This window comes from Phaethon aethereus (genome assembly GCF_964289735.1).
Source record: "Phaethon aethereus genome assembly, chromosome: 2".
Classification (NCBI taxonomy): Eukaryota; Metazoa; Chordata; class Aves; order Phaethontiformes; family Phaethontidae; genus Phaethon; species Phaethon aethereus.
The window spans coordinates 33,462,118-33,533,954 of record NC_138582.1 but is presented as its reverse complement, the minus strand read 5'-3'; the positions used below and the strand labels follow the sequence as shown (position 1 = coordinate 33,533,954).

At 46.2% G+C, this 71,837-nt stretch overlaps 2 protein-coding genes across 2 annotated transcripts in view; one reads left to right on the top strand and one right to left on the bottom strand.

Annotated features, from left to right (window-relative positions):
• STMN2 (stathmin 2) overlaps positions 1–1,067 on the top strand; it is a gene marked incomplete at its 5' end in the record, with an annotated part of 13,336 nt that extends 12,269 nt beyond the window's left edge. Inside the window, one exon of the mRNA XM_081996412.1 lies at positions 109–1,067. Within this exon, the coding sequence (XP_081852538.1) occupies positions 109–168 (60 nt within the window). The 3' untranslated portion in view covers positions 169–1,067. The remainder of the gene's footprint in view (positions 1–108) is intronic.
• A 28,286-nt stretch (positions 1,068–29,353) lies between these two features.
• HEY1 (hes related family bHLH transcription factor with YRPW motif 1) lies at positions 29,354–32,314 on the bottom strand (the record flags this gene model as incomplete). Its single annotated transcript, XM_081996756.1, has 5 exons — positions 29,354–30,717; positions 31,527–31,608; positions 31,724–31,807; positions 31,885–31,960; positions 32,118–32,314. The coding sequence occupies 5 exons, from the start codon at positions 32,312–32,314 to the stop codon at positions 30,134–30,136; spliced, it is 1,023 nt and encodes a 340-aa protein (XP_081852882.1). The 3' UTR covers positions 29,354–30,133.
• Positions 32,315–71,837: the final 39,523 nt, after the last annotated feature.

Sequence of the window (71,837 nt, the reverse complement as noted above, 5' to 3'; positions counted from 1 at the left end):
TTTTGCACAAGCATCAAATACACAACATAAACAGGTTGTCGTCAACAGTCTCCTAGCACAGGAGGAATGAGAAAGAGGTGTGACTTTTCCCTTTTTGATGTTTTCCAGGAGAGGCATGCTGCAGAGGTCCGTAGAAACAAGGAGCTCCAGGTGGAACTGTCTGGCTGAAAACAGCAATGGTGGATGTGACCCATCCCCACCATTAGTAAACTTCCCCTGCCTATATTATTATGGATCATGCGATATCAGTATGGGAAATGTATGACATGGTTTAAAAAAAAAATAAAAATCAAGAACTCAATAAAAAACTTTAAAAAAGAAACAAAAATAAAAACAAAAACAATGCGGTCTCTTTGCAGAATGATTTGCTTGATGTTTAAAAAACTTGGATCTTATTTTGTAAATACTTACATTTTTGTTAAAAAATACAAGTATTGCATTATGCAAGTTATTTCATAATCTTACATGTCCTGTAACAGGCTTCTGATGTTGTCTATTTCCGCTCAGTTGAATTTGCTGGGTCTGTTCATTTGAAGCACCTCACGTCTAATTCCATTCCCTGCGACTTTCATTCCAACCCACCATGAGGTCAGTAGTAGTTCTATGGTGCTAGAGACCAGTCATTGCCTAATAACCTAGACCGCTTTGCCATCAATAAGCTTTGTTGAAACAGTGACTAGATCACAGGTATCGTGACTTCACGTTCAGCTGTCCAAGATGAAAGGCTCTTAAAATGTAGTTTCTTCAAATGCAACTCATGCTACAGGATTCTGTAGTGTGCTATATATTTGAGGTTAAATCGCCACATGCAGTACTCATTGCTTCTGCTTTTTGAGGTGAGAGGCAACAAATACAGCTGTGCAACAGAATGACAGCAAGTGGGACCAGTTTGAGGTAAATTTAAGAGTCACATTGTAACCATCAAGCTACTACAAATTCTGGATGATGCCAAACAGCCATACAAATGCTAATTGTAAAGTGAGCTTGATTCACCACTTCAAAATTTATTGATGGAGCAACTAAAAGCATCACGTGTCTTTATCTGTAGATGCCATGATCTATGATACTTATCTGATGCTACCACATTACATGTGTAATAGTACAAGAGGCTACCGAATATTTCACCCGGAACCCATAAGCCAGTTGTTACCTTTTCTTTGACACTGCTGACTTCCATTCATCATGACCTTTACTCTTCAGTGTTAGCCAACCCTACCTAGTGGCAGACATCTAGGACTAAGAGGGCTGAAGCAGGAGGAATGACTAGACAGGGTGCTTGTGCCAAGTACAGTATCACCAAACCTAACATATTGTCCACAAATTAGCTGCAGTTTTGAAGTTGTCCCTACCCCCCTGGAGGTTGCTGCCTGCATATTCTACTCTTCATTAGTGCTATTTTCCTGTATGTCATTGTGAGCAAGCTGTGATTAATAAAGAATTGGGGTTCTGTGAACTGAAAAAGGGCTTGTCTCTTCTCTCGCTCCATTACTTCTCTGACATGTGCCCATGTGAGGTGAAAATCTAATGTAGACCTAAAAGCACGGAAATGAGACTTAAATAAGGCCTATTTCTCTGCTAATACAGGACTAAACCATGCTATGTGTTTTCCAGTGCTTAGGCTGGTTTTTTTAAAGATTACTGTATAAACTGAGCCTATAAATGTGACCTCTAGCACTGAGTTCGTTAAAAAAGAGAACTAGCTACACACACATGCACATGCACCCCTTAATCCTGACTCAATATTAGGAAAAAAATGGATTTGGAGAAAAAATAGTGAATAACGTAGCTCTGGGTACAAACATCAGTAGCTGCAGCAAGATTCTGTCTGTTAACACACTGATTTTCAGGGTAAAAGGGATTCATTTACACATTTACACAAAATCGCTAGGGAAGCTGCTGAGCTGCAGAGCTAAGATGTAAAATTGGATCTGACCCCATTTAGAACTGGACTGGTGCTCAAAAATTAACTCTAGGATTAGTTTTCTGATTTAAAGTCATGAAAGTGGTTCATTTACTTGCTTTTTGGAGAGATGGGCCAAAAGCTCCAGATTTGCAACAGTCAGTTTCTGACCCATTCAGTTTCTTTTATTTCAGGGCCAAGTCATGTCCCTGGAAGACTTGGCCCGCAGCCGAAGAGCAGCAGAAGCTGATCCAGGTGCAAGGCTGCAAACTCAGCTCTGTGTGCAATGAGCTCTGCGCCACAGAATGAGAGGAGTACCCCAATTTGTTATGGCAGCTGGGTTTCCTTGCCTAAATTCCTTGTCTTTCTGGAAAAAAATTACCAGAAGTAAACCTGGCAGATAAGCCAAACAGTAAACTTTGAATCTGGATGTCATGAGCTTCAGTGTTGCCAAGACTTCAAAGTTTGTATATTGCTTTAAGCCCCCATAAAAAAGGTCATTCAGTCAAGCTTATATTTCAATTTAATGTCCAGGATCTTGATTTGAGGGCTGCTGTTTTTTCTTTTCATTTCCCAATGGCAAGTCACAGTTTTCCCTGTCCATTGACTTAACAAGCTCTGATCGTGCTTCAAGCCCTGTTCCTGTTTGTCCTGCTGGCTACGCTTGCTCAGAGAACAGGGCAAAGACGAAGCTCTGGTGCTGAGGCCAAGCAGGGCAGCCTGCCTTGCCACCATGAGGCTAAACTCTCTTTCCCCACAAATGAGGGTGTCCACATCCAAAGTGCCTGGGCTGGTCCCTGGCACATGTTCACCCCAGCACAGACCTGGCCATTGTCTGGGAAATGCTTCTCCACAGATATCAAGACTGCACCAGGGAAATGAGTGATGAACAAAACTGTGTGAGCGCTGTAGACCCATGTCAGAGCCCATGCTTTGCCCCTGTTCACTTGGCTCTCTTAACTTTCCTTGTGGGTCTCAAGTTCATTTTATTAAGGTATAGCTATATTTTGAAAGCCTGTTTGCAAATACACTGCATATTTAATCTATAATGGCAAAAGAAATATCTGGAGAGCTGCAGCATGGCTGTTTCCTTATATTAGTCCCATTTCCTTATATTTCGCTTTAGTACTGGCTTCCTAGCTCCTCCCTGCTTGTGCTAGCAAAAGCGTATTGGTGCCATGGGTCTCTCATGTGGAGTTATGGATTAAAGATCTCCTTGAAAAGTAATAAAATATTCAAAACATCCATTTTTAAAGTATTACCATTCTGGCTCCTTGAAATATCTGAGTTTATTTTTCAATTCAATGACAAGCAGAGTGCTCAGGACTTTTAGATTTAAAAAACTAGACCCCATCTTTGATTAACCGTAGATGCCCAACTTCATGTCTTGAGCTTTCAGCAGCTGATGCTGCAATTTAGAGTATTTTCCATAGGCTGCCTGAAACCTCCCGAAGGGCAGGAGGGAACCTGGAACGCCGGTGTTGCACCACGCAGATGCTCCCTCCTCTCACTGAGGGATATGATGGCCCAGCAGCAAGGCAAAGCTATGCAGCACACCAAGAAAGGTGCTTCTGACCTGTGGCCTCTGCAGGTCCCAGGGTTGCCCCTCCAAGGGTGGGTAGGTCTCGGCTTCCTGTTAGCTAACCCGTCGGTTATGTCAAGGCTGCCATGAGGAGACTGCCCCAGTGATCAAATAGGAACAATTCAAAACTGTCACAGTTTATGTGGTCTTACTAAAACCACAAAATTTATGCTCAAACCAAGGCAAACATTTCCATAGTCAAGAGGCTTGGATGTAGGGTTTAAACCCATCACTGATCCAGAACTTCAAAACAATGCCTTTCTTTCCCTTTGTTATCACGCTTCTTGTCATGTGAAGGTGGGTTTTTTGAATGACTGGAACAACATCCTAACCCTTCTATAGCCAAATAACAATGACTCTCTGTTCCTTCACTCCAGAATCCCCAAACACGTCACTGATGTAGACAATGTGCTACGCACAGCCGCACAGCGTTGTCTACCTGCCTGCCTTTCAGCAGTCCTTTCAGAGGGACGGGCTCTGTGATCAGCGTAGGAAAGAACTTTTCTCCCAGCACCTTAAACCATACAGAGCAGAGAAGTACTTCTCGTGTCCCGGAAGGAGAGGGACATGGTTGAAAACGTATATTTAGGGCAGCATGAACACCTTCTTTCTCATGCAACAGTTGCCAGATCCCAGCAAGTCGAATCAAACCCCCTCATCAGGTTTTTGGTGGGGAGACGAGAGGACTGCATGGGAAGAGGCATACTTGCAGGCCCTTCTTCCACCTTGCAGTATATGCTCCATTCCAAGAATATTTCAGTGATGGAGGGAGGCAGCCATTCACACAGCAGAAGGGATATTGCCATGGAGGTACTGGGAGAGTTTTAGATCATCTTTGGCATGCCTCAGGGCTGGTGCCGCAGTGATGCTGGTGCAATAGTGCCATGCAGTGGTCAGTCTTAATAATGGGGATCATCTCTAAATATACCAGGGATTGCAAGGATTTCCTCTGATGGGTATCCATATAGTCGCACAGATTACACTAGGTCATTACATAAGGTGGTTCTGAAATCTGAAGACCAAGTCCAGGCATTTTCAGGTTTAACTCCACTGTAACATGAGTGGCACGACCACAAATAGCTGTAAGACCAAAAAGGGCTGATACTTTTGCGTGGAACAAGGAGTAACCAGAATTACAACTATTGCAACATCACCATCAAAAACTCTCATCACTATGCAAATATCTGCGTTACTGAATCTTCAGACATGTCTAGAAAGCAGCAGATAATACACAGCAGCCTGCTCAGAAGAAATACGGAGGACATGATAAAAGCAACTTCAGAAGTATAGGAAAGAGTAAGAAAAGCTTGCATCAAAAGCCATCAGCAGATCAGGGGCTAGATGAACCATGAAACAACTCTCACGCTTGAAAGTGAGACTTCATCTCCCAGCAGAGGAGAAAGGATGGCCACCCTTGGAGCTGTCTCCCTTAACAAACACTGAACTCTTTCCCTACTCCGCACCCCAAAACTTGGAAATAGGGCACAAGACAGAGGAGCCTAAAATCCAGCCTACAGTATATATGTAAATGTAACCCACAGTTCTGTGAGCAGCAGAAACCAGAGTATGCTATGGGCTCCTCATGGATTAGGGGGTTCTCCAATGTAAAATCAAATGCCTGTGCTTCAGCCATTCATAGCTTCAGTGTTATGCTGATGCTCTGATAGCGTCTGAGCTTTAACTGTTACTCTGGGAAAATTAATGGAGGTTCCTTTTTCTATGAAAATGTCCACAAAGACCATGTGAATGCATATAATTGATAATTTACTTAAGGAAAGATTCATCTTCTTCAAGTTTACAATGTGGTGCCATGCTCCCTTTCTTTTCGGTGGCAGTAAATAGCTGCTGGAAAATGTCTTCCTACTGTAACAGGCTGGCTTTGGTCAAACGGGTTCCAGAAAATGCAGCTCCTGGGCAGCTTCAGAAGATGGAGGACATGAAAGGCATTATCCAAGATACAGCTCAGACAAGTGGGATATAAGGAAAAAGCTGAGCTTCAACTTAAATTTCTTTTAGCTATTGTAGTTGCAACAGACTTTTAAACAAACTTTGGAAAACAAGTACACCATAATAAAATAAATTTTAAAACCACTAACTCTTAAAATATACAATTTGCCAAAGAATCTTTTAGATACTAATTTCTGCAGGTTCACAGAAGTCCACAAAGGATCCCCATGTACAGCTGCTTGTGACCAGAAGAGGGCAAGTTCTGATTATTTAACAGGCAACTACAGCTGGTAAGTTTTACTTAGAAAAGCCTGTCAAGCTGTGCTCTATCCTGAAATCCTACTTTAGAGCATCATGGAGATTGGTGTATTTGCCCTAAAATCTGGATTTGGATTTATATGCAACTTAAAAGATAGTATTTTTTCTCTGGGCAAAATTCATTACTTTGGCTAGATTTCCTTAAGAATACAACACTGGGCAAGCATTGTATAAGCTAAAGGATAGGATAGCCATATGAATAAACAGGTTAAAATTACCTGCTCTATTAGTCTGGAATTCAGGAGCTGGTACCCCCTTGGGAGTCTGAATCATCCCTCCTGAGTGCAAGATGGAAGCAGGAAAACCCCACTGCTTGTCGTTCAAGCAGGCTAGGAAAGGATGATGCTCACAGCGGAAGAAACCAGACTCAGCAGCTGGGACCTCCCTTCCTGCACTGTGTTTTACACTTAGACATTTGCAAATGATGAAAAAAACGGTGGAGTGCTGTGGCGTATGAACAGCTCCCAGTGAACCATGAACTGGTTACCCACGTGCAGATTATCCCTGACACGGGTATCAGTCTGGGAACAGTACCGGATAAATGCACGTCTTCTGCCTCCAGGGAGGGGTTTGGAAGCAGCATAGCTGCTTGCTCACAAAACACACCCTGTGCCTGAATTAAGTTTCTGTTAGACCTTTAGATGTCCCCATGAAGGACCAGCTCAGTTTTCCTTGTGCCATGCTCCTAGGACACTCTACCAATGCTGGAGGGAGCCTGACTCGACCTAGCCTGGTGTGTCAGCTTGGGTCCCTGCCTGCCCAGCCACAGGCTGCAGGAGAGCTCTAGAAGAAGGAGAAGACATCCCCCGGGTGCTGTGGGGAAGGAGGATGCTGCCAGCTGCCACTGGGAGACAGCAGAAAATGTGGCAGCAGCACCTGAGTTGGGGGAAGATAAGGCCGAAATTGGGGGTGCCGCTTCTGCTTTGAGTTCCCCCCCATCCCTAGGACCTCAGGAGGGGTCCTGCGCGAAGGAGGGCTGTGCACAGGGTCACAGGGCATCTTGGGAGCTGCACTCTGGAGCCATCCAAGATGCTCTCCAGCACTGACACCGCTGCATGGGTGTGTGGCCCTGTGAGCTGCAGCTCACAGCAGATCATTGGCCTTGGGCATTGTCTGCATGTCCTGGCCAGCTTTTGGCTCCATATTAGAGCAGACTGTAGCAATTATACTACTTCTTAAGTTTTCAGTGTGTTTTTACCCTCCTGCTTTATGCAATAATCAAATGCTTGGGGTAGTTTTAAATAAGTTGTTATTTTTCTAGTAAAGGATTCATGATGACTTTTGAAGGCAGGCAGGCAGGCACCTCTGTTCTCTCAGGAGGCTACCTCCATAGCTTTGATACAGCGCATCAGCAAATCAAGTTGGAATTCACAGTGTTGAAATTAGAGACATTCTTCCTCATTATTTCCCATTATTTTTATGGTTATCCAAGTTTTCCAGTCTCTCCACATCGAGGCTGAAGAGAGATTTTTTTTCTTTCAAAGCTACCTAGTTGTGGAGGACTAGGAGAAGACGATAAAAATAAAAGAGCCACCTAATATCATTCTTCCCTACATAATCATTTTACCAAGAAGCTGCTAACTCAAGACATCTTCTTCCAGACCTCTGGAACATGGAGAGTTTACAGTGTTGCCAGGCACACTTTTGGCCAGTGCAGGCTGCTGCTGTGCCTGGCAGGTCCCGGGCAGGGCTGGGGAGTCCCACGTTCCCACCCAGGCAGCCTGCACGCAGCTGCGCTGTTTGGACACTGTGATTGTTTACTGAGACATTCGGCCTCCATGCCAAGGCATGTTTAATGCTCATAGATGTAGCACGTGGTCTTGGCTGCACAAAGTCCTTTGCATTGCCCAAGGCATCTCCTGGCTCTTGCAGCACATGTGCAAGGATGTATTCAAAGAGCCTTAAGCTCCCTGGCCTGGGCTCAGGGCCGGCTGAGCTCAGCCAGCTTGAAAATAGGATCTCCCCAGCCAAGGAACGCCATGCTGGGAGTCCCAGGACATGCCAGTGCAAGTGCTCGGCGACTGTAGCACCGGCGGCTGCAGCTCACTGCCGGCTCGGCCGGGGTGAAGGGCAGGCAGAGCCACCATGGCTGAGCAGGTCTCTGCAGAATCCGGAGTCAAGGCAAAGCTGGCATTTAGTCCTCCATCAAACCCTGGCTCTTTTTCCCCCAGCGCAGGATGTTCCTTTGGTCCGGGCTTCCCATGGCGTGGCTCCCCACTCTTCCTGCAACCAGACTGGCTGCTCCTGTCCTTTTCTACTGAAGTTCAATTAGTCCTCGGGGCTTTTTGTGAGTATTAAAGCAGACTTGATTCCCTTTCTCCTCTAGGAGGCACTGGGTAAGTCCACTCAGCTGCCATAATGCTGAGGCTGACTCCTGGGGCCACTTGGCCACCTCCTTCCCCTTGCTGCAGCTCTGCACCGAGACCTCCACAAAGGTGGATAGGAAGGGAAGGGTGCGGGCAGGACTTGTGGGCCTGTCCTGTAACTCTGAGCAGGGCTCCCCAACACATTGACTGATTTTTCAAGCTTTTCCAGACTCCTCCTACTGTTTCACTTTGAATTAAGCAAGTATCTAACTGCAAAAATGATGTCTTGCAGGTTTGATTAATTCTGCATCTTCACTTGCAAGAGCAGCTGCACTGGGTGAGGTCAAGTATGCATTTGGCCCAGTACTCAGCTGCTGCTGGTGAGCAGTGACAGATGCTCAAAAACTAGTATAAGAACAGTACGGGCACATGGCAATGCTTCTCCAGCCTCCAACAATATGCACTTCTGAAGCTGCCTGAGCAAGAATTCCATAGTATAGTTAACATCCTCGATGACTATTTTCTTTTATTAATATGTCTAATCACATTTTCAGGCCAATGCAAACTTCTGTTATCCATAGCATCCCACGACTATGAGTCCCACAGGTGTTTGATTTCACTTGGTAGTGGTGTCTGCTATCTGCTACAACTTCAAGAAGCTCATCAGGTCTTTCAAAAAAAGAGAGGCAGGCAAGAAACTTTGAATTTGTTGGCAAAGAAGGAAGATTGCCTGGACAAAGTTCTTCTTTTCCTCCAGACCAACAGATCCCCAACTTTCTGAACCCTACTCGACCACCGACTACTCAAACACCAGCATGAAGGCAGAGTCATCCCTCAAAAGTACAGTTTGCTTGTCTACATGTTCCCAAATTATTCTATTTCTTCCCAGCTTAAGCAGTGTAACTGTTGAGGATTGGTCTGTTTTAATAGACCTGCTCCACAGTATTACAACAGACATACAGACGTGCCTTCCCAGCCTGCACAAGCCAGCTCCTGTTCTTGGCAGTCACCAGCCAAAGAGCAGTTTTTCCCCTAAGCAGAGGATCTCTCTCTGTGCGGGGTCTCAGAAATGGAGTGGTTCTTCCAACTCACTAGAAATGGATACCCATGCACAATTCCCATTTTCAAAGCTTCTGGCCCAGAAGCAGGGTGAAAAGCTGCCACATGGAAACCCTCCTAGCTAGCACAGGTCACCCAGAGATGCTACTGCTTACTACTGTAAGTATGGAGCACTGTCCCAGATTATATGGAAAACTATAATTTTTTTCTATGTTTTAGTACTAGAAAAATGCCTGCCTTTTTATTTGAACCGATAAAATATAGGGAATATTTTTTCATCTTCCCATTTTACTCCTTTCCAAGAGAAATTAGATTTTTCTTAGTCTGGAGAATAATTCCCTAGACTGGAAGGGGACCCCTGCTTTTCCCCATCCTGTAACTCAGGGGGATCACAATGCAGTCAGATACTATTTTACTTGTAACCTTCTACAGATTCTCCAGGAAAAGAGAGAAAGGCAAGAGGTTTCTAAATCAAATTGCTTCCCAGGGGAACAAAGCACATAGGTGCAGCCTGTATCTCTCCTTTTTTCCACCATATTTCAGACTATTTTCCAATGGACTTAAAGGCAGGACAAAAACAAGAAATCAGCTAAGTATTCCAGCTTCCTAAAGAGCTCCGTATGCGTTTTGTAGCTCTAGAGACCTATGCCGAGCATAGGATGATGTACAGATCTGGAGTGTAAACAAAAATGAATGATTAAAAAGGAAACCCACCATATTTCTAAGCAGTATATTGGTTGCTGCAGTGGAAATAAAACACAAATACTCTGATACTGAATCTCAGCATAGCCATACACATGGACTTAATCTTTCTCGGTTTGTGTAACATGGGAAAACATGATCTTTCTCCTTATTCTGCTCAGTGATTTATTAATTATTCTGGTATTAACAATGACTTATTTTCTTTCCACTAGCTTTTTAATAGAAGCTATAGTTGACTGAAAGCACAGAGAAAATTTTGCACAGTGCATATTATCTTACTAAGAAAAAGGCTTTTGCACCTTTCCATCACTACGAAGGCAGTGTTGTTCTTCAAATGGCCACTATGTTTACAGAGGTCTTAAAAGAAAGCAAACAGAAATAAAATATGAAATTATCTCCAGTATACTTGGACAGACAAGGGCTGACTGAAAATACAGCTGCAAGTAGCTAAAGCAGTTGCAGTTTTATTCAGCAGCTGGTCTTAGACTATGAATTTGATATATCAAAATGCCTGAAGAAGAGTTGGAACAACTCCACAATTTTCTCAGAATTAGGAAAAACTCATGAATCTTACCATCTTGAGGGTTATTTTTGAGAAAATGGCTGGAGATGGAGATAAATAGCATTGATGAAGAAACAGACTTTAGGAAGACAAAAGCAAGTGGGTATGTGGGTGATACTATGAATATTCATGATATTCATTACATTGCATGAGGTACTGATACACATCAACAGAGGTAAATATGTCAGTAACTGCAGATATTTTATGACATCTACATCTGAGGAACAACTCCACTATGAAATTACAAATGTGGCACTTTCAATAGCAAGTGTAGCAATGAGCCTTCTACTGGAGAAACCATTAACTATATGTCTTCATAGGCTTTGGGTATGATATGCCACTAAAGTAACACGATCTATGAAGCATTAACTCCATATAGAATCACAAAATTATTTTCACATAATTATCAAAAAAGCTGCAGAAAAAAACACCCCCTGACAAGGGACCAGCAAGGAGGATTCTTCATGCAGAAGAGGAGAAATAGTCTATAGTCCTGCACAGAAACAGCCTCCTCATAAAGCAGAGATCACCTGTGAGACACAGAATAGTCACTCCTGCAAACAGTGGGCCAGATAGGTACATGCTTCTGGTGAAAATGTCCTGCATTCAGGTAGCTGCAATTACCTGCCTACCACTGACAGATTTTAAGCTGCCTTTGGAAAGTTGTTGGAAGCACAGACACTGTTCCTATAAATAGTATTAAATTCAAGGCAACTCAAACCAGAAGTTAAAGCTCCTCTACCTTTGTCTTCTCACCCACACTTTGGATGACTCACATGCTACCTACCTAAGTGGGCCTCTCTCATGACCCAAGCCCTCCAGGTAACTGCCCTCGTTTCCTTTACACACTACCCATCCTCTGAGTGAGCCTGTACATGGCACTGGGCTTCATTTGGTAGAGGAGTCACAAGAGAATGTCAATCCATGGACTTCTCAACTGCTATTGAACATCTTAGAAAGAACATCCCCCCCCCCGCCTTACTACAAACTGCTTAAGATTTTCTGGCAAAAGAGGTCTCAGAGGCCATGGTAGAGAAAAATATGCAAAGGAGAAGGCAGACAGTTTCTAAAACATGTCCAGTTTACCCCATCTTATGTATTTTGTCCATCATAGCATAAAATAAGATAATACTCACAAGTCCTGGTAAAAGTGTTTCATGGCAAATGCAAGTCATTCTTTGGGACTTGCATGAGGGCATGAAATGACATAAATAATAAGGTAACACATCATTTTGAATGTTTGGACCTCATCAATTCATGTGCACTTCTTGAAAGGGTCCAATGCTTACCCTATGGAAACCTGTTTAAGTCACACACAAGGAATTGCATAGAATCCAATACTTGTTGTCAAATTGAAGAAGTGTTTTACTTTGTGAAGAATTAACTTTGCCTCTCAAAAACCAGATGTGGGTCTGCAAAATTACTTAAGGATAAGTTTATTTCCTTTTCTTTCCCATTAATCACAATCTGATTTACTTAATTTACTTACACCTAGACCATTTTCATGGATTCTTAAAAGAGAATGGATTATAATGAAATGTCTGTGGCATTCTGAACATATATGGAATTCTTTAGCTGGACATCACTAGTAAGTGCTGCAAATGTTTTGTATTATGTTAGCATTTAATCTTGGTTCCCTGAGAGAATTTTGAATGAATATTTGGTGTTGAAACATTATCTCAGTTTTTATTATTCTAAAGAGAAACTGATGGTGCTATAACAGTCACAAATATATACATCCTCAAAGTAAAATCTTTTTAGTTATAGATTTAAACCTTTGTATTTTGACCATACTTTTAAAAAAAACACACAATTTAAAATTAACTGTAAAATTCATATAGAAGGACAAAATAACACTTAAGAGGTGTGGTCATTCATTTGATCTTTGCACGGCTAATAAAGGATCTGACCTCAATATTCATGAATACCAACAGAAAATTGTTCCACAATGTCAGTAAATGTTGAATCAGGCTCCAAAGAGGTCACTCAAAATCTCACAGTTGAAAAGCTGAGTCACTGTCAAAACATTTAGAGTCACTTGAGTAAATAAGGAAAGGCACATACTATGGCGCTTTAGACAACACCTTCTTTTTATCTAGATACCATGGCATAAATTTCCTTAAAATGGAAATTACATTGCTGTTGATCTGGAACTATGGCAATCATTCATTCATTCACCATGTGTATCCAAATAGTACCTGCATAGTTACATACTATACATGTAATATACTACATGTAAAGCCATGTCCTCTGCACTCACGAGAATGGATGCGGCAACCCAGACAGAGCTCCCACGGAAACACGCAGCCACCCAGGTCTCAGGCTGCAGGGAGTGTCAAGGCCTCTCACTGGGAACCTATGTTGGTAGCAAGAGCAGCTGTGTGAGGTGAGACCAGGTGGTCATCTGCTCAACCTGGTGGCAGAGCTGCAAGAAGAGGTAGAATGGTTGAGCATTATGGAGTCAGAGAAAGAGATTGCCTCATGGAACCATGCTCTGCCCTCCCTGAGAGAGAAGCAGGATCGGCCACCAGAAAAAAACAAGATCAAGGGGGTCCTGTGTCCTCCCCTTGCCAGGCTGAAGGCAGCTTAAAAGGAAGGAGTGAATGGAGGCAGGTCCACGCTTGGGGCTGCAGGTGGCAGCCATGCCCACTTCGCATCCCCAGGTGCTTCTGTACAATGGGTATGAGGCTCTGGACATGGAAGGACAGTCCATGGATGATGTGATCGACAGTCCAGCTACACCAGAGGTACTGCCAGGGCCAGAAAGCCCTACCCCCTGCATCACAACCACCCCCACGGGGGAGAAAAGATGGGTTATAGTTGTAGGCAACTGATTCTGAGGGGAACTGAAGGTCCAATATGCTGGACAGACTCTTCTCTTAGGGAAGTCTGCTGTCTCCCCAGGGCCTGGGTTAAGGACATCACTAGGAATCTTCCTAGCCTCATGTGGCCCTCAGACTATTACCCACTACTGCTCTTCCACACGGGTGGAGATGAAGCTGCCATTCACAGTCCAAGGACAATTAAAAGAGGCTTCAGGGCCTTGGGAGGGTTGGTAAGGGAATTTGGAGCACCGGTTATTTTTTCCTCCCTCTTTCCAGTTGCAAGCAGCAACATGGGAAGAAATAGATGGGTCCAGTTTATTAATGCATGGCTCTGTGACTGGTGCCACCGCCACAGTTTCAGGTTTTTTGATAATGGGATGGCCTTCATGACACCTGGCTTGCTGGCATCAGATGGGATTAACCTTTCCCAAAGAGGAAAGAAGGTTCTTGTTTGCAAGCTAGCAGGGCTTATAGGCAGGCCACTCAGAGAGAGGGGCATGTCACCTAAGAGAAAGACCTAAAAGGAACTAAAGGAGGTTCCTCTAAGAGGGTGACAGGGCCAACAGTGGCAATTGTTGGGAGCCCCAGTAGAAGTAGAAGAAGGGGCCAAAGTAGAGGTAGGGGAGGAGGTAGATGGAACAGAGTAGGATGAGGGCAGGGAGGTAACTCCTTGAACTGTACCCCTTTGGGTCCTAATCGGTCTGCTTTTTGCAGAAAAGAAGGACACTGGAAAAATGCCCACAGAGTGAAAAATTATTTGTTGAATCCTCAGGAAAAAGGGGGCCAGAATCAGATGCTAACCTGATTATGCTAGAGACATCTGATACCAAATGAAGGGGACCAGGGGAGGATATCAAGATTTCCACAGCCGATGACCTGGTTCCTTTAAAGCTGGGGAACAAAGTTATAGATTTTCTGGTAGATGGTGGGGCAACCCATTTGGTAGTAACTAGTTTTAAGGGGCCTTGTTGGGGTCATGGGAAAGCGAGCTCTCAGGACATTTTGAAAACCTATGGAATGTATTATTGGAAATACTACATTGATTCATGAATTCCTATATATGCCAGAAAGCCATTGCTGGGACGTGATCTATTGTGTAAATTGGAAGCACAATTAACATTCTCTGACAAGTCTATTCACCTACATGTGCCTGAGGAGACAGTGTGGAGAGCTCAGGTGTGTCTATTGACTGAAAAGAAAGAAGACCAGGATCCCAGAAGAAACCTTAAATGCCATGATACCTCTGGTGTGGGCCTCCAAGAAACCTGGATGAGCCAAGAACGCAGCCCTGGTAAAGGCTGAATTAAAATTAGGATCTCAACTGGTAAGAAGAAAGCAATATCCTATGAAATTTGGAACTAAAATAAGTTTGGAACCATTGATTAATGCTTTTATACAATACCAGTGAAAATAATATGAATACAGTAGATGTACATCTGGTAGTACCTAATCCCTACACCTTATTGTCTGCTATACCTGAGGACAATATGTATTTTACTGTACTAGATTTGAAAGATGCCTTCTTCTGCATCCCCTTGGAAGAAGAAAGACAGAAGATCTTCGCCTTCGAATGTGAAAGTCCCACCACTGTTAGGAAAGTACAACTCTGCTGGACCATGCTGTCCCAAGGGTTTAAAAACTGTCCAACCTTGTTTGTTAACATACTTGCCAAGGAACTAGAAGAATGGCAAGGTAAGAATCTTTCCACTACCTTGTTGCAGTATGTGGATGACATACTTTTGGGAGCAGGGACTGAACAGGAATGTAAAATTGCAACCACAGATTTGCTGAATTTCCTAGGGCTGGATGGATACTAGGTATCTCAGAAAAAGGCCCAAATAATACAGGCCACTGTAACTTCCTTATGATCTGAGATATCTCAGGGAGAAAGAAAACTAGGATCAGAGAGAAAGGAAGCTATTTGTCAACTAGCTCCCCTCTGATCTAAGAACGAACTGTGAGGGTTCTTGGGGATGGCTGGATGGTGCAGATTTTACTCAAGGAAGTGATTCCAAGGTTTGGCATCCCAGAAGGGATGTCATCAGTCAACGGGCCTCACTTTACAGCTGAAGTAGTTTGGGAGGTTGCTAAGTTTCTACAAATACAATGGGATCTACATACACCTTGGAGACCTCAACCAAGTGGGAAGGTAGAAAAGATGAATTGGACCCTAAAGAGACAGATCTCAAAGCTATGTCAGGAAACACAAATGAAGCGGGTGGATGTCGACATTAGTCGCCGAGGGGAGCTGCTCCGGAGCTGGTCCGACCCACAGCAGAGTGGCAGATCCTGGCACACAGCGGGTTTCCAGGGCAGGGAAGGCGCCAGGGCAGCAGAAAGACCCACTAGGATCCAGTGGTGAGAGCTGCTGGTGAGACCTGGGCGTTGCCAGAGCAATGGTGGCCTGCTGCCACACTTATAAAAAGCAGGCTGGGGAGTGCCAGCGACCAGGAGTGGGGCACATCAGCCAGGGCATGGCGCAGCAGTTCACACAAAAGGGCACACAGGGAGGGTGTAGCGGCCCCACCAGCTCAAGAGGTGAGTTCAATGGGTGGGCATCACCTTCTCAGAAAGAGCTTAGCTGTGGTAGCCACCCAGTGGAAAGCCATGTCCTCTGCGCTCACCAGAATGGATGCGGCAACCCAGACAGAGCTCCCACAGAAACGCGCAGCCACCCAGGTCTCAGGCTGCAGGGAGTGTCAGGGCCTCTCACTGGGAACCGATGTTGGTAGTGAGAGCAGCTGTGTGAGGTGAGACCAGGTGATCATCTGCTCAGCCTGGTGGCAGAGCTGCGAGAGGAGGCAGAAAGGTTAAGGAGCATCAGGGAGTTGGAGAAAGAGATAGACCCATGGAACCATACTCTGCCCTCCCTGAGACAGAAGCTGGATCAGCCACCAGAAAAAAACAAGATCAAGGGGGTCCTGTGTCCTCCCTTTGCCAGGCTGAAATCAGTAGCCTAAAGGGAAGAAGCGAATGGAGGCAGGTCCATGCTCAGGGTGGCAGGTGAACCCCCTCCTTGCCCACCTCACATCCCCAGGTGCCTCTGTACAACAGGTATGAGGCTCTGGACATGGAAGGACAGCCCATGGATGAAGTGGATGACAATCCAGGTACACCGGAGTTATATCAGCAAAGAAAATACTGTGGTTGGCTTCCTACAAAGAAAGAAGTTGTTACCTGTTTAAATACCTGTGACCCCATGTGGGACTCGGGTCAGGAGCTGCATGTCTCCATTCTCTGACACAGAGGAACTTTCTGGTTGGGCTACCTTCCTACCTTCCTTCTTGCCAGACCTCTCATGAGCTTGTCAATCCTTGTGTTATTAATGAAGCCATCAGAATAGTGGGTTTGGTATAAGACATACAAACAACAACAGACTCCACATGTCCATAAAATATCTAAGCAGTGGCACGTATTAAGAGCAAGTCCTCGTGTGCTGGATGCAGGCAACACCAGTCTCATGTTGGCAGCAAGAAGAAATGCATGGAGGAGCTTGCCTGCTTTACTGTAACTCCCAGTCGCAAGCTGACCTATCCTCAAAGTAGAAAGTCAGGCTACAGCCCTGTGCATCCTATCTAATTCTCCCATCATGTTAAGTGTTAAACCTAAAGTCAAGGACATTTTGTCTAGGTTGTAGTTAGGAATCTGTGAAAAAGACTGCAAAGATTACTTGTATCTATTTTAATCCACCCCAAGGAAGAGTTTCTTTATCAGCCCTTTTGGAGAGAGATGTAAATGACAGAACCTTCATGCTCACTTGATTTAATGATATAAGTTTTTGTGTGTGCTCCCAGTGGCCCATCACCCAGAACATTTGAGGGAACCACAAGAAACTACTAGGAGTAGGAGAGCTCACTAGTGATCCCACATCATTTAGGATTATTTAGGATTCTGGCAGGATACCCCAAGTGAGCACAGGACCAAGTAGGAGCTGAATGAGGGGAGAAGCTGGTTCATCCCAGTATTAAAAATTACTGACCTTTCAGCAAATCCACTGGTAGTTGTATGTACCAGAGCAGGCCCGAAGTAAAGGTAACAACAATTGATGCCTGGTGATGACAGCTAAAACCAGAGTCCTAAAATATATATCTGCTGAACAGAGCCAAGCAAATCATGAGCTTGTGCCTCTGATCAAAGGCCACCAAGAAAGAGCTGCAGCATTCCTTGGCACGTTCAGGAGACCTCATGGCTATTTTTGACAGCTACCATGTGGTGGCCAGCCAATATATTCTGCAGATGGGCAGATGATCACACCTTGTTGCCAAAAAGCTTTAAGAGATTTACTCTCTTAAAGAGATCCACAGTATTTCTAAGCTCTCTCGCAGACAGTAGCATCTCAGCACAGGGTGAGCTGCGACAAAGTTTCCAGCAGGTTATGGGGCACTTCAGCTCACTTCTCGAAAGATAATGCAGAGCTTATGGTGCTCTTTCCAGCATTTCAGGGGACACCTCAAGCCACCCATAGGCCCAGAGGAAGGATCATGTCAAGGCCATGAGGGTGCCTTTGTCACGGATGAAATCTGTTTCTGGGCACAGGCATGCTGTTTTGCAGTGCATCCGAGGCAACCAGTGCAAACATAAATCTGTTCAAATTTGAGGGGTACTTTGTACAGAGCTGAAGCCCCTTTGAGTAACACTCTTCTGTCAGCAGAAAATAAATCGTGTGGATATTATGGCGACTGAACATCCCTTTTAGCATTTTCAAACACAATGTCACGTAGGAGGATGCCAGAGAAGTAGTGAGAAAACAAAAGAAACTGCAAGCCAGGGTCTTGCAAGTCTCCAGTGGAAATGGTTTTCATGTCAAATGACATAAGTGTCAAACATGAGTCACTGCTGCCACTTTTCCCTGCCCAGAAGAGGGAAATGTATACTCTGTGGTCAAGGAGAGCAGGACAGGATGATAGATATTATGCAGTTTGACTCCAGTGCAAATGAGCTGCTAGAGTTTAATAAAGGTATCTCTCTATAATGCATATTACATTTCCATAGCACTCCATGAAGGACTGGAAACTGAGCCTTCCAGCCAGTGTGAGTTTACCAATGTTTCAGCGACAAGAAAGCAATACTCTTGGAAAGCTCTCCTGAACCCCTGCCCACATTTGGTACCTGTGGTGACTAATTCAAAGCTGTTGTTTTAAAATTACATTGGAACAAGAAAACTGTAGTTCTGCTTCATTTTCTTCCCTGATTATATGCCAAGTGGTAGTGATGACTTGACAGTTTGATGCAAAGAAAAGTTTAGATTGGGGTGTTATTATTTAGACATAAAAAAAGATGAAGCACCTGCATAAGACACGTCTTTTCTTTTTGAGAGCATGGTTTTATATAAAGGGGGCTGCTTAAACTAAGAGCAAAGTGGGCCAATCCTCAGCCAGTGCAATATTTTGAGCAAAGCTCCACCAGTTCACGAATGCCAGGAATCTGGCCTGTTGTCTGCCTTTCAACCCCACTTTATTGTCTGTAAGATTTGCCTTCAGTTTACTCAAGTTTAGTGCACTTCAGTAACTCAGTCAACAGAGGGAAGTAGATGGCAAACATTCCCTCCCAGAAGTGTGGCTTACTTTCTGTCCGCATAGCGACACGAAATGCATCGCTGATGCAAATCCTCCAGTCAGCACCTCTGTGCTTTGCCATCAGGTTTCCTCTCTAGTCAAGGCATCACTGCCTCTTAAAAGTCAAAGCGACCTGGTTTGTTTTCGATACCAGCACTGTATGTGGTTTGAATCATATCTCACTTCTTCAACAATTTGTCCAGAAGCATCTGTTAGGAAAAAAATTAACACTGATCTTTCCCTGCTCATCTGAACACCTTAGAGGCATGCATGTTGTTAAAGTCACACTGTGTCATCCCTTGCGTGTGATGCATAGGCTGGGTTATCTCTGAGATCATAGGAGAAAGCTCAGGGGCCAGGAGGGAGGATTTGCAGTCATGCCCGCAACTGCTGTTACTTTTTAGGTATCCTTGTATATGAGCCTGTGGGACTCTGACAGTTCAGTATGCCCACCACATTTCACTTTTCCGACTGGGCTTCCCATTCCCAGTACTATTTTCTCATTTTTTAATAACAGTTAATTCAAACCTATTAATAGTGACTATTTCACCAGAGCATAAACATAACTTCTCATCTGGAATAGGCATTTACAGGAGCGTAATGCTCGCACTCCACAGTGATGCCGATACAGCTCCAGAGCAGAAAGGTATTTTCTGACATTATTTTATTTTCTGTAAGGGATCTCTCAGTGCTCAGTGGCACTGAAATTATTATTTTGCAGTTTTGACCATGTAACACTTGATCCCACAGGTCCCAGGAAGAAACAACACTCAGACTGCAACAGGGATCTCATACCCATGAAGACAGCAGGGTGAAACTTTTAATTATTACCCATCGTGCCAAGCCTCTGCACAAGTTTTTGTTTGTTTGTTTGTTTCAGGTTTTTTAAGGAAATCCTCCTTCCCTTGTGCCCTACATGTCAGAACTGAGCCCAGCCACAGTTGCTGGCTTTAGAGGGACAGGAAGGAAAACCAAGGAGAGTCATCCCCCTGTGCCCCAACCTGCAGAAAGCCACAGAGACATCGGGAGACAATACACACTATAAAGTCCTCTGCTGGAACAAAAGCACCCTCATTGCACTCTCATTCTCTTTCAAATCAACAGAGTTGTAAAAGTTATTTCTATAGGCTCCTATTTTCTCTCTCTCTTAAAATTGTATGAGAGTGTTTCCCAAACAGCTCCATCGCTATTGTGCAGCCGACACCCCCGCCCCAAACAGCGCGCCTTCGCTCCCATGGGCCACACCACTGAATACAGCAGTTGCTCTGCTGCCTCACAACCTTCCTCCTCTGCCTTGTGAAAGCCAGAGCGTAAAACCAAAATTGTTCCAGAGACGCTAATCTGTAATGTGTTTTCTGTATACTCCCTAAGAAGAGACATAACTGACATATTTTTTTATGTCCTCGAGAAAAGACGTTTCCCTCCTGCTCTAAAGAGCTATAGTGTTTCTTTCCTTATGGAGGAGCCCTAAACAAGCCTCCTGTCCAAATTATGATTTGTTTCCTGACATCATCATGAGGATACCACTTGCCCAAGGTTATAAGAGTTTCTTGTTCATTTCTTGATTAGGTTCTTGCCATCACTCCAAGGTACAGGTTGGCCATTTGAAGCCACTGAGCCATGTGTAAGCACAAATGCTTTGCTGAAATTGTTTATTTAGTGCTACACGTTTGTGATTGTTCCTGGTATCAGGCAGTAAAAGTAGAGAGGCGACAGAAGGAAACCGAGTAATTACAGGGAAAAAAATCTGCTGTGGTACTGCTTATGTCCAGGGAAGACTGTAAGAGCACAGCTGTGTCTGCAGCAAGTCAGGTTCTTGGCTACCCTGTGCAAAAGGAGCAATGTTTTATTGCCAGCTTCTCATCCAGGTAATTACATTCATTTCATTAACAGAGGCAACTTCAGTCAGAATAAAGGTCCAGCCCAACTGATGGTGATCCTACCTCTCGTGTCCAAGTTACCAGTGAGTCACACAGGGTTGGTAACTACCGTAACATTTCTGGCAAATGAGAAGGATTGAGGGGAGTAGCCTCTCCCTTCACACACAAGCCTTTCCTCAACAGTCCCCACAGTCCCAACCAGTTTCCTTTCATGCCTTTAACTCCTCCCAAAGCTGCACTCCGACTGCCAGTTTTCACCTCCTAGACATTTTTGTCACTGCAAGATTTTCCACTGGGATCCCAGTTACACCTCCCCATGTCCCTGCTATAACCCAGTGCCACAGTGGCATTCTGTACCATCTCAATGGAGCCTTCAGCTGTTCATTCCACTCCATCACTCCCAAGCAGAGCTCCTCGAACCAATACTTTTCTCCCTCTTAAACCCACTCTTCTCTAGGACTGGTCCACATCAAGATAACCTATATGTGTCACAACTATCCCTCCTAGTTGAAGGAGTCTAAGTAGTAAATCCAAGATCTTCCGTCCTACTGATGAACCATATGCTTGATGATCTGAGACATCATAGGGGAAGCTGTGCCTTCAAATAATTTATTTAAGACCTAGTACATTATACACAAAAGGCTGTGTTAAAAATACAATGTTGAGTTGTGAAGTCAAACACACAAAAACACACGTAAGGGGAGTATTAATTTTGCCTAAGAAATCTGTTTCATCCCAACCACTGGCTGGATTTTCTTTCATCAGGGAGTAGTGAAGAGTAGTGAACATTTCTAGTTGTTGCTGAAATAGTTGAATGTGTTAGGAGACTTTGGAGTGTGAAATACACTCCTACAGTTAAGGGTACTGAACGTTACTGTGGAAACTGGATTTTTTTTTCTTTTCTTTTTTGCTTTCATTCACATAAATGCTGTGGGAGACTAGGAAAAGGTTTCCTAAATGCCTAATTGTTCCTGGTCCTCCTCATTGCCTGAAATGCTGACAGGAGAAGTAGCTCAGCCTGATGTGAAGTTGTATTCACCCTCTGTGGCTTCCACAAAGTCAAGAGCAGCTGTGCTTTAAATCCAGGAACTGCTGCAGAAGTACTGAAGAAAAAAACCAATCCAGTTTGAAACACCTCAGCTGAGCAACTCAATCACAGATTTGATTTTCAACTTTCTGAGTCCCAACTCCCTACCCAGAATGTAGTGTTAAATCTCCATGGGACATTGCAAATATCACTTAACTTTGGGGGAGTAAATGTAAAAGTGTTGAGACTGGAAATCCCTGGGGATAGGGAGAAGGAGTCTTATTAATAAAAGCCTCCTCTTTAGAGTCAGGCTTCAACATAAAAAGGGTCTCGAGTTTTACCCTGTACCCTACCCACTCCCCTGGAATACATGTCATTCTGCAGCTCCTGCGATCTTGGAACCAAGTGGGACTAGATGCCGGGTACAAGTTCTGTACACAAACTCATCTTCATCATCTCTCACTGTTCCATAGGATTAACAGCACTGTTGCAACAGCTCTGCTAGTACAAACAAGTGAGGAGCAGACGCTGTCACCAAAAAATTAAATCTGAGGTGGCACTAGCCCCTGGCAAAGTCTTCTCAAGTCTTTTTCAGTCAGTCAGACATAGTTGTTAAATGAACCTTGTTTGGGATGTGTCAAATACAATTTCATAAAAATCTTCTTTCTGATGGGAGTTTTGGTTTATAAAAGTTAAAGCAATGCACATAGCTGAGCTGAACAGGCTGTTTCCCAATAGATTCTGGTATAAAAAGTATTTTTTATATAATCCTTGAATCACAGCTTTCTCAGCAACTGTTCGATACAGACTGTGTTTCTAACTCACGCAGGGCAATGAAAATAGTGTGGACGGAAGGCTGCTCTTCCTAGCAGAGGAACTGGTAATAAGAGGGGATTTTGACCCTCTTTTTTTTCTTTTGAATGAGAAAGTGTGAAGCCAAAATGAAAGCTAAAGAACAATTTCATTACTGCTCCCTTTTTCCTTAAAAAATGCATGAAGTCAGACTGTCTGACTAGCACATTATGAGGATATTGATGCTGTTAAAAAAAAACCACACACACAGAGAAAAAAAAAACAACCAAAAACCCAAAGCAGGGATTTTTCTACCAGGAAACCTGATGCGTCACTCCTTCAGCTTTTTCCCTGGGGGCAGACCACGGGAATTCCCAGTCTTGGGCCCCTGTGGCCCTCAGCCAGCACTGTCATTGAAGCTGTGTTTTCAGTCTGGGATGTTGCCGTGCTATAGGGATGGAAAATGAGGCTTCGGTCTGTTAACTGGCACGATGAGGTCAGATCTCAGGGAGCTGTGTAAAGAGTCCTGCAGACCTCTGTCAGCACCATGAAGAAGCAAGGAGCCTTCTTACTTCCCAGAGAGGAGATAAAAATTGGACAAACGTTGCCTGAAACAACAAGATTTTTAAAGCCCCATAACAGATTTTGCTTTAACTTCTTTCAATGAGCAGCTGACTCATTGAGGGCTCTCGCAAGCTTCGTGCCTGGTTGGGCCGGGGCGGGGGTACGTGGGATTTCAATCCTCTCTTTTGAAACAGGTACAGATTTAACAGGTGAGGGAGTGACAACCATTTAGCTTTAGATCTACAATCACACTTCTCGGTGTGCTTGTTTGATCTGATGCCTGAAATCTTGGGACACGGTTGTGGCCACATGGCAGTTCAGGCCCAGCCTGAACTATAAACCTATATGGGTTTATGCGATGGAAGAGGTCTGTGCAGCTGGAACTGAAGGGGAGGGCCAGATTGCGGAAACCTAACGGAAGGGAAGGGTTCATCTTCAAAAGAGCTGCTCTTTCTGCTTGCATGGCCTTTACAACTCACTGCTGACTGATGCACCTTAGCCCTTGCCCACACCGACTTAATGGATATTTCTTTTCATCCAACAAGTATGTGCACCATTCACATCTCCACCTACTCCAGTTCTTAACAGGGTAAAGTTTAATCATTATTATTCCTGGTGCTACTTTTGGGAAGAAAAAGAGTAATTTTGTCATTGCATGCTCCAGAAAACATGAAAGTCTCTAAGGAGCCCAAACTTCCTGTGTACCAATGACTTCAACTTTGCCCCACCTTTGTGAAGCACAGGCAGCTAGTGAAAGAATGTCATCCACTCTAACAATTGATTTTCTTGTGTACAATAACGTCAGACCTTTTAAATAAAAGGCTGACCCGTCTCCTTCTAAAATAATTTGTCTGTTTTATGGAGTGTTGTTCTGATTATATACAATTCCCACAAGAAGGGAAGTACCTTTAAAATAAGGACTATTCAGTACTAGTACAGGATTTCCTCTTGTTGTTGATAATTTCCTCTTAACAGAAGACGCAATGAATCCCAGAGAAATTCAAAGGGGCAATCTACAGACGGTTAGGCATCTACATTATACAGGGAACATTGTTCAGTCAAATTTATGTTTTCCTGATGAAGTAAAAAATACATCTACCTGCTGTGTAGCGTGTAAGAATTCCTACAGCACACACTTCAGTTCCCTTTGCTACGTTTTTAATCCCTGTCTAACCCCACAAACTCTTATATAACCATCACTGAACAACAACAGATGACAATTATTCTCATTTCATCTTTTGATATTGAAATTCAGCCTCTGAAATGGCCTCTTTGTTAAACAAGGCAGGCTTGGTGATAATAAGAAGCAGTATTACCAAGTTATTATCTACATTATCAATAGCACATATATAATACGAAGCAAGTTAGCAACTCTGCATTCTCTCTACCAGATGTTCCTTATCTCAGAAGCATGCTCTGTACTCCTTGTCACTAGAAGAGCTAGTTTTCCACTACTGCTCTATTCACCTGATGGCGCAGGAGACCTCCTAACTATGTAGATGGCTGACACATACCCAAAACCACAACACCAAAATCCAGGAGTTAAGCGGCTGCACCAGCAGCTAGGTGGTAGCTGCTGAGAAAGGCTGAGTGATTTGTGGAAATGGCTGCCAGTCATTAGGAGCTCATATCAGTTATCCTGATGTTTCAAATTCTCTGTCAAGTTGGGTCACAAGCCTCCTCTCATGCACAGACCATGCTTTAATTCCTTAAACTCCTTACACTCACTTGACCAGGTTGTACAAATGCAATCAGTAAATCGTGCTGTGATACGTTCTTACAGCTGGCAATAGTCCATCTGAGCCCTGGTTCCTCCCTAGCCAGTGAGATGACCCATTAAATTTGATGAAGACATTCATACGCATTTGTTTCAGCACCTCACTTCTTTTAAATTATGTGCCTCAGTCTTTGCATGTAACTGGCTTACTGAGCAAAGTTATGAATACTAAGAGTATTACCTTCCCCACTCTGAATCCTTTACATACTTGCATGCAGCTTATTTTGTCATCTGATGTCACTTATTTCCGTATCTTTGCAACAGGCAAAGCAAACAATGCAACTCTTCACTCATCTGTTCACAGCCTCAGTTTTCCTCTGATCCTGCACATCAGCCTTCCTTCCTCCTCTCTCCCTGCCATTCTCTTGCAGAGCTGTTCCACCAGCTTTTCTGCTCCAACATCCTTTCTCCTGTGAACACAACACAAGATGGAGAAATGCACGTACCATCAGTGTTTAACCTGTTACTACTGTCTGTGCCTAGATTTCACAGCTTACCTTGGAGAAATACAAGCCACCTGGAAAGCTCCAGGAAGTCTTTCCAATGCAGAGAGAAGAGGGTGGTCTGCAGAGGTCTCCCTGTGCTGAGGCTGCCCCGACAAGCAGAAGTGCAGAAGATTTGCAGAACTGGCTCCAGATAGTACTCCCCTCCCTTCCTTTCCAGGTGGCTTCTCCTGAAGAAGGCAGCCTGGTAAAAGACTCTGAAAAGGTCCAAGCAATGTAATGTGGTTAAGGGATCTATGAGCAGGGCAGAATGCCCCTAGTGCCCAGCTGTTTTGAGCAGTTAAGTAAGGCCCTCCTGCATTATACAGCAGTGTTCTAGTGATGTATTGAATAAAAAAAGGAAAAACAGCTGGAAGAGAACCTCTGTCTATGACCCTTGCTCTGCTGGGGAGGCTTGGGCAGGCTGCATACAGCATGGGTCAAAGCAAGGCAGTTTGGCCCACTCCTTCAAGCTGCATGAATAATTAGTAGAATTTGCTAGAGAGAAAATTGTGTGGGGCTAGCTGGAATAACACAGAACAACATACAGTACCCAAGCACTTCCTTAATAAAAGCTTTCACCAAATGAACTCCTCAGACTCCCAGAAGACACCTTCAAGTATCTATATCTTACTAGGCATTGGCATTTCAACATTTATTACCACAGTTAAGCTACTATATTGCAAGCATGAGTCAATGCCTGCATCTTCTGGCTCCAGAAGAAAGGAACTGTTCTAATTTTTATTTATAAGCTGGGCAAGCGGAGAGAGAGGCATTCAGTTACAGGCAAAGCACACACTGCTCTATGAGGCCGGGTAGGCTGGTTAATACATGGACATATTCGTGCCTTAGCGTCCTGAGTCACAAGTACCACAACCCATCTCTGCAACTTTTCATGTAAGACCTCAGAAAAGGGCTTTGTAAATCATGTTTGTTGCCTTGCAGTACAAAGCCCAGGACCTCCACATTATTCACTGCAGACTTCCAGCTCCATATAGAGTGTGTTACGACCTGATTTCTGGCAAGAAGCACTTGTGACTGTGCACGCAATATAAAACAAGAAGAAGGATTTTGGTTTATCTGTGCTCATTTGGGCTTGTTTGTTGCTTGGGAAAAAAAAAAAAAACAAAACTGGTAGGCTTCCCACCACTATGCAATAGTCTAGGAAGGCTCCTGTCACCTGGGGACTCACATGCTGATGTGTGAGTGAAAAGAGCAATAGCCAGAATTCATGGGTTTTTCAGCATGATCCTAATAAACTCTGTCATGCTACTAGTGTTAAGATGGGAGCACAGAACAGAAACTGTCTAAAGAACTACTGACAGCTTCTTTCCAAAAGCTAAAAAATGTCATTTTCATGAGCTATTCCTTTACGCCAAAGCATGGAATGGATTTCCAAAGGTTTGTATCTGGTTTTATGCAGTATTTATCAGCCTCTTAAATTTATTCTGTACTCAAATCCAGGTTCCTTGATAAAAGAAGATAATATTAGCTTATATGAAATACCACATCATCTTACATCCTACACAAAGCTTTAGCCTGAAGATTTCCGGACAGACACAGTTCATCCAAAGCAATTGAAGGTAGTTAGGAGGTCATGGGATCAAGGCACATATGCATTTCCTTTCTTCTCTACCATCCCTCCAGTTAAGCTTGTGCTCCTGAATTGCTCTTTTGCAATAGGGTAAACAAGTAAATGCTTTGGACTTAGGAGATACCTGTTTCCTATAGAAGCAAGCTTATTTTTCCTTTCTCAGTTCGTCTTTAGAAACCTGGTGTCCCCTAGGAAAGAAAAATAGCAGAACATTTCAGAACTGTAGTTTTTGAGAAACAACAGCATTTGTCATTCATATAGAAAATTTCCAGCTACCACTGTCTCCTGATGAAAGCAGAACAAGCACTGCCATCCCTTTTTCACAGCTGACAAAACAGATATGGAGTGTTTGCCAAGCATGATTTACTAAGTTAGCACAAGTAGTAATACAGCCCTGGACTTCCAACCCTGGTGCTTCAACTTGTGGGCCATGCTTGTCCCATTTGAATTACTAGGTTTTGTGAGTTCCTAGAACTCGTTCATCTCTTTCTACAATAATAATCAGTAGATTTTGAGTCTCTAAAAACGAATATAGACTTATTGCAAAAGTTGAATAAAATCAGAACTTTTCATTAATACCTTTGCCATTGGCAATGGAAAGAGAAGACAGCGGATATAGACAGACACCAGCAGCCAAACTTTTATTGCACTCTCTGCTTCTGAAGTCCATTCAAGAGTAGGACAGTGGGACAAAAATAATTATAGGGGTCTTTCTACACAAAAGAGCCAGCTATTTAGAGGCAGGCAAAGTCATTTGAATGTCAATGAAATAACCATTAAAAGGCTGAGAAGCATTGCCATTTATTAAAAGATCTAAAGAATAGTTGCATGCACTATAGCAATCTTCTAGGTTGGAGTTGTTAATTTGGTATAAAAACCTATTAGGGACAGGGCAGAGCATAATTAAACAGGAGACAATACACACTGTGAAAAGGAAACTGGATCCGGAATTTTACAGCCTCTTATTTCATGTTTCTACATGAAATACTATGCTGTATAATCTCTCCTCAATAATAGCTATGTATTTCTAGCTCCCACGGTGTTTTGCGTTTCATTTCTAGTAGTGGTCCCCTACAGCCTAGGGAGGAAGGTAAAACAAGGTTACGCACTTGAATGCCCTCCTACTCTTTCCAGCCTCACGGCAATCTTTCTTCCGAGAAAGCCTCTCATCAATGCCACTCCTTAATTGGCCCGAGAGCCCCTCTTTAAACAAAGCTCTCGACTCCCACAGGGCCAAGATCCTTTCTGCTATTCTGGCAGAGCTAAATCCGGACAAGGATACGCCATTTACCAACACAAGCATACTATAAATTCAAATGCACAGGAAAGAAGTGAGGTACTTCCGGAAGTTTTTGATGTTCTGTAGGTAGAGATTTGCAGGTAGGACAGACCGCATCTGGAGAAAACCTTCTTTCTACGTGTAAGCCTGTCAGGTTGTTACCTCAAGAAAAAGCGTAAGACGCTAGTAATACCGCTCAGTAACAAATACAGGATCAGTCGGAGACCTTGGGTAGATTCTGCACTCATGCACTGAGCACGAGCTAAACCAGACTGTTAGGTACAAAACGTTGTTACAGACCTACAGGACAGATAAACATTTCACAAGGTAGTCGGGAAAGGACTCTGCATTTGTAAAAATGATCACTTTTTAATATCAATACAAATCAGTAAGAATATTCAGGTGCACTGCAGCTTTAACCTCTTCTTTAGCAGAAACCCTGGTCTCTTCACCATCTGCCCACACAATGCCAGGTATGTAGAAGCAACACAAAAAATGTATCCTAAATTTTTGTTCCCTCAACCGTTATTCCAAGGCGCTGCCATTCTTTATGTACTCAGCTAGTGTAGCTAAGTATGCCATAATATTTTTAAAAAAAGTAAATACAAATGCCCACAGCAGGACTAATTAGCAATTGTTCAACATCTCCCGTGATACCCAGAGGCACCAAGTTCTCCACTGATAGACATCAAACAAACATGTCATTTAAAATACTTTGTTCTTTCTCCTTTATTTAGCCACAACACAAATACAAGAGCAGTCAAACCCTCTCCAGTGGGACTCACTAGATAAACCTGTTCAGATTAAGATTCTCATGAAATCAACCAAAATATACATGTACACGCACACTCTCAGGCACACAAGAATGCAGCAGAGCCCCTACAAAATGAGGAGTGGCACTGAACTGCACCTAAAAGTAAAACGCAATAGAAAAATCAACTGATTACGATACATCTGTTAAGCAACAAGGCTGTGCACTGAATGGGTTCCGACTGTACCATTCCATTGGCTATTTAAGTCCCAGCATCATCCATTTCAGGTGTAAATTTGAAGCTCACAGAGGGAAAGAGTCTGATCTCAGTTATGCAAGAATACGGGTAATAGAACAATTACCCCACTGTAACTCAAAGCAGAATCTGGCCCCATGAAAGGAATATGCATATGACTGGCTCCAGCTGGAAGACTACTGCAGGTGACAACTTTTTTTTTCCCCTTCACTTCCCCAGCAACTAAACCCGTCACCAATAGAGTGTGTAATTTGGCTTTTGCACCCTCCCCACACTTTCGAGTTTGCTCTAAAGCAAGTAGCACTCCTTTTGGTGGAAGAAATAGTGTAGCAGTTCTGTGATGTGAGTAAATGTCCACTAGAGACTAGAATAAGACCACCAAATATACCACACCACTGCTGAAGAAATAGAAATTGGGCTCTTAGATAAAGCTGGTCAAGCTGGTCCATCTGATTTGTCCACGCTTTGTTCAGAAATGTAAGACTCAAATATAGTTTACAAAAAGAGTAATTCTTTATAGAACATCTCAGTGTCAGAATACGAATAAAAACACAGCTTGTTAATGCTGAGAAGAGTGGTCTTGGAAAAATTAATAACTAAACTAGGCCACTGCTAACAATAATAGGTGATATCTCTTCATAAAAAGGCAGTCTGATGTACTCAGGAAAAACGAAACATTTGAAACAAACTGTTCACAAAAGTGATTTAAATGCTCAGCACAGATCTAGCACAAGTGTTAACAACCACTATTGTAATTTTATTTTTGGACAACTTCAGTAACTATTTAAAAAAAAAATTACTAATACAAAAATGTAGAAAACAAAAAGAAAAATCCAAAGAGACAGTTTTTAGACAAACTTAGTTAAGGTGAAGCTGTACCTTTGTCCCAGTTACTAAGAACTTCAATTTTAAGCGTGGCATAACCCAGCTCAGCTAGGTTGGTAGGCTTCCCCACCCTTACTAAAGAGTTAGTTCTTAGAAGGCTCCAATCTCAGTTCCCCAGGGTCTGTATGGTTTGCCAAGGGCTGCTGACTGTGTTGGTGCAGATGGGCTCAGCACGTTGGGGGACAGCAGATGGAAGGAGCCAAACGAAAAGGGGAACGCAGACAGAGATGCCATGGAGGAGAGAAGAGGAGGAGACAGTTTGGTAGTAGATGTGACCACGGGGAGCACTGGTCCAACGCTGCCATTTGGGGGCACTCTGAGTGAGGAAGCTTCAGCATGTGGGGCGGCAATTCTGGTCTGGTGATGTGGTTCTGTGGAAGATGCTGTAGTACTGGTATTACCGTGCCCGTTTTGAGCCAGCAGCAAGGGGTGAGATATGTGAGGGTGATGTCCAAAGGCACTGCCCCAAGGAATGTGTCCAATGCCAGTGTGTGCACTACTTGCTGCTTCCCGTTGAGAGGCGTAGTTATTGAGATGAGACACAAGTCGAACTCGCAGAGGATCAGAGGCGTCCAGACCCTCTATAATACTAAGGTATCGAGCAACTTCAGCCAGGCACTCTCGAAACCCTAGACTCCGATAGTCCATAGCCAAAGCATGAGCATCAAAATAACCTAAGAGAAAAGAACAAAGAACAGAGTCTTAAGATGCTGTTTTCTACTCATTGTCTACATGTAGCCTCCCCACTCCACCCTCCCCTATAAGCATATTTCACTTGGAAGTGGTTAGTATTCCCAATCATAGATTAACTGCCAAGCTGCTTTTTTCTTTTCTTGTTTTGTCTATCAAGCTTTTCACTTGTATCTGTGCTGTGATGCTGCAAGTCCCAAGACCAGTCACAGATTGCCATTTTTAAACTGAAATTGCACACTGCCACTGGAGGGAAGTACTTTTGTCCTTTTCATGTCTCCCCAGTGCAAGCAAAACCCTAGTGCAGTGAAATTCATTAGAAACACAAGCCCAAACTTATCAGAGGGGACTTCTGCAGGAAATGTACTTTTTTCCTAAAAGTGCATCTCACCATTTTTGCTAATTCTCATCACTACTTATTTCGTTCTGCATTTTCTTCTAGTTTCTGTTCTGAACTTTCAGAAAGTTAGAGAAACAAACATGTGAAAACACCAAAAATTTTGTGTTTTCCAAGTTTCCAAAACAATTCACTCCATAGTGCTGACACATTGCTAGAGGCTTGTAATTGCTCTCCCCTAAAACAACCTGGAGCTAGCACTGTAAAATGTCTCAGTGCTAGCAATGCCGCAAATCCTGTCAAGTAGAAGAAAGTCCCAAATTCCTGTCGAAACATAAAAGAGTTTCCATTCACTTTCTCCAAGCACTCCCACAGCACACTGTGCTAGGCAATGCACCCCTCTCACAGCAGCCTCTCTGCAGAGCTTCTGACTCACTGTCAGGCACAAAACTTTACCTTTTCCTCCCGCCGTATGCAGCATTTTCAGATGGTCGACAGTCATCTGCAGAATCTCTGCTTTTTCCAGCTTGGCCGATCCCTAGGAGAGATGGGGAAACACGGAACTTTTTAGGCAGAACCAGAGACATTAAAGAGGGGCGACTCTTCCTCCCGGGAACAGGGGGGAGGCAGTGCGGATGGTCACTGGGCGCTACCTGCTTCTCAAAGGCGCTGGGCACCAGCCTCCTCAGCTCCGACAGGCTGTTGTTGATGCGATCGCGGCGGCGCTTCTCGATGATCTAGGGCAGAAAGCGGGGGGTCAGAGGGCGGGCGGGCCGGGGCTGGGGGGAGCCGCGGCCGGCTGGCAGGCACTCACCCCTCGGCGCCTCTTCCTGGCCAGGATCTGCGAGGTGGTGGAGGGAGACATGGAGCCCGCGGCCGAGCTCAGGTTCCTGCGGGGAGTAGCGGGACACCGATCACCACAGGCACCGCCGCCCCGGGGAGCGAGGGAGGGAGGGAGCAAGGGACAGGGGGGCCGGGGCTCCGCAGGGCTGAGGGGAGGGAAGTGTCGCCGGGCCGCCCCACGGTGCCCACCCTGCCTGCGCTCACCCGTTCTCGTCCGCGCTCTCCTTCTCCACCTCCACGGCCTCGTCCAGCTCCTCGCTGTCCGAGGAGCTGTACTCGGGGTGCGCCCGCTTCATGGCGGCGGGGGGGCGCGGGCGGCCGTCAGGGGGGCGGCGTACGGCGCGCGGGAGGAGGGCGCCCAGCGCGCGCCCCGCGCCTCGCCCGGCGCCCGTCTCCCCCATAGCGTTCCCACGCCTCGCCTCTTACCCGCCGCGGGCGGGCGGGCCGGCCGGCGGGCGGGCAGCAAGCAGGCAGGCAGGCAGGCAGGCGGGCAGGCGGCAGGCAGCAAGCAGGCAGGAGGCAGGCAGGAGGCAGGCGGGCAGGCAGCCGGGCAGAGCACGCCCGCTGTCGCCCGCCGCCCAGCACAGCCACGCGCGGCCCCTGCCGCTCCCATTGGCCGCCGGCGCGCCGGCCTCAGCCAATTGCCGCAGGTCGGCCGCTGGGCCCCGCCCCCTCGACTGGGAGCGGGACGGCGGGGGAGGTGCGGCCGCGAGCCGTGGGAAAGCGGTGCGGGGCGCGGCGGGCGGCGGCGCTCCGGCGCGGGGCGGCGCGCGGCAGCGGCGGCCGCCGCGTGCGGGCCCGGGCGGCGGGCGGGGCGAGCGCTGTGCCCGCGGGCAGCGCAGCCCCGCGCGCCCTCGGGATCCCCCGGTAGCCCGGGCCCCGCGGTCCGATCGCAGCCTGTTGGAGGGTAACTGTCCCTTCCCAGGCCGGCGAGGCTCCGGAGAGCTTCCCCCGAGGAGGAGGGGAAGCCTGAGCGGGAGCTGCCCGCCCTCCTTCCGAAAAACGCGTCCAGTGGGTGGCCAGAGCCCGAAAGCTGAGGAGTCGTGAAGTTTGGTTTTTCCTGTGTTGGCAGCGCAAAGGAAATCAAGGCGTCCCTCGACTGTGCAAATCTGTCAGCCGAATCCTTTCCTTCTCTCGCACCACTAGCCCCCTGCGCCCATTTTGGAGGTGGGGAGAAGCAGGGAAGGGTTTTTAAGAAGCTATAAGCAAATGCACTTTGCTATGCAGTTGCTGGCAAGGGAGAAGGGATGACGGGACAGGTCAGCCTTGCATGCGGTGCATGCAGAGCTTTGGCTGGCGCGCTCGCAGTGCACGTGTGCTGTGTTGCACTAAGCAGGGCCCTGAGCCTGGATGCCATATTCCCCTAAATTGCCGTGTTCCCCAGCACAAATCCCCTTCATTCTGCCAGCTTTCTCAGGCTGAGGTACTGGCAAAATGGGACAGGTGAAACAAGGACGTCCTCTTTGAGGTGGTTTCATAATAATTACATTTTCATTTACATGAAGCCTTTCAACTAAGGCTCCTTTTCTAAGTTGATTCTTTCGCATTTCGCAATTGGAGGGGCTGGAGGATAACCAAGACCAAGATGGTGTGACAGCAAAGAATTGATGAACTCAGGTTTCCCCATTTCAAAACCCTGGAATAGATGCTTTCACCCTCCCACTTGTTGAGGTAAAAGTTCCTGGCACGGAGTTCCTCCAGGTTTCATGGAGTTGCCCGTATTTTTGCAAAGCATCTCTGGTGGGAAGGGAAAGGGAAGCAAGGACCAGGCGAAAGGTACTAAAAGAGCTCTAGTTAAGATGACAGAAACAGTCCTGCAGCCACCTCTCAGTAGCTAACAGAAGATGAAAGAAATACTCTGTTCCCACATTACATTTTTCATAAATCTATCCTTTCTGCAGTGCTATAATTAAGGTCCTGTCAGCACTTCTATTACGTCCACCTTTCCAGCCTCTATATTTTTGTTGTGAAACATCTCTGCTTGCACCACTTGCTCTCACAGGACCAAAAGCTGTGTCAGTGGAAGGCGCAGTGACATTTATGCCTTTTGTGGCCTGCAGACATCTGACTTCTCCAATCCAGGCATGTATATGTCTTCTTCATACTACAGGGAAAAAAACATTGTAAAAGAAATTATTTGGCATTAAGCATTCATTGCTTCTGAGTAGAGGTCTGGCCACCCAGGTTCCCAGCAGCCAGATCCTGGAGCTGACCCCCATCCTTAGCTCCTTGAACGACTGGGGCCAGGCAGCCTCCAAAGATGCTTCCGGAGCCTGTGTAGGCTAAATCATCTCTGAATGATTTAGAGGAACGGGCAGGTAGAATGTAGCTGGGCCCCAGCATGAGCAATTGCAGTTGGCTATCAGCTGCCATGGGAAGATAAGAAATGTTTGCCCTTGTGTGGTTTCAGTCTTCCCATCCAGCACCAGGAGGAACAGACAGCAAAACCAGCTTTAAATTACTCCTGTTCTTTGCTGATATTGGACACAGCCCGATCCTCAGTGTTGGTCTAATTGTTAACCGTGGCCCAAAGGGCAGTTTTATTAGCCAGAAATTATCAACATGCTGAGACAGCGCTGTCATGCACCTCTCTTGCCAGAAGGGCAGACGGGAGAGCAGCCTTCTGCACGCCAAAGTCCACGGAAGTTAAAGTAACCGTGCACAAGAAGGCGGCACTTCCCGAAAGGACTTAGTGTCAAACCCCATTGATGCCTTCACAGCGAGGAGGCAATGAGCCTTAGGAGATGACAGCCTTCTCCCCTGTCCTCTACACGGCCACGGTGCCTCCCTTCTCCCTGCTTCACACTACAGTGCAAGCACCCTCTTGCCTTCCACCTGCCCACCTTTTACTACCGTCTGCCTCAGTCTCCCCACCACCCAAACACCTTGTCGCAGCACAGCAGCACCCCAGGCCCCTTCCTATCACACCAACCGGCACGCTTGCCTCCCCGCCCCGCTTCCCCATCGCTTCCAGGTCTGGCACAACGCGGCGTTTCCACCACGCTGCAGCGGCGCAGGCTCCGCAGCCGCGTCTGGCAGGAGGGGCAGGAGGAGGTAAAGCCGGCACGGCACAGCAGAGGCTCAGGTTTGAGAGACGCAGGAACTGTTGGTCACAACTGTCCCTGGGAAGGGGCTGGTGCCATTTTTTGTGTGCATCCCCCCCCCATTCTTCTTCGCTGAATGCCTCCTCCGGCGGTTTCGGTGCTCGTCTGAAAGGGAGCTGTTTATTGCTGCTGCAGGCTTCCCTCCAGCGGAGACCTGCCACTGCTGACCCTTGCTCTAGTGTGTGCACTAAATTAACTCCCATCCCCTTCCTTTAGGTCTTCTCTCCCAAGGGAGCAAGTGCTTTGAAGAGTAATCCCGTCAACCTGTCACCCCGAGTCCCGGAAACTCGCCATTACCATGGTTACTGTGCCCAATTCAACCGATGGCTCTGGCACTCGCATTGCAGCCTGGCAAAAAACATCAACGCCCCACCACCCCCCCCGCATCTATCAAGCTGCAGCACCAGCTCTGCAAGCAAGAAGTTCCTGCTCCAAATCTTGCATTTTTCTTTACTGACTTCTGGCTGAATGTGTTGATTTGTTGGTGCCACTGACACTGCTCAAAACTAGTTATCACAGATCGAATGGAAGCGCTTGAGAGGTGAACAGAAGCGACAGAAGAGTTTTCTAGACTTCTTGCATGATCTGTTAGCAGTCCTGTGACTGCAAAGGTGTTTTCTCAGGAGCTGAACACTGAAATTCACATCTGCACATCTCTCGGATCCAGGTAACCTGTTCAGAAGTTAGGCTCGGGTGCTCTCTCAGCATGCTGGCCCCAAGTTCTGCCGTGCAGATGCTGTGTGTCTTTGTGCTGGCGCAACCGCTGCAGCAGCAGAACATAAACCTTACACATTCACCCTCACGTGCGCCTGTAGTGATGTCCAGGTCGCCAAGATATCTCTGTCCTCAAGCTGGCCAAGGACGGGAACAATTTTTATATCAAAGTTCTTACTGTAAGCAGAATGCCCCAGCTGCAACACTTCTGCTGCAGCGTAGGTTTCAGCTCTCATTTTTTTGGAAGCAGTGTATCGCTTGTATGGCTATAAATAAGCAAGACTAGCACCGTCAGCATATTAACAGCAGCAGTGCAGACAGATTTCTCTTCTGGCAGGCTCTGAACGATGCAGGTAGTCTTTGCACTTACCTGATTAGGCTTCAGCTCATTTCCAAGACCAGACCTGGGCTGTAACTGTGTACAAGGCTAATCTGTGAACACATATTCAAGCCGTTGACAGGCAAAGCTACCTCATCTTCAGTCAGCCCTCTGACTGAGGTGGGATCAGGCAGATTGGCTGTTTTATCACCTGGTTTCCTTTCCAATCAATTCAGCCCCTTTTCTCTTTCTTATGCCTCCCTCTGAGCCAAGGCTCTTACAAACAGAAGCTTCTTCCACTAGACACCCCTTCCTCCATGCCCAAAACGCAGTCTGTCCTGCGCACTGAAGGAGGCCAAGTCCCTACAGGAGGAATGACACCAGGTCGTGTTATTTAACGGCTGTCTCATGATAGATGCAAAAGGGGCTGACTTGGGGTGGCGTTGTGTGGAAAACTCTGGTTAGATTTGCAGCCACCTTTGCTCTTAATTACAGGAAAATGACGTAATGTCCATGCGTGTAAGAGTGTGCCTTGGGTGTAGAATCACACGAGAAACTCAGTAACATGTTATTGGCAGGGCAGCCTCTATCAGCACTGCCAAATAGTAGAGGGGGCAATGGCCACAGATCTGTGTCACCTACAGACACCATCCATCCAAAGTGACAATTTCAGCATAGCTGGGCAGTTTATTTACCCCCATGTTCATTCCTCAGTATCACCCAGTACAGTTTGCACCAGATTCCACAAAGTAAAACCATGTTTTTCTTTTTGGTGACCTTTTTTCAGGCAAGCCCTCTGTAGTTTGCCAAAATAGTTTTCTTCTGTTCCTACAGTACTTTTCTCATAATTGGACCGAGGAGTAATCATACAGAAACTTGGTCTGGTTTCCTGCTGTCGAAGTCCTCACAGTCCATCAAGGTATAGTCTCACTAGCCATTTTTCCTGTGCAATTTTGCAATTTGAATGTTTTAAGAGCAGTGTTCAAACCATGCTTTGTGTTATACAGCGATGTATGGAAGTCCCCGCTCCAAAGAGTTTGTAGTCTGAGACCTACTTTGAGTTTTCTTTGCGAGTAAGATGCAGCTTTGAGAAAAATGTGTGTGTGCTATTCACGTGCTTCCTAGGAAGCATAGAATAGGAAGCAACTCCCAGACCATCTGTTGCACCACGCAAACTGTTATTTAGAAGTATCCTCTTTCAGGGGCAAACCTGACTTTTTGGCAAATCAAAAACCGTTTTTCCTAACAAGTTTCTTAGAACTACATTTCATCATACAAATGTAAAAATTAAAGTTGAGCTGTTGGTAAGTACAGTTTGGAATAAAGCAAATCAAAGTAATAGTTTATTGCCTTTCAAGGTACCAGCTATCAAAAGCTTAGATGACCATTGCACAGAGAGGTTAAATGAAAACGGTGCATTTTACCTATCTGACTGACTCCTGGAAAAGCATCTCTCTATTTTCTCTCAGATGATAACTTGTCTTCACCTCACACCTTTTTGCCGTGGCATTTACTAACACCTGCTGTCCCTCAGTGATCAGCCACCTGAACAAAAGTTAGACCTGGGGAAACAACCACCACATAAGACACCCTCCAATCGCAGAGAAATGAACTGTGAGGGGATGTTTAGTATGTGTGACAAGACTGAGAAAGTGCCAGGGATTTTTAATTCCCACAAGGCAGTCAGGACTTTGGCTGAGGTTTCATCATGGAGGTCCTGGCAAAGTAACCTGATTTGTCTACTTTAGATAAAATAAAGACTAAGCTTGATAGGTTTGAATGTGAAACCTTATTCCAGGCAGGCAGAATATTTGGACGCTGGAAGATATCAAAATAAAATCCTATCATCGGTTGTCTCTTCCATTATGTTATCGAATACCAGGATAAAAATAAACAACAGAAGAGAAGTGCCTCTGATTTTGCCAGAACAAAGTTCAATACTGAATCTACTTTTTGTTAGGGAAACTTTCATTTCTTAAATCATCTAAATGTGTATCAATATCTGACCTGAGGGGTTTTTGAATCCAAACTGAGGGGTCATAAGGCAGCTAATTTTGAGATTCAAGCCGACTTTAAAGTGCTATGAAAACACAGTAGAAAAATAGCAATGGCCTGTTCTGACACTGAGGGTATTTTCCTGTGAGATACCTTATTTCAGTCTTGCTCACGGTACTTAAAAACTGCAGCATTCCTACGAGTTTCAGAAAGTCAGGACTTGCGGACCCTGCAGAGCTGACCAGTGTAGCAGTGCAAAACCAATACCCCATGTGGATCCACTGTTCTCAGAGTGACCTTCATTTCATCTCCTTTTAAAGAAGAAAAATTAGTCCAGGAGAAATAGTTTTCTTCCAAAGTACCACCCGTCTGTAAGATTTATTCCAGATAATCTTAGTTATATGGGAACAGGAGCTACCAAAGCAGCACGCCAGGACAGCTATAGCAGTCAGTTCCTCTGCACACCCAGGCCTCTCTTTTGGTTCATACTGCTTGTAGCTGCAATAAAAATCCCTTGCGTTTATTTGTTCCAAAAGGAAATCACTAGCACACGGCTCTCGATGCGTAACTGTCTAAGGACTGTGATGCCGCGACGATGAGCTCTGCATGAACACCTCCACGGCCAGTATTAACCACGGTGCGCTAAAGCAAGTGCAGTCACACGCTCTTAATGCTTAAGACCGCAGCAAATGCGTTTAATCCCACACAATAGCTCCGTTATGTCTTAAAGCTGTGGTCGGCCAGGGAAGTGGTGACCACTTCTCACATATATACCATATACCGAACATATTCAGCTTGGCAGGAAGACAAGAAGCTGGAAGTGTCACGCTGGAGCCTAGCCCCCTGACTGCCTGAGACATGTGCTTGTAAGCTGTCTCAAGGAGGATATTTGATTGCCCTCTTTCTTCTTCTGCCTCTCTCCCAACAAAAGTGGAGTGACCCCCCCCATGACCTGGCAAGTGCTGAAATTCCCCAAACACATTTTTTCTGTTGTGCCCCAACGCTGAACAAAAGGGAACGAAACGGCCTCGATATACTTGGAAGTATGGAATGAAAATAATAGCTGGCTCTTGCTCGGCCCGCGAACGCCGATCTTCACCTCCTGCCCAGCAAGGTTTGCGCGGCCTCCCACGTTTATCTGCCGTATTGTTGGCAGCTCTGTTGGATTTAGGCACTTATTTATTTATTTATGCCTTTATTTATTTATTTGGAGAAGGGCAGAGTGGGGGGTGGGGTGGGGGGGTCTATGTAATTGCCGTTTACGCTGCGTTCCCACGCTACTATTGTTTGTGAGTTTGTTTCCTATTCCCATCACGTGTGCTAATTAGCTGGAGCTGCTGGCTAGCTGGGAGGCGTGTGTCTGGAGTAAAAGCAGAAAGATCACTTCCTGGAGGGATCTAGGCAATCTGAACAATTCTTTGCTTTACTTTCAGCCCTCTCCCTCCCTCCCCCCGGCTTTACCACTCGGGGAAGAGAGAAGAAGTGCTGATTGTCAAACGCTAGCCACGGGAGAGGCACGGATTTTTTCTTCTGAAAAGGAGCAACTCACAGAATCAAAGAAAATTGGGCTGGAAAGAACATCTCATATGTGCTTAATAAACCTGATTTTTTTATTTTTTGGTTTTTTCCCCTCCAGAAATCCCCCGTGTCTTTCTGTTGTGGCTAAGAAGGTAAAGCAACATTTTTAAAAATCCTCAGGTTATTTTAGCCTGCCCTTAGGAAGTGAATCAGATTTCTATGGCAAGGCTAAAGCTAGCTCATGCCATGGCTTGCAAGAGAAAATGAGACCCAGAGAGAGAGAGGGAGGGTGAGGGAGAATTACCTGAGTCATGGCATTTGCTTATTAGTGCAGGCGTCAGACAGCAAAGCCAAGCCACATGGTGAGACCAAGTACCTGCGCATGGATCAGGTTTTACACTCAATGTTTGATTTTCTGTTTTCTTTTTCATTTAGATAGGCAATTAAATCCTCCTACCCATAGCCCTGGTGCTTTTCAAATGCTGAGCACACTAGACCCTTCTCAGATCATGCAGGCAGCATGCAGCCCACACAGGCACCGGGATGGAGCCTCGCTGGTGGGAGCTGCCAGCGTCCCACCAACCCCTGGTGCCACATCAGCAGCTTTGGCTGAAACCCATCCTTCTCTTTCAGTCAGCAAGCCCTGGGGCCATGCTCCTCTGGCATTAATAGTCCTTGTCCCGCTGGTGTAGAGTGACCTTCCATGTTCTCCGATTTCACAGGCTGAGGAAATAAGTGGGGGGCTGAGAGCGGACGAGCAAGGGCAAGCACCGCAGCTGCACTGGGCAGGGGAGGGGGCTGCTCCAGCCGGTGACCCGCTGTAAGAGAGAGCCATAGCCTGGGCTCTTCTCATTTCAGCCGCCAGCAGCTGGCTTGTGTGCCTAAGGCCTGTGTTATCATCGCCGTCGGGCTCGGCAAAGACACAGGCATGCTCCGGAGGAATCACAGAATCACAGAGTATCTCAAGTTGGAAGGGACCCATGAGGATCATCAAGTCTGCCTCAGGGCTCCTCACAGGACTACCTAAAACTAAACCATATGACTCAGAGTGTTGTCCAGACACTTGCTGAACTCTGACAGGCTTGATGCCATGAAAAGTTTCCCGGGGAGCCTGTTCCGGTGACCCACCACTCCCTCAGTGAAGAAAGGAGGCAGGTCCTCACCTATTACATTGAATGGGGAGAGCCCAGCGCTCACCCAGAAACAGGAGAAGTCCTAAGACTGCATTTGCTCCTCTCTCACCAGGCACAAGCTTATGAAAGCAGAGGTTTGCTGACAATACCATAGTCAGGCTCGGCACAAGTAAGTATAGCCTGTGCTTTCCTATAAAGCTTCACCAATGTCTAAGGAAAAGCCTGAAGTAATGGCTATCAGTCTGCCCTGCCATTGTGGGATTGCAACTAGGTGAAAATCAGAATTTCCATCCTCTGGTAAATTCCAATATTTCTACACTTGTGTTTTGTTTTTACTTGTGCTAGGGAGAACTGAGGTATCTTAATTCTGTTTGGTTTGGGGTTTTCCTGTCCTTTCTGTGGGGAAAACAAGTCCTAGGTTTTGGAAACAGTGAAACACTTTCCTGTGAGTCAGCTCAGCTTTAAAGAGCATGTCTTTGAGTGTCACATTAATATATGGATGTTGCCATTTATGTCATCCCCCAACCCTGATTTTTCTTATGGCTGGGCCCCCTTTTTGGGTTACCTGTCTTATGATACCCTCTTCAGGTATCGGGTACAGGAAAATGTTTTGTTTTTCTGCAGATACAGGCTGGCTGGCTGGCCCAGAACAAGGCTGGGTAATCTTCCTGCAGTGGAAAGAAGTGTTTTACAGAGTCACTGTGCACAGCTTCAGAGCCGGTGTCCCACGCCTCTCACACCGTCATGCACACCATGCTTTCCATTGATAACCACTTTTGCCATTTACAAATACTTCACGTCCACGCAGCAGCTCCAATTGCTTTGGTAGGTAAATTGGGGAAATACTTGCAGTCTCGCTTTCGATGAGATAAGGAGCTAGGATTTCAGAGGAGATGTGATCAAGCAGCTGGTGACCCAGCTCTCTGCAGATGAGCAGGCACTTCTGCTGCTCCAGCGGGTTGCAAAGCACAGTCTGCCTTGGAGTCAGGGTCACCCCCCGTGAATGTGGAGAAACTTAATGAGGCAAAGACCCGCAGAGTCCACCCCACATCATGGCCTGCTTTACTCAGGAAACAGGTGGCCGGCGAGGAAGGCACCATGCAAAAATACAGAGGGCATTTGTATGTGCATCGTTAACTTCATTATTTCCATTAAATAACCCCTGACTTGGCCTCAGGTTTATATCTTTGGCAACCATGACAAGCAAGTAGGCCTGAGCAGTGTCCTGTCAGGTCTTCCTTTTCCTGGTAGAAAGCATCCCACTCCTTGGGAACAGCTACAGTATTACTGAGGGGAAACCTAGGCTTTAATGTAGCACAAACAGTCTATAGAGTCTGCAGCTTTTTGCACCTGCGATCTTTCACTGGCCTTAAACATTATAATTTATTATTATTTATTTCTCTTATAATACAACTCACAAACTGTTCCAGCCACTGACCTCCCAGAGAGGTTGCTAATCAGGCACTGCAGGGAGTGGTGAGTGCTGTGTTCAGATATCTTGTAAGGATTTGTGAGGACCACCAACATCTTTGCACGAGTAACTTGAACCAAAGGAAAAATAATCTAGCAGAGCAACTCTGTGCACTGTAACAATTACAAAACTTCATCAGGTCCTAATCTAGTTAATGATTTTTTAGTTCTTGCAACTCATTATTATATTTAGAAATTAAAAAGCTCCATCAAGGACAAAAAAAAAAAAAAAAACAGCAGCCCATCAGTGAGTCATTCAAAAGCTCTCTGTTCTTTTTCCTGTTTTCTCACTGAATATGGAAAGCGGCTCATGATTTGTATCCTGATATGCAAAGCCTATCTGAGACTGGTTTAGCTGCCTGAGGGAGCTTCACTCAGACTTCATGGCCACAGTTGCCTACAACAGCCACTGCAATGCAACAACACAGCTCCAGCTAAAAGAGAGGTTTCTGGGTGCATTGGTCACGGTAATTGCAAAACACTCTGCTGAAGATGCCCACCCCTTTTAGAACTACAAATTAAGTGAATGACCTCATTTCAACTTTCTCTCTATGTGTGTACTGCTACAGTATACTTGGTTACACACAAAAATTTAAAAAATGGTGCTTTTCCATGGTCAGCAGAATTAATCAAACCTTGTTTCCTATGGAGTGATGCGCTACACCCTGATACTGGCCCAGTATCTGTACCTGCCAGTTTGCTCCACGGTGCTGCTGCCTGTGCCCACAGGCTGGCACGTGGGCCGGAGGGACACTATGCTGCAGCAGGCACAAAGGCTTGGGCATGCTGGCTACCCAGGTCAGCTCCTCTGGCATGGCCAGTGGAAGATTATTCCAGGTCCCTCTTCTTCACCAGTTTTGCATAAAACCTGTAGGATCTTCATTAGTTTGAAGCTTCCATTTGTCAAAGGCAGTGAGCATTGGCCAACTCAACGTTATTGAGTGGGCAATGCTGATTGATAGATGGATAAACAGCAAGGCAGATAAATGAGATGGCTGCTGAAGCTTGGTTACCATTTTAAAAGAACCTCTTTCTAGTACTAAATTGTTTCCCCATGGATTAGAAGAAATTCTTTCTCTCCTTAGAGGTAGTAGTAACAATGGTATTGCTGTAGACTTGATGGTCTAAATAAATGAGATGCAGGTTTTTTAGGAAGAGTCAATATCCTTAGATCTAAGGGTTGACTGCCCAGTTTATCCACTTTCTCAGTTATATCACCTGGTCTAGTAAAACATATTCCCTTTCTTTGCAAACTTTGCCTCTCTTAAGGATTTGGAAGACTCTTAGGCACTGGAGTAATGGGCCTCAGAGTAGGTACACAGATTAGATAGTTAATCAGTCACTCACAGATTATTTCTGAGATAGGAGAGCTTTCATATGGTCTCTTGGAGAGGTCTCAGTTTTGTGATGACTGAAAATGGGGGAGGGGTTTCAATACTGCATTTACAACTACAGGAATGCAGAGCACACCTTTAACTTGAAAATATTTGCATAAAGCATTCAGGTAATATAAAGGAAACTGATTACTTTATACCACCTGGATTACAGCAAGCCAATATTGACATCAGGTTTTGGTTGTCAGCAAGATTTATTTTACTTGAGGTAAATATTGACTGCAGCACAGCCAAGGCCAGTATTTACTTTGGAGGAATATCAATCTTGTGGCTCGAAATTGGAAGTCGATATCTTCATTGTTATACTTTTTCATAAATAATGGGGAGGGGGACTTTGCCTAATGAGAAACATATATACACATAATTTAAGAGGGTAGTTCTGATGCCGTGAAAAAAAAAAAAATGGAAAGAAGGTTATTACCTCAGACCAGTAAAAGACAGGAGCTGCTGCAAGGAAAAACACAGTTGGAATATTATAACTCCCAGGCAAACCCTCCCTGCAGACACTGGTTGTTGACCCCTTGAAAAGTAAACAGCAAGAAATGTAAGCAGTAGCTGCCGTCAGGAATGGTATAATGTATGGAACAAGAATTTCTGTTCCCAGCCTCCTTTGAACTGTCAGTTGATTTTGTCTTAATACTCTGTAAGCTCTACAAAATACAACATGCCTGCTCTGTTATGGGATAAGTTTAGAAAGCCATTGAAATTGTGCTTATTGGAGTCTTTGTCACTTGTGCCTCTGTAAAGAAACACAGCATCTAAACTTAAGCCAAGAGGAAGACAGGGAGTCTGTTTGGATTTGGGGGCACTAATGCAGAAAATGCTCTATTGTCGTTTTTCACTCTGTTGGTGAAACTATTGAGGAGGGCACTAAAATCCATAATTATTATGTTATCCACGAAAACTCTGGGCACATCCGCATCCATCCCACCTTCCTTGGGGCAATTGGAAGTACAACACTTTTGCAGTTAAAGTGATACAAGAAAATACAAATAGCCATTACCTGCCTAATGGCTATTTTCTCTTCTCTCTTAGTTCAGAGATAGTCCTATTAACCACAGAGATAGACAAACAGCCTGCAGGATCGCATAGAGCTGGAAGAGGAGGAGTGCTCCCCAGCACACAGCCTAGGTGTAACGGTGTGCAGGAGGTGCTAACAGGTAACCCTAGCTGTGAAGAATGAGCCGCCATCTGGACAAGTCTACCAAGGTGTGTGTCTGGTTTCCCAGAGGCTTCATTCATGCCACCATATCGCTGCTGGTAGCAGGATGAGTTTGATGCAGGCTAGCTAAAATAAACCTTCCTAGATAACAAGCCCATGGACTGATTCCTAGCCAGGTATAGCTTGCAGCTTCCTGCCCTGGAGCTCAGCCCCCTCTAGATAACATAGGTGTTAATGGAGCCAGAATCATGTCTCTGATCTGGAAACCCAGCCTTGACATGGACACCTCATCCAAGGGGTGCCAAAGACCTCCTGTCAAGAGCCTGTACCAGCAAAGGACAGCTACGTGTTCTCTGGGCTTTCTCACCTGCCAGCTGCACCAGAAAGCATGAGTGGCAGCGGGGACACTTGCGGAGCCCACAAACATGAGAGGAGTCAGGTCTCTGCAGCAGGCCGTTCGCTATCTCAAGAAAACCCTCAGCTGGTGGCTTACAGCTGGATTTGCCATCATCTTTGCTTGCTAGTGTTAATGTTTGCCTTTCAAAAGCTTGATGGACTTAACAGCTGTTGTGGCGATTGCTGCAAAGAGCCAAGCCAAGCTTGTTAGAAATGCTGGCCTCCTTGCTGCATGTGTAATTTGTATTTGTATGTTGTAGCCCCTCCAAAATGTAAACATCAGAGCTGAGAAAACTCATAACGGCCCTCCTGCATCTGTCCACTCCCTTGGCTTCGCTGTGCTTGCGGGAGTGGTAAATATCCAACGTAGGTGGGTTTCCATCTGGAAGCCTTGCCTGGGCCAGTCCTGTGCGTGAGCAATAACAGATCTTCAAACAACTTTCACAGGACTTGAATGCCATAGCGTGGTTGCCCAAGCCATTCAACAGCAATGTTAGCTTAGGTCTGTCCTCTCTTGCAATAAGTGACCCTCTATATATTTGGGATCAATAAATGTCAGCCTGTCATGAAATGACTTAATGATATTAAGTTACTGTTCGTTTTTGCTGGTTTTGGCTGGGGTAGAGTTAATTTTCTTCATAGTAGCTAGTATGGGACTATGGTTTGGATTTGTGCTGGAAACATGTTGATAGTACAGGGATGTTTTAGTTAGTGCTGAGCAGTGCATATGCAGAGTCAAGGCCTTTGCTGCTTATCACCCCACCAGTGAGTAGGCTGGGGGTGCACAAGGAGTTGGGAGGGGACACAGCTGAGACATCTGACCCAGGCTGACCACAGGGATATTCCATGCCATCTGATGTCATGCTCAGCATATAAAGCTGGGGGAAGAAGAAGGAAGGGGGAGACATTTGGAGTTACAGTGTTTGTCTTCCCAAGTAACTTATGCATGATGGAGCCCTGCATGATGGAGCCCATCTCTCTTTCCTGGAGATGGCTGAATACCTGCCTGCCCATGGGAAGTGGTGAATAAATTAGTTATTCTGGTTCACTTGCATACACAGTTTTTGCTTTCCCTATTAAACTGTCTTTATCTCAACCCACAGGTTTTCTCACTTTTACCCTTCCGATTCTCTCCCCAATCCCACCAGGGCATGTGAGCAAGCAGCTGTGTGGTGCTTAGTTGCTGGCTGGAGTTAAACCATGACAGTCCTTTTTGGCACCCAACATGGGGCTTGAAGGGTTTGAAACAACAACAGATTTGATTGGAATTTGCTAGATCTAATTTATAGCTGTTATTGCTGTTTAGCTATTAATTGGCAGGCTCCTGTGCTTGCCATGGGACTTGCTTGCCTTACTGTGCATTAGAGCCCAGTGCTCGTTAGTGGCTGCTTTTTGCTTTCGCTGCTGCCACGCTGCCGTACGGCTGATCATCTGGATCTGCTGTGCCTGGGAACGTTTTGATAACAGAAATGGTGATGTGCCTGGGCTGGCAGATGGCCAGAGCATCACTGCTGCTTCTGTGCTGCTGTACTGGACAGGCTGGAGCTTCAGTGTGAACTTGAGTCAAAGGTACTGTGACCTGTGGATGAGTCCACGTGGGAGCAGGACACCCTGAAATGTCTGTGGCCATGGATAAGCCCACATCAGAGCAGATACATACATTTCGAAGCATCTGTGGCTGTGGATAAGTCCATGCTGCAGCAGGTACACCTTGAAGCATCAGTGGTTGTGCATGCGGTCATGCTGGACCACCTCAAAGTCTGTGGCCATGGATAAGCTCATGACAGAGCAGGCACACCCCTGGAGGGACTGCAGCCATGGGTAAGGCCATGTTGGAGCAAGGTTTACTTCTGAAGGGACTGTGGCTGTGGGTAAGGCCATGCTGGAGCAGGCGTATTACTGAAGGCATTGTGGCCCATGGATGAGGCTACACTGGAACAGGTGCACCTCAAAGTGACTGTGGCTGTGGGTAAGTCTATGCCGCAGCAGGTATACCCCTGAATAGATAAGGCTCCACTTGGAGCAGGTACAACCTTAAGGGACTGCAGTCTGTGGATAAGTCCAAGCCAGAGCAGGGGCAAGGGGAAGAATTCATTGCAATGTTAAACCCTATGGTCCAGTCCAAAGGGGCCAGGGGTGGAGATTGTAATGGAAGTACCTTTAAATCATTGTAACCCATCTTTTGAGTTGCGTGTTATAGGAATTACTATAGCAGGAACTACCTGAGCCAGTGGAGGACAAGCCTTACAAGAAGCAGTGCAAGTGCAGCAGTGACCCAACCTGAGCTGGCTTTGGTGCCCAGTAACTCCATGCAACACACCACCCCTCCTGTCCTGAGAGACCACCATAACAGATGGATCCCAGAGTCATGGACTAAATGAACTCAGTAGACACCTGTGGACATTTTAAAGACGTATTACAGGGGTGGTCCATAGACTAAGGGAAGGATATCTGTGTATTACATCAAAGGATGGGAAGGAGGGTGTTGTTAACGAGGTCGTATTGGATGGAGTGGTACCTGACCATGACATAAATGGTATAGAATAAGAGGTGGAGAACATGCTGGTTTGGGCTGGGGTAGAGTTAATTTTCTTCATAGTAGCTAGTATGGGGCTATGGTTTGGATTTGTGCTGGAAACCATGTTGATAACACAGGGATATTTTTATTATTGCTGAGCAGTGCATACGCAGAATCAAGACCTTTGCTGCTTATCACCCCACCCCACTAGTGAGCAGGCTGAAGGTGCACAAGGAGTTGGGAGGGGACACAGCTGGGACAGCTGACCTCAGCTGGCCACAGGGATATTCCATACCATATGATGACATGCTCAGCATATAAAGCTGGGGGAAGAAGAAGGAAGGGGGGGGATGTTTGGAGTTACAGTGTTTATCTTCTCAAGTAAGTGTTACGTGTGATGGAGCCCTGCTTTCCTGGAGATGGCTGAACACCTGCCTACCGATGGGAAGTGGTGAATAAATTCCTCGTTTTTCTGTGCTTGTATGCATGACTTTTGCTTTCCCTATTAAACTGTCTCTATCTCAACCCACAGGTTTTCTTACTTTTACTCTTCTGATTCTCTCCCCCCATCCCCACTGCACAGGGGGTGGTGAGCAGGTGGCTGCGTGGTGCTTAGTTGCCAGCTGGGGTTAAACCATGGCAACATTAAGAAGATAACATTGGGGTAATGTGATCATCTATTGCCTTTGACGAGGCAACAAATTGATATTTTATTAACATTTCTTCTTCCTGTAATTTTACGGTTTGGTCTGGAAGGTGGAAGAAACTTTGGCTATGGTGTTTTACATTTTTGAGGCAACAGATGTGAATTTTGTCCCTCAATTCACAGGAAAATAATTCAGTCTTGACTGATACAAACACCAACAGAAACACAATGGGTTTGGAATAAGATACTCTCCTGCATGACTGCCTCCGAATATTGTAGGAGGGAACTCTAGAAAGTAATGGACAGCAATCCTTTCATTACAGCATCTACCAGACATAGGGTTGTTTAAGAAAAGGTAGTAGCCACACAGAGGCTTGCACTCCTCAAGATGAAAAACTGTCACATTCCCAAAAGTCATTTGAGAGCAGCTCGTCCTGTGAAAAGCGTTTGCTCTCATAGCAGCAAGGGGCCCAGTTTCGGCACAGATAATTGACTGTGTGTGTTTGCCTTGATCAGCTGTAACTTATGGATCTCACCTTTTTTTTCCGTGTGGACTTCTTCCTTTTGTACAATATGCTGTTTCCAAGGGTGGGAACCATCCAACCCCTTCCTGCATGTCAGGCTTCAGCCTCAGTCGTAAAAGAAACGTGGGTTCTCTCGGTGGGCTCCTGTGAGGGGTAACCAGGCTATAATTGGGTCCCCTGGGAGGGTTTTACATTAAGAGTTGAGGTTTGTGGCTTTGTCCAAGCCAAGGAGCCAAGGGAGGAAATGAAAGGGGACCCAGAAGGAGCTCTCCTTGGCTTTCACCTCCCATGCCAAGAAAGGCATAATGATGCATTTTGAAATGAATATTTGTCTTCTCTTCCTGCCGTTCAAAAATATTCCATTCTCTGTGTTTGTGTAGTTTTAAGGCTCCTTTGGTTTTAGTGAAATCCCTTCCCTTGTTCAGATTCATAACGTTTTTTATAACTGGCCATGCCAGAGGTCTGGAACGCTGTCCGCCTCTTTGGGAAATAATTACCATTTGTGTGGTCTAATAAACGGTCCCAGAGGGTTCAACATGAAATAGCCAGGGTCTACAGGAAAGAAAACTATGTGGAAACTCACGCAGCCCCACTAATCTGCAAGGAACAAAACAAAGCTGTACCCTGGGGTAAGAACCAGTAGCGACTCGCTTAATTGCTACCATGTCAGCGTGTGAAACTACTACCTCCGCACAAGCTAATGCGAACCTGATGCGGTTAGATTTCTGATTAAGACCGGCTAAATTTCACTTCAAACGAGCAGATAATCCCCGCGACAGATCTGCTGTGCAGCCAGGGCTGTGTTTGTTACGTGAGCCCGGTGAGGCGGCTGGTGGGGGGACACGGGCACCCCAGGGCCGTCGCCTTTAATGTGTGGTGGGTATAAATAGGGCAGCTGGTGCCTCTGAACCCGTGTCCCGCCCTCACCCGCCTCGCCCACCCTGCCCATGGAGGGAAGACTCAGCTGGAGGGCGAGGAAAGCAGAACGCGAAGCCCCTTTGATTAGACCACAAGCGATGCTCTGCATTTCAGTCCCATTTTCTTCTTTCCCCGAAGAAGACATGCTTCAGTGAGGGCAGCTTTTCAAAGTCTCCAAAGTCCAGTCGTCTCCACCGTGACCGCACAAGGAGGGACCGCGAGTGCGGAGGAGGAGGCCACAGGCTGCTCTTCTGCCCCCGAGCAGCACAGATTTGGGCTCAGAAAGTCGTAACTCAAAACCCTGCTTTGTTCCAGCTGCACAAGACCCAGCAGGGCCAGCCAGCCCGCCCGGAGGCAGTGACGCCATGGCCGAAACGATGCCTGTCTCCCCTCCATCGCAGGACAACCTCCCTGTGGTGGCTCTTCCCCGGATCCCTACCCCAGACCAGGCCCTGCGATGGCCTCGCACTCCTTAGCTCGGATTTTGAGAGCAGGTCAGGAGCTGACGCCCTGACCCCACAAACGCCCCGGCCGCGCTCCCAACGCATTGCTGCCGGGGCATGCCGAGACGCGCCCGCGCCGTCAGGCCCTTCAGCGCCTGCCCCGTCACACAGGGAGCCTGTGGTGAAGCCAGGAACAAAACTATTGCCAGAAAGACCTCCTGGCAGTCCCGCGCCTGCCTTAATCGCTACATTGCACTTCCTTTGCTTCACCCGTTACACAAGATTTCTTCTTTTTTGGTATTTTTAGTGGGGCACTCTCCAGTTTCTAGTGGGTTTCGGACATGGTAAATAACAAGGCTGCCGTTTGTTTCTTTTAGGTGTACGTGAATGCTTTCGGACACAAATTCCTGCAGTCTTTTCTTTGAAAGGAATTAGAATTCAGAAGTTGTGGAAGCCTTTTCTCATAAAGCTTTCGATGCTCCTGTAAATCATTCCATTTTTTATTTAAATCTACAGAAAGGTGCACGTGACAGTCATGCGGTGGCTCCCACATTGCACACTGCAGTCACTGAAGGAGAGATCCCATGGGTGTTTGGTGGCAGGCAGCTTTTAGTACATGGCGAAGGTGTCCTCACTGGTGGAGATGCTATGGAGACATGGGGCAGCAAGGAGGGGCAGTCCCAAGACGTTACCCAACTCTACGTTCTACCTACACTATGTATTTTAAAGAAAACTAGTTTTGTTTTATCTGAAAAAACTGAGACATTTCATTATTAGCTCTCTGTCGCGGTTTAGCCCCAGTCGGCAACTAAGCACCACGCAGCCGCTCACTCACTCCCCCATGGTGGGACGGGGGAGAGAATCGAAAGAGTAAAAGTGAGGAAACTCATGGTTTGAGATCAAGACAGTTTAATAGGGAAAGCAAAAGCCGCGCACACAAGCAAAACAAAACAAGGAACCCATTCACCACTCCCCATGGGCAGGCAGGTGTTCAGCCATCTCCAGGGAAGCAGGGCTCCATCATGTGTAATGGTTTCTTGGGAAGACAGACGCCATCACTCCGAATGTCCCCCCAACCCTTCCTTCTTCTTCATTCCAGCTTTATATACTGAGCATGACATCTTATGGTATGGAATATCCCTTTGGCCAGCCTGGGTCAGCTGTCCTGGTTGTGTCCCCTCACAGCTCCCCGTGCACCCCCAGCCTTCTTGCTGGCAGCCCAGCACGAGAAGCTGGACTGTCCTTGACTACTTAGTAACAACTCAAAACACCAGCACGTTATCAACATTTTCTCATCCCAAATCCAAAACATAGCCTCACACTAGCTTCTGCGAAGAAAATTAACTTTATCCTGGCTGAAACCAGGACACTCTCATACAAGGAAACTTTGTTTTGAAGGAAGTACCAAGTGGGTTGTTAGGAGGAAAGGGGCAATGAAAGAGGAGAGAGCAGCTGTCTGAGACTGATCAGAGGAGCTTTAAGAGTAGGTAAGAGCAACAGTATCCAGCTTCTCTTTCAGGTCCCTCAGTGTCCTGTGTTTACAGCTCTTTACAGGACCCCTTGTTTGGGTGGCAAGTGCAGACAGGAGAAAAAGGACATTTGTCTTCTGTGTCCAGACAACATACTGAAGAAATACTAGAGGAATGGGTGTTGAGGACCAAGGGCGATTGCTGCTCTTGCCAGCAGCAGAGGAGCTAGCCTACACTTGCAGCTACTCTGTAGATGGTCTCTGAAGGCCAAGGTAGGTTAAACAGCTCATGGCGCGTGCATTTGCAACTGTCCACCTTGATAAGCTGTTTCATTGGTGACCTCCTCCCCACTGCCCCTCCGAGACCCACTTTCCTCCGCCAGCAGTCCACCAGCTCTGACGGGCACACCCCTCCACCTCTGTAGGACCTTTTTGCCTGCCTAGGAAACAACATCCTGCTCTGCAACCTTATAATGCACACTAGCTAACATCACACACCCAGCGAGCCGGTGCTGATAACAGAGTTGACATCAAAGGGCTGAATCCCATGTCTGATTTACGCTGCCCAGCTATAAATTAACTGAACTCTACCCCCAGCACTCCATCCCTATGACCTCTGAGGTGCTATATTTACCGGGGCACTCTGTGTGCTAAGTCAATGTGGAAATTGGGTTAGTCATACTTTCCTGGAAGTGTGATCTTGCCCTGCTTGGCTGCAACCCATGAGCTTCCCCAGCGCAGTGAGCACTTTCAAAACCAAATGCTTTTCCAGTGGAAAGCCTTACAGCTTCATTGTGAACCAGGGCCGAAATGCTTTGCATTGGGAGTTGGCAGGAATTCAAGTTAAAAAAAATAAATACAAGAAAGGGGTGTGCTGAGGTGACTGAATCGATGTGTTTCACATGGAGGTTTGCTTTCAGCCGAGAAAGGGATCAGTGGTTACATGAGGTAGGAGAGTCCTGCAGAGAAGTCACAGGATTGGGTTGTTCGCTAGCTGAACTGCTGCATCGCTCATGAAAACTGGGGCAGCCCCAACACAAAAGATAATTGCTGACCCTTGAAGTAGGATGAGAATGAAAAGAGAAATTAAATTGCAAGTATGCGGCAAACAAGGAGAAAAGTTACCTGCTCCAGGTAAATGAATAGGCAGGATCTCATCAAGCTGTGATAAATTCAAGTTGTCTGAAGGACAACATCATCCTGTTTCTTGGTATTCCTATTTGGTGGGTCTTCTCTAGTTACAGGGTAACTTTGGAGGACCTGTATACTAAACATTCAGACTCCAAACTGAATTCTCAAAAATGTTGGCAAGTTGGTAATATAGGAAAGATTCAGAACAATTTATTTAACAGCAATTTTATCTCAATTATGTTTTTAACTAAAATATCTAAACTAATTTTAGTGACTTTGACACAGCATATTCGTTTCAAACTTCGACTAAATTGAAGCACTTCTCTCTCCAAAATCCTGTTCTGGAAAGAGTTCTGCTTTGAAGGATTTTTGGTTGCTGATGCAAAACACTCCACAGAAAGCTTCTGACAAACAGAGTTTGTGGACTTGCACTACTTCAGCCCTGATAGCATTGAAAATTCAAAGAAGGTGAGTTATTTGCACTGTATGCCCTGCCACACTGCATCAGCACCTTCTCACCCAAAGGCCAAAACCTGTCAGTGTCTGGGACTTAAAAGCAACTGTAGCTCTAACTTCCTACCTCATTTGATAGTTACTTCTCATAAAAGGCCATGAAAAAATCTCATAAAGCTATGAAAAGTTTTCAGAGTTTAAAACTTACACAGTATAAAAACCTGTTTTTTCATAGTCTTTGTTGCTTTGTACAAGAACATGTCTTCTGTAATGCTCTGCTGCCAGCTAGCAGATTCTTCAAAGAATTAGTTCCTCTCTTTTTCTGGACAACAAACTGCCCAGCTACATCTGTGAGGAGGTGGAGGCAACCCTGCTTCACCCTGCAGCCCTTTCCAGGGATGCCTGCTGGTGTAGGGTTACCCCTGAGTGACAGCAGCAGGGACCAGAATCAGGGAGTTATTCAGCAAGCGAGCTATGACAAACCCCAAGTCAGTCAACAAGCTGGAGAGTGCACCTCCTCTCCTCCTTGCAGTCAAGGCTTTTGAGTAACGTAGCACTGAACAAGGTTTTCTAGTCCTATGTATGGGGTCAACCCAAAAGAGTAATAGCTTCCCTCCTGGGAGTCCTAAGCTGACCTAGGAGATTTCAACAAAAAACATCTGTGTGCAAGAAGAAACATCTTCCAGTGGTTAGCGCTACTTGGAGGAGGCCTGGCCATTGGCCAAAGAATGGGCCACCTGGACCCTATCGCTCTCCCACAAGGCTGTGTCAGCTTCACCAGAAAGTGGGGCTGATCTCCTCCAGCAAGGTTAGGCCTGGCAAAGCAACCAGGTCAGGCAGCGATTTCATCAGTGAGAGCACAGCTGTGCCCATGGCAGCTGGCAGAGTTTGAAGGCAGGGAACTGGGGGACATTGCCCCATGCATCTTTCAAGTTCCTATTTTATAAGCGTAATAGGGTATGAATATCAGAACCACATGAATTTGGGGTTTGCTGTCTACCAACGACTTCTGGAACAATCCTTACGCCCTTTCCAAAAGTGAACAAACTAAAAACAACCATGAAATTGAATGTACCCCTCTCCCCAAATAACGTAGCACAGGGCACTGTAAGGAGCTCGGGGTAAGCAGTAAGAAACCCTGTGTGGATGAGGCTTGCAAGCAGCCAGGGCTCAAAGCTCCCCTTACACTGAGAAACACAGCCATCTCTTACAGAAGGCGACATAAAGATCTGTCCATCTCCATGTGTCTTTCCCCGACCCTAGCTGGCCTGTGAGCAAGGGGACTGAGCAGAAGATGCACTGCAGGGGACACTTTCCTTGCAGAGGCTGCCAGGCTCTGTCTTGAGATTTAATTTCCTGTGACCCAAAGCAACGTCAGAGTCTGTTGTGTGGCAGGTTGTCTGTGAACCGGGAGTAGCAAACCTCTGCTGTAAAGCTCTGGGCTTACTCTACTTGGACTATGTCTAGTAAATAAACAGACTGGGCTCATGAGGCCAAGTATCCACACAGATAAACTTTCTTTCCCCTCAAAAGAGAGTGGCCTCATCCCTTCTGCATATTGGAGACTGGACTAAAGCCATGCTGGTGAGCAGCCAGACAACCTGTATAGTCATGGAAGGATGGGCCAAGCACAGTGCCAGACAGCTCCAAGTCCTGGTGCCGGGGGACATCCTGCTGTGAACAGGGATCCTGAAGTTGGTCTGGCTGCAGCTAATACAGCTGAAGCAGTCGCTGTTCAAAGTGGTCATCACCCCCCTAATCCCCCTCACCCCAGCAGCTCTGCCACCATTATTCATCCAGGCCAGGTCAGCCAAACCTGCCTGAGTTTGAATGGCTTTGGTAGAAGGTTCTCCAAACGCCTGGGTCATTCAGAGAGATGGGAGTTAAGGACTGATTTTGCAGTCAAGCTGTGATGTCTGTAGGAGGTGAAACAACCCAAATCCAGGGAAGTTTCCCTGTGGCTAACGTGCAGGCAGCAGATGTGTTGTGTGCCCCTGTGTGCCCTTCACATGAGCACAGGACATTCACTGCTCGCTTCAATCTGCAGCTGGTGGTGCCTTTTGGGAGCATCCTGCCCATGGAGAGAGCAGGGCTCTGGTCCAGTCTGTAAATCCCTGGGAAGAGCAGGAGAAACATGCCTCTGTTTTTTATATTGCAGGGCCACTCGCTACAAATTGTAGTGTACCTCTACGTCTTTCCCAGTTCAGGGCCCACAACTGTGTGAGCTTGGCAACGGGCTCTCCCTGCTGCCAGCCACTCCGGTTTTCCGACGGGCTGCACAGATCAGCCTCGCAATAAGTCTCTGAGACTTCAAGAGCTGCAAAGCGTAGGCCTGATCCTGCCCCGTAGCTGGGGGCAAGCTGCCCTCTGGATCTGAGGAGTCTGTGGAGCCCCGGCTCCACTGTCAGGCATTGTCTTGCTCTTTGGCTTGCGTTTTATTTATGAGAATTAGCCTGGAGGTTGAGAAATTACAAACGGACCGGCCAATGTTTGCGAGTAGAGTTGGGCAGAAAGGGGATTATGCAAAGCAGGAGACACTGGAAAATCAAATAAAAAATACTGTCCTGAAAAGTGGGTTGCATAATGAAAATAACAATTAAAAAAAAAAAAAATCTGGTCTCTGGACGCAAGCCTTTATGGTCATTTTCTGACCCCTGCTCAGCCAGCCCTCAGGGAGATGTGCAAACCCAGGCGGCTCCAGGGGAGGCAAGGAGGCTGTTTCTTCTCCGGCGGAGCGGATTCCTCCTGGGGCGGCGGGCTGGCGAGGCGGGGTGGCTGGCAGGCGCCGAGGTGCGATGGCCCCACAGAAGGCCACGCATTGTGCACGGCACGGCGAGCCGGCGCTTCGGTGCCAGCCAAGAAAACAAATGCCTTCCCGCTGTCTCCTGGAAATGCTTCCACCGCTCCTGCTGAGCGAGTTCATTTCAAAGCCAGCTGACTTTTTGCCCTTTCTAATAGAGCTTAAAATGTTTCTGTTTTCCACCCACCCTCAGCTCGGGGGCATTAATACTGCAGGTTTGTGAAATGCCAGCGGAGTATATGGCAAATCAAAAGGATTAGGAGGGCGATTGGTATCTGAGGTCTGAGGGGGCCGGTAGGGTCTTAAGATTCTTCCCCATAGCGGTAGTGAAACGCTATAAACCCGCAAATCTTAAAAGGTATCGGTTAAAGCCAGCAAAATCCCCTTTGGAGTCTGACCCCTCCAGCTGCGGGGCCGCCGTCCCTCCTTTCCCATCCCAGCCTTTTTCCCTTTTTTAATTTTTTTTTTTTTTTTTTTTTTTTTTTTTTTGGCTCTTGGAGCGGGCCGGGGAGCCGGTGCCCCGCGGGGGGCGGGGGGGGGGGAGGGAGCGCTCCCGGTGCGGCGGCAGCTCCGCCCGCCGCCCCCGGCCCCGCCGCCGCCCGCCGGCCCCCGCCGCGGCCGTGTGTGTGTTTAGGAGGTGCCGTTTCCCACAGCTCTGATCTAATGCAGCTGTAATTCAATCTCCGTGTGACCGGCGCTCCGCCGGCGCTCTCCCACCCGCCGGCAGGCTCCTCTCTCCCAGGCTGTGCGCGCTGCGCATTGACGCTGTCAATCTGAGCCGCTCCCCTCGGACAACCCCCCGGTGCAGATTTACGCCGTCCGTCAGGCGGGCTCGGGGCTGCCAGTCACCCTATACCTGCCACTCAGCCCCGGCAACGGGACCTTTGTTTGGCGGCGCTTGTGTGCCACCGCCGAGAGCGCAGGCAGCTGAAGCAGATGAGGCTGAGAACCTGGAACAGATGTAAAAGAGATCAGCCCGCGTTGTCCGCGGATCCTCGGCTCCTGTAGATTTATGACCCCTCTTAACCCCATTTTAAATAGGTTAAACTGGGCTTGTTTCATACGGACGAAATGAGACGGGCGCTTGTACAGAAATTTACCCAGAGGAATGGATCACCCCCCGCCCCCAGTTTTGCCCTGTTCCTTATCACTAAGCCAAGACATTTGGTCACTCCATTGCTTGTTGATCAAACACTTTTCTGTGATCTCATTATAACTCACATCTTCCGAAAGATCGCAAAGCTGCTAGTTGACCTTTGGCCCCCGAAGGGTCCTAATTTTGGGTTGGCAACTTACAGCTCCACAAGCGAGGCAAGGCAGACGGACAATAGCAACAGCCGAGGACAGGGAGCACGGCACAACAATAAGCTGTCCTTGGAAGTGCTGGGCTGCGATTGTCATCCCAGACACAATCATGGGAGACTCGGTTGGGATCATTTTCTTTTGGCAGACGGCTTTGAACTCTGCTTTTCCCTTCCTGCTTCTCCGTTAATTATAAGTTTCTGCTTCTTTCCAATGACAGATGAATCCCCCAGGGGCAAGAAAAACCAAAGGGACGAATTCTGCTCGGTTAGCGCTGCTGAGCCTCCGTTGACTCGCACCAGCTTCCTGCAGATTTACAGCAGAGGGCCTGAACTGAGAGGAGAATATAGCTTAGTAGTTCGGCCAGTGGTTTGTACAAAAGGCACAAACCAGTCTTCCTTGCAGAAGGTTCGGCAAAGCACCATGATAGTCACACGGATAACAGCAAAGCTTTTCTGCTACAGAACTGCCCTCCTCCTCCTCCTCTTCCCACGGGCACCAACAGCACCAATTTCTAGAAGATCCTGGGGAACACTTCTTGAGGGCCAGAATTGGAGCGCCCAGTAAGACCCCGGGCTGGGACAGAGGCTGAGCTGGGGCAGGGCACTGCTGTGCTGCATTTTGGGCATTACCAGCCAGCATCACTGGGCTGAGCCTTCGGCTGGAGCCCTCCAGCTCCTGAATTGCCCAGTGGAAGCGGTGGTGGCTCTGCAGCCCCCTTACAACTTCAATATCATTGCCTTTACCTGTGAGGTGACTTAATGATTTATTTTTTTTAAACAAGAGTATCAGAGTTTCACTGATCTCAGGAGCAGGCTTTTTAAAAAGTGCTTTTCCCACTGTTCTCCTAAAATGGAGGCTGAAAACAAAGCGGACCTAGCAAAACAATAAGAAGAACCATGTCAATTATTTTACTTGGGTATTACTGAGTCATCACAGTTTTCTAGTGTGCTGAGCTTTTGAAGCCAGCTGTAAGATGTGAACCATATTTCATTTCTGTCATACAGGGCTTCTTCTGAACCCCCATGTTTTCTCTGTTTGGAGATGGAGGTAAAAGAGGAAAGTCCTCTAACGGCAAAACAAAGAGTGTTCAACTTGTGGCTGCGCCTCCGCTCTCCCACGCATGCACCTGTGTCCCCAAGCCTCTAACAACAGCATCAGAGCTAAAAAAAGCTTTGCTGTGCTTAAAGGAAACTAAGAAATGTGTCCATCCAGCCTGGGAGGGAGAGAGAGAAAACTCCTAACTAGAGATCATGTCTCAAACCGGTATTCATCAGGCACATGCTACTGAAAAAGGCTCCAGAGAAGAAGAACGAATACGCAGATGAAAAATAAAAGTCTCATAAAAGAAAAATGGAGGGCTTTAAATTTTCCCACTTTTGGGGTGGGTATTTTCTGCTGAACTTGTGCCCAGCACCTGACTCACACCCATGCAAACGACTGCAGAAGCCAGTATTTTTCCCCAGATTTTGCACATACATGAGAGAATTCAACTTGCACCGAGGGGGCAGAAAACCAAGTGTTTGCCACAGCTGCCGGTGCTGTGGGTTCGTGTCCATCAGCAAAGGCCCAGGGCCGAGGAGAGGAGGCTCTACACATGGGCAGCTGCTCCTCCGAGAGGCAGCATACCCGCTGCCAAGCCCCACGTCCAGCAGCCGCTGCGGGGACGAGGCTCAGCCCAAGTCCTGGCCTCTCCTGGCCCCGTGTTGCCAGGTTGAAGTTCCTCTGGCTTTGTGCAGACAACATCCCAGGGCCAAGAGCAAGAGGGCACAAGTTCTTCTCGCTTCCTCAGCGGGAGGCCAGGTGAAGCTTAGCCTAACTCCCTACTCCCGGCATCTCAGGCTGCAAATTAACACCATCACCCTAAATCCGCAAGCTGAGCAGAGAGAGTTGTTTTTATTTAAAGGCAACATAAAAACCCTATAAAAAAGGTTAAAAGCCCCATATAATTATCTTATTTTATTTTATTTTCAGTCCCGTGGTATTAATTAAAAAAACATTACCCAGCTTGAGAATTTGATTTCTTCTGCCTGGTATGGGGAAGGAAAGGAATCTCTTGAGAAAGGTCTCCAGAGTCCTTAATCACCATTTAGGGGCCCTGCTCTTTGAAGGGCCATAGAGGAACAAAGTGGTTTGGGGATTAGTGAATGGCTTTTATTTCTTCCCTAATGATGAGAAAAGTGCAACGAATGCCTAGGGCAGATGATAAATTGAGTCAGAAAATGTTGCACGAGTGCCCTTTGCTAAGCTAGAGGATCAGTGTCAACAATATAAAAAAATGCCTCTGTTTGCTCATAAGAAATAATGTTTGAATCATTAAACAGTAGAGACGGTATTGGCCATATTTAACCGCCTCGTACCTGCAGCCCCTTTGCAAACAACCCCTTTGAAGTGACTTCAAAGGGTCTGTGCACATAAGGACAGGCTGCAGTATCAGTCACTTCGTTGGTTACCCACGGGACTGCGGAGCAGAGCACAACAGAGCTGAGCTGCCTCTGCTCAACAACCTCATTCAGGGATGGGAGTGAAAAGGAAGGCCATCCAAAAGCCCCTGAGAATATTTTACTCCAAAGAAGAGAAAGAAAAAAATACAGCACGTTCCCTTTGACGTTGTCCCCCAAGCCACTTTGAGATGGAGTTTCCTTCAGCCATGGGAAAAAAACAAAAAAAATGAGGTAATTCTAGGAAAAAAAAATAATTAGAGTCATGATGCTCTGTAGCATGTTTCTGAAAGCATCTGTGGTGAGGGTGAGGAATCTAGGATGGAGCCAATGTCCCGAGAAGTCACTCTCCCTGGTTTCACAGAGTGCCAAGTCAGGGTTGAGTCAAGACTAGTTAGGCAGCACGAGTCAGAAAGCTCTGCTGGCACGAGGGGTGCAGATCCATGAAGCTGGCTTAATAGAAAAGAACCAAATCTGCAAACCAGACTGTAATTTTTTTCCTTTCATAAGGCTGAGGTACAGCTCCATCTCAGAGTACAGACAGGAATTAACCTACTGAATGATACAGCAGGATTTGTGGAAGTGCCTTTTCTTCTTTCCTTCTTTTTATAGACAATTTTCCCCTTTATAGACAATTTTCCCCTCTTGGCACAGGCACCATATAAGTCATAGAATTCAGGCTGTCTGTGCTGTCTGGATAGGCAAAGATGGCATCATCATCCTACAACTCATAGGTTTTTAACTTGGAGGAATGAGACAAGTTCCTTGGGCAGCTCTGGAGCTCAGATCATCTTCTTTGGAAGCTAGTGAGGTACTGACAGGAGGTTAATTTTATGTGCTCATTTTACCACTCTGTTCATTAAAGAGGAAGCCTATGAAGATCAGATGTTCAAAAGTGCAGTGAAAACACTGGCTTTATACATTTCAGTGATATATGACGTCCTTCTACTTATTATGGCCATTTAAAGGGTTCAAAAGCGCGTTCTGAGGAGAGACACAATATAAATACATACTACGTGATTTTATTCTGCAAGATATTCTTAGGAAGTAACCCTCACCAGAGATGTGTAAATGTTCTTTCTTTTTTAAAGGAAATTTTTAGGTCTTTATGTTTAGAGGATCTCATAAGGAAGTTGGGCAGGATGAGGTATCAGGCAAGAACCTCAGGATTTCTGAGGTAATTAGTATTTTTTAATGATGAAATAGCATGAATAAAAGTGCCAACATTTTATCTCCATGGAGACAAATAAATTACCTGCTGCTCCAGAAAAGCAATGTGGTTAGCACCTTAGATATTTGTAAGGAATGAAAAAAATAATGATAGGGCAAGTGCTCCCCAATTAGCAGATGGCAGACAAAGAAAATACATTGTAATGGAGAATGAAGACTAGCAACATGCTTTACTGCACATTACCTGAATATATAAAATAGATGCTGACCTAGCACTATTGTCTTCGTTAAAATACCTATACTGTGCAGGTGACATAAATGGATGAAGTGGGAAAATTACTGAGGAATTTTAAATATAAAGAGCTGGAGAGCTTGTGTTTGCCTCTCTTGTATAAAACTAAACAAATGTGGGAGCAATAGCTTTTTGTTAAAGTTGAAATCGGAAGCAAATACTTTGACTAAGCCAAGGAAGTGTAGAGATTAGGAAAACATTGTGGTCAGGAATCGTAAGGATGGATGCTATATAGACCTCCAAAGATGCTGAGGAGGGAAATTTAGGAGATGTTTTTACATACGCCGAGAATATAACACTGCCAGCCTTTATGTCTGTGGAAAGAAGAAGTGGAAATATGTATCAGTGATTCAAAAGGGCTTCTAGAAATAACAAAAATGGGTTCAAAAAAGGATTCAGGCAAACTGCCGTGGCTAGAGGGAGTGGAGGGAGGAAGCGAGAAGGAAAGCTTCATGGTGAAAAGCAGTGCCACTGCCAGGAGGGCCAGGAATGGAGACTTGATTCCCAGGGACCAATTTCATCATGGTCTCCTCACAGGCCCCCAAAAAAAGGGAGTGCTGCCCTTAATCAGAAGCAAACTGGAGGATGTCTGCCTCAGACATAAGACTGCTGGGGGAGTAGCTAAAGGCAACTTCGGCTTTGGAGCTAGTCTTGGGAAAAGGGATCCTTCTGCAAAGTAAGAGTTAACCCTGGAAGCGTGTTTGTGATCCTGAAAACTGCAAACACATTGTGAATAGACAGAAAAGCTAAACACACAAAGAGAGAGAGGATCCATAAAGAAAGTGAAATCAGCTGTAGTAGAGACAGGGATGAGGGCAATAGGTCCAGCCTTGCTAAGTAAAGATGCAAGAGATTAGGATGAGCAATAAGCAGAAGGCCTTCCAGCTGTAAATAAACTGGGAAAAGGGGGCTCTGGGAAAGCTGTACAAGTAAGCAGAAGTGACTTTAAAAGATATTTAGAGGAGCAAAAATAAATCTTGAATGGAGCCCTTCCGAGAGTGCTTTACAGCAGCACTGTCACGCGGCGTCGGGCGTTCAGAGAAGGACACGCTGTCCCTCGCTGCCCACCGCCCGCCGCCTGGACGGTCCGGCGAGCAAGGCCGTACGCCGGCGTCCCGGTGGAGCAGACTGAGGTTGGGTCTCATTTCTGCAGGTGCCCGAGGTTGTGTGAGCTCTTGAGGAATAGATACTAGAAACGTTTGGTTGAAGGAGGATAGCACAGGGCAGAGGAGCTTCCTGGGCTGTCAGGTTTTGATTTCGTCTGCACAGAAGGCAAATAGTGGAATAGAAAAAAGAGATAAGCCAAATTTAGCCTGTATTTTATTAATATTTTGAAATGTTTTTTATACTGAGTTGATGAACAGGTTAATAGACGACAAGCCAGGATATGAAACTTTAATCTGTCAGCTACCAGTGTTTCACAGACAACTTTTCAGCCCTCCCAGTCATGTTCTTTTAAAAGCAAACACGAAATAGAAAATCCTGATAATTTTAATCTTCTTATAGCCTGAATTGCTGCGAAGAAAAAAAAGGGAGAAAGATGCTTTTTCATTATTTCCTTTTGGGAGAAAATCAGATACCACATGGTCATAAAGCCCTGAATTGAGAGTGATAACAAGTCCCCTTTCCCAAAGAGGAGAGGGAAAAAAACCAGGTTTGTGTGCAGAGGGGATAAATGGCCTTTTCATATCCAGAAATGCTTTATTTTTGCATGAGTCATAGCGGGTTTGAGTAAGTCCTTTAAAATGCCTCACATTTTGGCTCTGGGCACGGAAAGCCTCTGTCAGAAGTCAAGTTTCTTAAAGTCAGTCAGAGGAGGTATATGACCTAGAGAAACTCAGAGCCGCTTCCGCCGCCGCAGATCCCACCCCAGGTCACTGGCTGGGGACCCACAGCCACCATGGGAGCTTCAGCGTGGGCATGGAGGCCTGCCTGGAGCACACCAAAGTGGTATAGCTTTCAGATGTGAGCAGGGACACGTGAGCCCATCCGTGGAGGTGGAGATTAACTGGTGCTAGCAGCCAGTTTTGGGGGGTTTGGGTGGGTTTTTTTTCTTTATGTTGTGTTTTTGTCTAGAAAGCATCCCTAGGGATGGCGAGGGTGGCTCCTGTCGGGGAAGTCTTTTGTGCCAGCATCTAAACAGGATCTGTTCAGGATGCTCACACTTAATTCATGCCGCTCCACATTTTCAGAGCCTTTTTCAGTCCTTTTACCTAAGCCTGAAAGCTTTCAATTGTTTCCTCAGCATTTCAAGATTGGAATCGGCTCAGGTCTCTGGGTGGAGATATCCTCTGGGCCACGGTATTGTTGCTCTGTCCCCCGCGAGCGGCCGCGTTTGGCTGGCAGGCCTCCCCGGAGCCGAGCAAGAGCCACTACAGCTGTCATGGGGGCATGTTTTGGGGCATGAAAGAAAACAGAAATGTAGGAAGCCTTGTAGCCCTCTTGGCTGACTTTCCTCCGACTGAAGGCATTTCCCCATCTGTCTCTCTGGGAGAGGCGGGGGAGAGATGTGGGAAAAGCCTCTGGGAGCGTGGATACCTGCCACAGCTCTTCTTACAGCGTTTCTGGATTGCTTCACGTGTTTGCCTTTTATCACTAGGAGCCATGCCTCAGACATGGAGAAGCCCTCATAGAAAACCCGCTCTGAGTGGCTTTCCTTCTGCAGTCAGAGTTGCTCTGAATTATTCTGGCGGTGGAGAAGGGATTTTCAAGCAGAATTTTTGGAGACAGCACTTCGGATGATGAAAATAATTACCTTACCCCCTGGAAGAGCTTTACACCTCCCCCTTGGCCTTCTTGGCCTCTTCCAAGGCTGAATAAGAGTCATTAAAACTTCTGACAGTTTGCTGAAAGCCAGGCCTAATATTGAAGCAAGGCTATCCCTGAGAATTTTATTGAACTACATATAAAAACAAATCATACAGTCAGTACAATAGCAGTGCATTGCCTGTTTTATACAAAAATCAGCTTTGTCCCATCTATTCCCTTTCCAGTGCATTGAATAGGTCTAATGAGAAATTTCCACCATGGAAATGATCGGGAGAGGCTGTCCTGTCGCCTAGACACCTTTCTCTCATTGCAGCCACCAGCCTATGGCTGGATTCATTCCTGACATCTTGGTGCCATGTCTACCACATATTCACATCCATTAATGAGCCTCTCTCCTATTCTGAATGTTACTTGTCACATGAGGAAGGTGAATCTATTAAGAAGTGAGTCATGAAACAGTCAAGACCGAGCAGAAAAAGCCACAGAGATTCCCTTAATAAGCAATGGCCACAGGATGCAGCCAACAGAAGACAGTCTTCAGCAATTATAATGAAAAGTCATAGCCAAGACACCAGTCAGATCTGAATTTGTCTCTTTTTATCTCATCGCATTGCTCTGCGGCCATGACATCACCTAATTTAAGTAAGTCAGTCTATCATCACCCTGCCATTAGGCGCTTGCTGAGGAGCTGCAGGTACCCTGCAGGGCTCAGCGCAGCCACGGTTCCCACCTGCCAGGCTAACCCCAAAACAAGGACTGGGGCTGCTCATCCCACCAGGAAATGTCTGACCTGAGGAAGCAAACTGCAGTTCAAACTGGGGGCTCCTGTGGCTGCGGTCGATAAGGAGCACTGCCCAATCTGCGTCTCTTTGCGAAGAGATTGCTCGGCCTCCAGACCCGTCAGCAGGGTCAGGTAAGTCTCTAAATTATTTCAAAGAACAAAAATGTCGAATATAATTTGTAGAACAGATTTTCGAGAAATATGAGAAGAAAAAAAGCAGTAGTAAAGCCAGGACACCAGCAGGTTTTAGGAATAGCCCAGCATGCCTTGGGCATCTGATGAATCCTCAGTAGTGCTGGTAGTTTCTGACCTGACTCCCTTAAATGCCTTTTTCACAAAGATGCATGAAAAGGTCTGTGCAAGCCATGACCTCAGGCCATAAATGCCACTCCTTGTGTCTTAGGCCCTTGTCACAGTCCTGCAAAGGGCCTTGCCCATCTTGAACTGTCTCCTGCCTGTCTCACCATGCCACAAATGAGGCTCAGACTGGGATGGGCTCAAAGCAGCGTGGCCAGATACTTTTTTTAATTATTCCTAGGAAACATGTCTTCTGTTTTGAACCCCTCCTTACATTTTCTTTGATTTTTCCCCTGTTAAAGACGGCTTTGAAACAGATCTTGATTCAGCTGGATCAGCTCCACTCAAGAAATTTAGCACTTTGAACTGTTCTCAGCTGGTACTTCTAAAAATTGTTGTCCTTGTTTTTTTATCTCAAAAATAACCCTGCCATGAAACCAATATGCTGGGTTTCCTGAAACAGGACCACCACTGTGCCTCTTATTTAACCCCAATGACGAGATCCAGATTTCACTCCATGAATACTCAAGGATATCTGTCATCCTTCACAAAGAAAACATCAGTAGATGACTTTTCTTCCGAGAACAATGCATACGTCCCACGTACACATTTATATCTGCTCCAGTGGGTACAGCTGTGAGAGAGCGAGGCAGGGAAAGGAAAAGCCAGGAGAGACCATGGAAGGCAGAGCAGGTCTGAAAGGATTCTTCCACCCCACAGCATCACTTCTCTGACACAAACATCACCTCTCTCTTACCTGCCTTAACAGCAATACCTCACTCTCCATCCCTAAACATCCCCTTTGAATTAGGGAGAAGATCATCAACCAAAGCTGGAGTTCAGGGTAAAAAGTGGCGGATGGGCTTTAGCTCCTGCTGGACTATTGTAGTCTGTGGTGGTGGTGGTTATGGTGGCAGTGGCTGTGGTGGTGACTGTGGTGGCCATGGTGCAGGGTTGCCTGAGGTTAGGCGTGGTGGGATCTCAGGGCTGGTGCAAATGCCAAAGCTCAAGCCAAGAAGGGTGACAAGAAATGGTGAAGCAACTAGCTAAGCCTCTGGGAGAGCTGGTCTCCCCGTCATGGTTGAGGAATGGCAGTGGGAGTTCTTTTGATGTCTGTACAGGGGAAAAGAGAAAGGCAGTTAGGTGAGAGGAGAGTCAGCAACATCAAGGAGTAGCAAGGAGAAAAGGGCTCAGACTAAACCAGGTGACTACTGGATTTTTATGTACTTTCTCTGCTACAACTCTTGGACACAGCCAAGAGAAATCCTTCTTCATACCCTGCAAGTTGATGCACCAGTCAAGCTCCTTTCCATCCATCTGTTGACATGCACAATTGGAAAGAGGTTTCAGAAAGTTCTAGTTAAACTTGATGTAAACCGGAGAGTCATATTTTCTACAAACCTCCCACAAAGCCTTTCATTAACGTTGCCAACTCTCCTGACATTTTTCCCTTGATGTCTTCTGATAATGGGTGTTTTTCCTAAAGCCCCAGCTCCCAAATGGAAATCATTATGTGAGAATCTCATCTTTCATTAAAAAGTAGATATCTCTCCTTCAGGGCCATGAAAGAAAGCTCAAAATTGTGAATCAAGTAAATCATATTGGCTTAGAAAACAGGAGACAAATCAAAAGACGACTGTGGTAACTACTGTGCCCAGGGCTCAGCACAGCTCCTGGTCCTGGATGGCTGAGGCAGTCACCGCAGGGCTGTGACTCCGTTCTCAGGTAAACTGCCCTGTGACACCAAGCACTGCAAAATAAAGGTGTATAAAGTTTACTTTGGTAGTTGTCAGGTGATTGGACACCTTGATTATGTTTTATTTTGGGCTGCATAGAGGTAGAGAGACTCACCAATATAGGTGCACACGCAGGCACCTACTCACGTCAAATGTCAAGTTTGCTGGTATTGACAGTCATTTCAGTTACACCAACGTAAAACACGAATTCATCAGCCTCACAAGAGTCTCACTACAGATGTTGTTCAATTGTAACAAGGCTACAAAAATAAGAACAGAAGATTCTTAGCTTTCTGATCACAATATTGAGAATAAATGTTACACAGCAAAAACTGACAAGTGCTTACACATTGCCTGACTTTTCTAACAACTAAACACCTCCGAGTACAAAATAGGAGACAGAAAGAAACAATTTAATTCTTGTCTTAATGCGGAAACGCATTCAGAAGGAGCAGGAAGAATAGGACCTGCTTCTTTATCTTGGCATCTCTGTCAGTTTTTTATATACACATTTCACTTCAGTGCATGCTTAAACTGTTTTATTTTGGTTTTGAGCATATAAATATCTTATTTTCAGTACAGAAAGAGCTGGTTGTTCCCAGTCATGAATGCTTTGGTGATTCCTTTCTGCCAGTGAAGGACAGTGTTTTTCAGAGCAAGTACATCACCATCTTTGCTGCCCAGATGTGGCGAAATGCAGAGGTAGGTGCTGCACTCCTGCACTGCTACTGTTTTCTTCAGGACAGAAGAGAACTGCTATAGAAAAGGAGCAGGAAAAGAGATTTCAAACTGATCAAAAAGGCAAAATGTTTTGTGACCTTTGAAACAGCACTGCAGAAATCCAACCGTCTCACGAGCGAGCACCAGACACAGCAGCATTAGTAAGCTTTGCATCAAGGGGCTCAGTCCGAAGGTTTGCTTGGAGGGGAAAGTGCTGGTTTAAAGGTTTGTAAAAGCTCAGCCCACATGTGCGCACACCCAGCTCAGCAAAATATATTCTGAGCCTTTTCTCTTAACACTTCGTATTTTCTAACTAAGATAATTGAATGGCTCAGTGAACATGGCTGGCATTAAAATCTTGGGGGAGGGAAAAGCAGAGGTAGCAAGCTCTAAATCCTCTGCCAAATCCCCTTTTCATAATTTATAGTCTGTCACCAGTTTATCACCGAGAACTGTCCCTCTTTTTCTCATTCTCCAGGCTCCTTTCCCAGTGGACAGTCCATGCCAGCTGTCTCGGCAGCAGGAACGTCCTTTTTTTCCCAAGCCTCGACCTGTGGGAAAATCTTCATTGGCCAGTAATTGATTCCACCCTGCCAGCTCCATTACTTTAGTCTACAGTCAAACTGCCAGCAAGCTGGAGACAGGCAGCCTCAGCCCTCCCCTGCTCCCACTATTGAAGTCCGCTCCTACCCCGGCCGTTAGCTACTGGGGCTCGGAGTTGATGTGTCAGCCCGCCCTGCAATTAGCACTAATCTGAAAATTGGCCTTTGCTAGCAAAGCCAAGCACCTGACAGCTAATTGTTGATGTCAGATTGATGTGCATTTAATATGGAGAGGTTATTTATCAAAGGGTACTTTTTTTCTGTTGGTCTTGGTTTGTCTCTGGATTGCCACAGGCGCTTACAGCCCACAAACCAATAAAGATCTTATACTTCATTTAACTTAAGGAGCCTTCTAAATACCCTTTTCAAATTCTCGGTGTAGGGCAGTGCAGTACTCATCTATTTATATTGTTTATAAAGAAACTGCTGCTAACCAAGCAGTTATTGTTTTCAGTCTCTTTTATTGGAATCAAAATATTGAGGGGCGAGAAAAGGTTGATAGCAGAATAGCGACTGCCGGCCGGCCCTGGGATTAAAAATGAATTAAGTTTTGACTCATCTCCAGAGTCTTGCCAGCCTTGCTTTACACCAGGCTGCCTCAGTGTTCACCTACGCTTTCCCCGACTGTGTGTATGACAGGAAACACGCAGGGAAAGATATTGGACCTGTCGATTTTAACACAGGTTTTGCCACCCGTTACATCCGAGCGGCGGCTTTCCTGGTGGCTTTGCAGAGACGAAAGGACACGCTCCGCCAGGTCTTGACCCTCCGGTCGGACGGCGGAAGGCAAAGCCTCACACGCACAGAAACCCCCGGTGAATTCGGCTGGCGCCGACCTACCCCAGAATGGGGTCTCTTGCTTACGAAGGCTGCGGCTAAGCCTTTTCCAAGAGCGCAGTGCAATTGCTAGGCTGAAAACAGGCTGCACAGCGAGCAGCACCATTGGGAGCATCTGCCTGATGCTGCACAGATTGCCATCTAGCACCCCCCCGTAAATAGCTTAAAAAAGCGAACCCACCAGGTATTTAAGCAGAATCATGCTTGTTTGGATTGGACATGCACATTTCAAGTCGTGCTAATGTCCTGCTAAAAAAACCAGTACGGTTTTGCAGTTGCTCAGAGGAAATTAATATATCCTACGGAGCCTAGGAGGTCAGCAAAGATACGAGTGGCAGACATAAAACTCTGGCACGCACGCTGCAGGAAGAAAAAAAGCTGATGGTTTTAAATGAAGCAAGAGAGAGGACAGTCTCCAGCATGGAAAGCATGTTATGAAAGTGGTAAATCAGACAGGACATAAACACAACAACTGTTTGATACAAATCACATTCTGACAGGGAAACGAAAAGTACCAGTGTGAGTTGTGTGAAGCAATTGCCCCTATTCATTCCAGGTGGAGGAAAGCATTTTCCATGTATATCAAATGTATCTCCTCTTTGAATGAAGGTGGTCAAGTATTTCAGTCTCTGCCCTCTAAATACTATAAAAATATAGAAGTATGTAATTTGTATTCTTCCATTCACTCTGCAAAAATTTATGTGGAAAATACCCAACTGTGCAGGATCTAGAGAAGGACTTTCACACAAAAAAAATTTTCAAAAGAAAATATTAATTAATACACATTTCATCATTCATTAGGCACTGCCTGGATAACAACGTCTGCGCACCACTTTCAATATTAAATTTTATCCTTTGCAGTGGAGGTGTTTAATAAATTTGACAAATTAAAAATCTGGATGTGAATTAAAAACATGGTAGAGCTTACTCAGAGCAACAAGCGGAGCAAGGTGAGCGGACGAAGCGGGGGTCCCCGACTTACTGGGGCTGGGCGCTGGGGCAGGCAGGGGCTGCCCGCAGCACCCAGCGTCCAGCAGGGCCAGTGGCCAAGTCCTGCAGGCCCCGGTGGGCCCCGGACAGTCGGCCCGCAGACAAAGCTTCTGTCACCGTCAGGGCCGCCGCTTTGCCAGGCTGGGACCAGAAATCCCGTTGCTTGCTCCGACGGGTCCCGGGCATGCTGATCCTCTCGGGCAGAGACTCCAGGCCGCTGCGGTTTTTAGGGGGAGCGGTCCCAAGCAGCGGCTGGCGTGACACAGCAGAGGCACGGGCAGCTCCTGCCCCTCCGCCCAGGGCCGCGCGTCCCAGCCGTGGTGCTGTGCGCGGGGCACCGGGCCGCCGGCGAGGGCCTGGCGCATCCCGCACGAGTCCGCCATGGTGTGTCCTCCCACCGGCTCAGCACAAGAAACTCTCTGCCTGGCACCGTTGCAGGCAGCATGTAAACTAAGCACATACTCCCGTTTAAATACACGCTTAAACCCCTCTGGGTTGGTCCTGGACTGGGATTTAAAGATGTGTTGGGAAGTTTTGGCAGCATTGGTTTCAACTTGGCCAGCAAGGAGATGTTGAAAGCTACATGACTACATCCACAGTGGAGTTCTGAAATGTGTTAATTAAGACATTCTGTTACCAGCCCTTTCCTTCCTACGCAAGACAAAACCCACCGGGTGATAAACGTGTCTGAAATGATTCGTATGTTTTAATGCTTTCCTGAATATGGATCAATTTTAACACTTTTTATAACACTTGTATCCTAGCCAAGACAAAGCCAATGACTCCAGTCTGATTCGAGCACACATTTAATGCCCTCAGATGAATAGATCCTAGAAAAGGAGAGAGTTCAGGAAGTCACCACGCTCACTCCCCTGCTCAGGGCAGGAGAGCGGCCGGGTAGATGTTTGTCTGAGCTGTCCTTAAAGATTTCCAGTAATGAAAGCTGCGCAAATTCCCTCAGGCAATTTATCCTACTCCTTCAGTTTCCTTACTGATAGAAATTATTTTATGCAGTCTAACGCAGTGCTCCCCTACTGCAATTTAAACCACTACTTTTTTCCTGCCTTCCATGGACCTGAAGAACGCCGCTCCCTGCAGCTGACGTGTGTGTAGTTGAAGCCCTCCGCATTTTTGTTAGTCCAAAGAATGCTGATTTTAAAATGTTTCCTCAGAAACATATCCCAGGCCCCTGAGCACTGTTTTCTTCAACAACTGACCCACCTCCTTTCTGCAGTACTGAAACTAAAACTGGAACTGGTGTCCCAGCGCAGGCCACACCAGTGTCAGCAGAGTGGAAGGGTGAGGTTGTAAGTCCTACCAAGCTGTTCTCCCATTACATGCCTCAGCAGACACCCACCTTTCCTGCCACAACATGACAAGGCTGAATGGTTACGCTCTGTAATACCATTTTTGCAAAACTGTCGCCTGTCCTCTATCTGCACTCCATCGCCTCACAGGTTAGGAGAGCTGCTGGGCCCAGACACTTCCCCCCACCACTGTGTTTTTGTGTCCTACCCTGAGGTTTTGGGTAGGATTCCTTCAAACCTGCTATTCTTATCACCAGTCCTTTCCCAACCCAGATATCTCTCCACACATCATCTTATATCATGGGGATCTCCCTTTCTCCTGCAAAAATGAAATTCCCACCCAGGCCGACCCTCTCTGTAGAAGTCCCCCGGCACCCTCCAGACCCCACATTGCTTCCCCTCCCGGCCTGGCAGGATGGAGCTGACACGGAGGGGATGCACGCATGGTGTGACAGACCCACTAAGATGTCCTGCATGTGGACAAACATCCCTGACTCCATGGAGGGGCTCTTTGGGAAGAGACGGTTTCAAGAAGGCATTGATCCCTCCACTGATGCCAGGGAAGGGGCACTGT